The sequence below is a fragment of the Budorcas taxicolor genome, chromosome 19 (genome assembly GCF_023091745.1).
Source record: "Budorcas taxicolor isolate Tak-1 chromosome 19, Takin1.1, whole genome shotgun sequence".
Classification (NCBI taxonomy): Eukaryota; Metazoa; Chordata; class Mammalia; order Artiodactyla; family Bovidae; genus Budorcas; species Budorcas taxicolor.
The window spans coordinates 17,919,614-17,990,746 of NC_068928.1; the positions used below are offsets into that span (position 1 = coordinate 17,919,614).

Sequence of the window (71,133 nt, forward strand, 5' to 3'; positions counted from 1 at the left end):
GGTGTTCAATTCAGTGATATTTTGCCTTCTTTTCTAAAGATTTTTTGGTTTGTTATCTATATAGAATTCCAGATATATATATCTGGAATTCTCCAGGCAAGAATACTTGAGTGGATAGCCATTCCTTTCTCCAGGAAATCTTCTTGACCCAGGGATCAAATCCAGGACTCCTACATTGCAGGCAGATTCTTTGCCATCTGAGCCACTAGGGAAGCCCCAATATCTATCTCAGTTCAGTTCAGTCGCTCAGTCGTGTCCGACTCTTTGCGACCCCATGAATTGCAGCATGCCAGGCCTCCCTGTTCATCACCATCTCCCGGAGTTCACTCAGACTCATGTCCATCGAGTCCGTGATGCCATTCTTGAAAGATGTTTTTTCTAGTGTTCTAATTTGATTTTTTTCCTTAGAAATTAATTCCTTTTCTAATCTTATTTTTAATTTTTAAAATTTATTTTTAATTGAAGGATAATTGCTTTACAGTAGTGTGTTGGGTTTCTGCCAAACATCAACACGAATCACCATAGGTACACATATGTCCCCTCCCTGATTTTTTTCCTTTTAGAGCTTTAAAAATTTATTTTCACTGTCTTCTGGCCTCCTTTGTTTCTCATTAGAAACAGTATTTCCTTGTATGTAATGTATCATTTTTCACTGGCTGCTGTCAAAATTTTTATCTTTGGTTTTCAGCAGATTGGCAGTAATGTACCTGAGTGTGACTTTCTTTGTATTTATTCTACTTAAAGTTTGCCAAGCTTCTTCTCTTTAATAAAGTGTTCTCTTTGTTTTTACAAAAAAAAAAAATTAATTTTAATTGGAGGCTAATGACTTTACAATATTGTGGTGGTTTTTGCCATACATCGACATGAATCAGCCATGGGTGTACAAGTGTCCCACCATCTTGAATAAAGTGTTCTTTTTTAAATATTTATTTACTTGGCTGCATCAGGTCTTAGTTGCGGCAAGTGGGCTTAGCTGCCCCATGGCAAGTGAAATTTCCCAGAGCAGAGATAGAACCATGTCCTCTGCACTGGCAGGCAATTCTTAACCAGTGGACCACCAAGGAAGTCTCCATCTCATATCTGTTCTCGGCCCCTCTGAGGGGCTCCTAAGAATCCCAAATTGCTCCTCCAAGTAGTTTTGTTATTGCCTGTTTCCTTCTCTTTCTTCTTCTCTGGACCACAAGTTCCTTTATTGAGTCTCTCATTCTCAGAACTTAGCAGAGTACAGCCAACAGAATGTAACAGTGTAGTTAGAAAGAAAAAAAAAAAAAAAAGGCAAGTAACATGACCCTTAATACACATACAGCCCAGCAGGTGCTGAAACAGACATTTTCAAGGTGCTTTAGGGGACAGAAGAGGAAGCAAGCATGTCTTCATCTGGGCAGTCAGGAAGCCTCAGGAAAGACAGCTCAATGATGTTGCTTGTCCTCTGATCAAAGGAAAATCCCATGAAAAAGCAGAGACTCTCTTAAAGACCCTCCCAACCCTGTGGGTCTCCACTGAAATGAAAACAATGTCTTTCTTCACGTCACTCGAAGGGATAATGAATCATAGAGCCTAGACCTGGGTGATCTATTTCTCTAACATTGCAGCCACCCGCGATTTCTTTCCGTTCCTCTTACCCATCTGGGAGCCTTTGAACAATTTCCTCCCTTACCCTAGAGTGTTTTCCTGGCCCTCTTCTCTTTGACTAACCTCTGAAGAGTTTCAGGTTTCGACTTAGACGTCACTTTCTGAGAGAAGAAGGAGGCTCCCTCCTCCCGCTCACGGTGAACCCCGTTGCCACACACCCTGCAGCAGCCCACACGTCCCCTTTCTGGACACTTGCCTCATTGTCTTGCCCTCTGTTAGGGCTGCTGTCTGGCGGGCTGAACTCTGTGACAGCAGGGACTGCGTCATCTGGTTCCTGCCCGTGCAGAGCCTGGCACCTGGGAGGTGCTCAGAAATAGCTGTTGCTTCCATCGAATTTCAGCAGTTGCTACAACTTCCTCATTTGAAAGAGAAAAACCAAGGCACAGAAGTGGGGAAGTGAGTTTTCCAACAGTCTCATTAGTGGCACCAGTATTCTTGCCTGGAAAATCCCATGGATGGAGGAGCCTGGTGGGATACAGTCCACCAGGTCGCAGAGTCAGACACGACTGGGACACGACCGGGGGACTGAGCACGCACACATGCGTTAGTGGCAGGGCCAGACATGGCATTCAGGCTGGATAGCTCTCTCCCTGGGCCCCAGCTGAGTTGTTGTCTTGTCCTCCTCCTTTCCTTCCAGAGTCTGTGCATGGGAACACTGTGCTTTGAGGGGAGGGGGGTTGTTTGTTCTTTTGTATTAGCTACTAAGATGTGCACAAAGGTAGAACTCTCCCAGGAACATTTTCGATTCATGGGAAAACGCACTACTTTTGAAGAGTGAAAAGTGGATGCTTTTAAAGTAATTTCACCCTAACTTTTAAATTCGAGAACTTTCAAGCCTATAGGAAATTTGCATGAATTGGACAATAAGCATCCAGCTATACTTCACCTAGATGAAGTTGCTAACATTTTGCACAGTGGTCAGCTTTGTCTCTCTCCCCCTGAGTGTGTGTGTACACAGACTTTCTTTTTCATAAATACACACTATATCTATGTATATACTCTCTATGTGCAAATACATTTATATTTTGCTGAACCATTTAGGTCAGTTGTAGACATATTATATTTTATCCCTGACCACTTCAGAATCCCTAAGACCAAGAGCATCCTCCTACACAAATACAGCACAATATCACAGTCTTACAATACTTCTAGCTAATATACATCCATATTGGAACTTCCCCAGTTATCTCGATTACATCTCAAAACCTGTTTCTTTTAAAATCCAAGATCTAATCAAGAATCATGAATTGCACTTTGTGGCTATGTCTCTTTAGTCTTGTCTAATCTAGAACAGTTTTCAGACTACTTGACCTTTCATGATACTGGCAGTGTTGAAGTGTCTAGCAGTCGTTTCGCAGAATTCCTCTAATGTGGACTTGTCCGATTGTTTCCTCATGGTTGGATTCAGATTAAACTTTTTGTTGTTTTCTGTTTTTTTCAGCAAGCTTGGCTGATGCCACGGGTGCCTTCCCATTGCAGTGCCTTCATTCCCGGTGTCCTGAGCCCCGAGGACATTTACCAGCTCCCCAGACCCCTAGGGCAGCGGGGAGGCCCAGGGAGCCAGCAGGTAAAGCCCAAAGCTTTGGTCTTGGCAGAGTTCACTGCCCGTGACAGCTGCTGACTTGGGGAGGGGGCACTCCTGCGGGGCCCCCAAGACTGAAGTGGCAACTCTCCACCAGGCGCTCTGGGTGGCCAGTGGGTCACCTGTGGCTGCAGTCACTCTCTGTTGACACAGCTACAAAGGGAACAAAAAGAGGGCTGGGGGTATGGCTGTGCCAGCGTAGTCCCACCGGAGGGAAGGGATGGCGAGAGGAGAGGGGAGCAATGACAGAGAGAAACAGAATAAAAAAACAGATCAGAAAGTGGTAGATGAAGCAGAGAAGGAGAGAAAAGTGGAAACAGACGGCAGCAGAGACTCAGAAGCACAGGCCCCTGGGGGCGGGCGGGGGGGGGGGGGGGGTTGGGGGTGGGGGTGGGGAGGCGGGGTGGGGGTGGGGGTGGGAGTGGGGGGGCGGGGGTATGGGGGGCGGGGCGGAGGGGCGGTGGGGGCGGGGGGGCGGTGGGGGCGGGGGGGCGGTGGGGGCGGGGGGGGGGTGCGGGGGTGCGGGGGGGGGGGGGCAGGGGAGAGCACCAGCTACTGTTCCTCGTTAACAACTTCCCAGTCCATTTCAGAGGCCCTTCAGCTTTGGGATTTTGGGAGAGTGAAGCAAGTCTGTGTTTATCCTGGTCAGACTCAAAGGGCACCAGGGTTTCTCCCCAGGGGCCGCGTGGGGTCACCTACTCAGGCTCTACTTTTCCAAACACGGAACTTCTCCTTGGTGTCCCAGGAGCCAGAAAGCCCTGGGCCAGAAGTTTCCTGCTCAGAATGTCTCCCCTCCTTCCATGAGGCTGTCTGCAGATGGGGAAGCCTGCTCGAGACACATTTGGGGCAAAGGGGAGGAGCAGGAAAGGAGCAGACAGACCAGGGCCCAGAGAAGAGCAGCACCCTAAAAATAGCCTTCCTTCTGAGTGGGGAGGAACCCAGAATCCCAGGAGCTGCCGGCGGGTGTGACCTTCCTAACAGGCCGAGGATTTCTCACGGGAAAAGGGACTCAGGGGCAGGGAGCGGAGGGGCAGAGAGGCTGCTCGGCTCCAGGGAGGGAGCAGGGTAGAAAACGGGACCTAAGCGACAGTTCAGGCTTCCCTGGGGGTTCAGTGGTAAAGAACCCGCTTGCCAGTGCAGGAGCTGTGGGTTCGATCCCTGAGTTGGGAAGATTCCCTGGAGGAGGAGATGGCAACCCACTCCAGTAATCTTGCCTGGGAAATCCCACGGACAGAGGAGCCTGGCAGGGCTACAATTCATGGGATCGCAGAAGAGTCAGGCACAACTTAGAAACTGAACGTGAACGACAATAGCGACAGCTCTACCAAGATGAAGCTCATCTGGATGCCACTAGGGAAGGCCTCCCGGTAGAGGAACTTAACGTGGACAGAGAGGGTTTTCGGGCAATAATGTGCACTGTCTGAACTTCTCTTGGGCCAGAAGAGAAGAAAACGGAAAGAGGGCAGTCAGGAGCCATGACCCCGGTTTCAGGACTCACAGCTGAACCCAAGCAAAGAAGCCCCTTTCTGCCCACTTTCCTTGGCCAAAGGAACACACGCAGGGCCCTGTATCTTACCAAGGAGGTTGAGGGGCGTCAAGGGGCTGGAGAGGACCTCTCGAAAACTCTCCAACCATTCACGCTGCTCCTTCTCGCTGGGGCAGGTGAAGACGAACCTCCGGTGGGGGGTGACGATGGTGAGGCCAGCTTTCCAGCGGTTCCCTCGGATGCCCTTGGGCAGGTCTTCGAATACCTGGTACCCCTGTTCATTGCTCCCGAGAAACACCTGGCCCAGCTCGAAGGCATCCTGAAAAGAGAGGACAGAGGTCATCAGAGGCCACACCTGGGGCAGAGGGCCACCTGCAGGCCTGAGAGCCCCCAGGTCCATCTTAGTAAGAGGGCTGTGTGTGTTGGGTGGGGGGCTCTGTTGGGGATTTCAGCTAGGTGGACCCCTGACTTTAAAAGGCTCAAACTATAAAGGAAATCACACACAGCCTCTGTTTAAATGAGCTTCTCTGGTGGCTCAGTGGCGAAGAACCTGCCTGCAAAGCAGAAGAGGTCGGTTGGATCCCTGGGTCAGGAAGATCCCCTAGAGGAGGGCACCGCAAACCACTCCATATCCTTGCCTGGGGAATCCCATGAACAGAGGATCCTGGCGGGCTACAGTCCATGGAGTCACAAAGAGTCAGACATGACTTAGCAACTAAACAACAACATCTGTTTAAATGATACTTAATGTTTGCGTGTGTGCATGCTAAGTGACTTCAGTCACATTAGACTCTTTGTGACCCCATGGACTGTAGCCCGTCAGATTCCTCTGTTCATGGGATTCTCTAGGCAAGAATACTGGAGTGAGTTGCCATGCCCTTCTCTAGGAAATCTTCCCAACCCAGAGATCGAACCTGCACCTCTTAGGTCCCCTGCATTGGTAGATGGGTTCTTTACCACTAGCACCACGTGGGAAGTCCCATACTCAGTGTTTATGGAAAGCTAACTCTGGGAGTTGGCGATGGACAGGGAGGCCTAGCATGCTGCAGTCCATGGGGTCGCAAAGAGTCAGACATGACTGACCAACTGAACTGAACTGAACTCTGCACTAAGAATTCAAGTGCTTTATGTATAGTAACTCATAGAATAATCCTCAGGGCAACCTCTGAAGATGGCAGTGTTATTAAGTCACCTCCTGATTGAGGAAACTGAGGCAAGGAGAACTGAGTGCTCTGCCAAAATGCCATGGGTGCACCCCTAAAAGTGGCAGGGCTGGTCCCAGAGCCCAGACAGTCAAGTTCTAGAGCTCTTACTCCCAACCGTGACTCTCCACAGCCTCCATGTTGGAAGGCAGCCCTGGAGACTAGAGGATGGGGAACCCCTCTCTTGGCTACATTGGCAGCTTTTGGATACACGTGAAGGACTTCCTGAAGGTGAGGGAGAGCACAGTTTCATGCACAGGATGACTTAGAGACAACCAGTGATGGAGGGGTGTCTCTCGCTGGGTCTCTCCAGCCCTGTCACATCCCATGGTCCCCGACCAGCTCTGACCCCACCGCTGCCTGCTGGTGCTCAGCAGAGGGGCCATCAGTGACTCTTACCAGTGGGTTCTTGTAATAAAGCAGCCTGCGCTCCTGGGGATCCAGAGCAAACCACCTTTTCTTGAAAGGTTCTCTCTGCTGCAGAAGAGGGAACTTTGTATCAGGCTTGGCCAGGCGGGGGTGGGGCACAGAGGTCAGAGGGCCAGCCTGGGCCAGGACGAGGGAGCCGGTCAGTTCCTGGCTTGGCAGTCGGACACCCCGGTGCTCGCCCCACCCCCTGGCCTCGAGCTCTGATGGCTCCAAACACCCTCCTCCACCCCAGCTTTCCCTTGCAGCCTCCAGCCGCTGCCTATGTGCGTTGGAAGAAGCATTTTCCTCTTTCTCAGGCTGTGGACAAGACATCTCAGAAAAAGGAACCTGGGAAATCAGAAGTGGCTACTGCTCAGCGCTTCTGAAAGCCCTGGCCTTGGCCAAATTCTAACCTAGGTCAGGGGAAGGAAAGTCCCCCTAAGAGCCACAGGGGCGGTACCACCAGCTGGTGAAGGACGAAAACCTGCAACCCTTTACCCAGCCGTCTGAGGCTTCCTTTACTGTGACTGCCTAACACTTTTCACTGTCATCTTAACAAACATTGCGTCAGCGTATTACACCTTAAAAAAAAAAAACAAAGCATCGGAAAGCCGTTGCTTTCCCACTCCAATATTCTTGCCTAGGAAATCCCATGGACAGAGGAGCCTGGCAGGCTATAGTCCATGGTGTCGCAAAGAGTCAGACACAGCTGAGCGCACACACATCTGCTTGCTTCTTTCTTCCTTCTCCTCCTCCCTTCCCCGCTTCCCTGCACCGCCCCCTCTGCGCAACCCCCCACCATCTCCATCTTCTGGCTTGGAGCTTCACCCCACCAGCATCCAGGCTGAGTCGGAGACATCCTGGGGTGGCAGGGGCCTCACTGGCATCCAAGCACAGGTACCGAGGTGAGTTCTCTCAGACCAATCACTAGTCCTGCCTCACTTGAACAGTCCTGGTAGGGCCCCAGCTCGGAGCACACAAGTGTTCAAGAGCTGCCCCCCAAAGGAGCTGTGCTTTTCAGCTGTGCTTTCCCTTTTCAGCTGTGCTTTCCCAAGAACAGGGTCAGTTAGATGGTGTAAAGATGAGAGCACTGATGGTGATGCTGATCAAGAAGGAAGATGCCCAGTTGCAGGGAGAAGCATCTGCAGTGAGGCTGGACCACCCTCCAGCCACCCTGTCTCCACTTGGTCCTTCACCCCCGGAACTCACAAAAGTCCATTTACTTCCGCTTCCTCCCTCCTCCCTGCCCCTGGTTCCTCATTTTCCCACCTCCCCACTTTGGCCCCACTGCCCACTGGGACTGAGGCCATGAAAGTCCCCCCCGGGAACATGGGATGTACCTTCGGACCGGTCTTTTCCATGAAGCCTTGTTTGAGATAGTTCCTGGTGATGAGGGGCACAAGCTGGGGGAAGAGAGACACACATTGACCCCCTGCCTCCCACCCAAGAGGCCAAGCTTCCCCAATGAACTTGGCTCCCCAACAAAGGGGGAAGTTTGCAATGGGGAAGGATGTGTGCACATGGTTATATTTGGTATGGATGCAACGCTAACATTTCGACAGAGCCCGACAACAGCACCCCAGATGTCTGCAGAGCTAATCAACACAGCTGAGTCTTGGTATAAAGACTTAGGTTAAGGGTTCTTTCAGCAATTCCAGGAGGAGGACGCAGGTCAGGCTCTGAGGAGACCCTCCTGGTATCAGGGGGGGTTGTATTCTGAGCATCTACTGTGTGTCATCGGTTGGATGGCATGACCGACTCGATGGATGTGGGTTTGAGCAAGCTCCAGGAGTAGGTGATGGGCAGGGAAGCCTGGTGTGCTGCAGACCATAGGGTCACAAAGGACTGGACACGACTGAGCAACTGAACTGACTGACTGTGTGTCAGGCTCTGCGTGTAATTCTCAACCACCCTGTGAGGTGGATGTTATCATCTTCATGCTCTGTATGAAGAAACAACACCTCAGAAAAGTCACTGAGGATTTTCCCGAAGACATGTCGCCAGTAGGATGAACTTTCACCACCGAGAGCCAACAGACACCAGCCAGACCCTAGTAGTAGCTCTATGATGCTACTACTCTGTGATGCTCAAGTATAAATATGCCAGAACCTTCTGATCAGGCCCTTGGCCAAGACCTGGGCATTGGCAGGGATTCTGAGCCAGGGCCATAGGACGGAATGGCAGGACGGATTAAGAAAGCTCTGGACTAGGAGTCAGGAGACTTGAGTTCTAGCTCCAGGTCTGACCTCAACCAGCTGTGTTACCTTGGTAAGACCTTATACCTCTCTGGGCCCGTTTCCTTCTGTGTAATAAGGATACCGCATTATGTGATCTACAAGACTGTCCTACGCTCAGAGAAGCTTCCAGGGATTGACACTGGCCTCCTATGCTCCAGGGTTTCAAACTGGCAAGTCTAGAGCTTCAGATGAGAACAGAGCCTGGGTCGAGAGCAGGGGCAAAGGCGATGTAAGGTTTGGGAGTAGGAATGGGAAGTCTGAAGGGAGAAAGTTGTGAGCGAGAAACCAAAAATACAGAGGACACCACTCCCCTTTCCCTAAAGTGCATTCTGTAGGCTTTAATTCCTTCATTTGGAGCAAAGACAAGAGTCCTAATCGCTCAGTCGTCTGAACTGAAGCCAGAGCAGGGTGGATCTAGGCCTTGAGAAGGAGAAAGAGGCCGGGAATGGGGTACTATGCCCTGCACCTTAGACACCTTGGCTCACTGGACACATGCAGCCTTGGAGGCAGGGACTGTCCCAGTGGTGACAGATGAGTAAACTGGGGCTTGGAGAGGTGAGGCCACTTGCTTTGCATGACACATCAGCTTCCCTGCCTTCGGGTCCATGCATTTCTTTTTACAGGACCACAATCCCACTAGGGTCCCCCAGGTTTCTGGCATTGGACCCCTGAGCTCGGGCAAGACTTGGGTGGTTGCTCAGAACCTCATACCCTATGTAGACATGGGGGGAGGAAAGACGGGGAGAGAGGCAGGCGGGGAGGAAACTAGGGGAGGAAAAGGGGTAACGATGGTGGAGGCGGGAGGAAGAGGACATTGAGGATGCTGACCAAAGCCCAGTTTCCCCCGCATGGGTCGGGCGAGTTGGAGAGCTGCCCAGACAATGAGGCGGGGCGTCTGCAATTTGTCCTCAGTGTCTCCAGGCAGCAGTCAGCACCCGCACGCCACGCCCATGCAAGTGGGCATTCAACCGCTATGGCTGCTGACTCTGCAGGCCGGGAGGGCCCTGAGCCAGGCCTGGCTGGAGGAACTCGTGGAGACGTGCCGTCTCAGTGCATCCCTAGGTCTGGAGAGGACCCCTGTTGCAGACACTTTGCTCCCTGCAAACTGGGGAATTAAGGAGCACTTAGGCTTTCAAGAAGGGTCTAACAGTTGGGAATAAGAAAGTCCCTGGAATGGGACTTCCCTGGTGGTCCGGTGGTTAAGACTCTGCACTTCTACTGCAGGGGGCCCAGGTCCCATCCCTGATCAGGGAAATAATGCTCCACATGCTGGGTGGTATGGCCAAAAAAAAAGTCACACGATTAACATGGTCTTTCCACCCCCTATCTCTTACAAAATCCTTCCAGAGCAGGCCTAACCCAGGGACTAGAGCACAGCACCTCAGAGTTAGAAGAGGCCCTGCAGATGACCCAGACTAAGCGCAGTGGTCACACAGCACGTCAGCAGCAGAGCATCCACAAGGACCCAGGCCTCTCAGCTCAGCCTGCGGCCCACTCTATACAGCTTCCCCAGCCAAGCCTGAGGGAGGTACATGGATGCCCCAGACCTCTGAAGACAACTGAAATGAACTTCTCAGGCTCACTGTCACCTTGGCCATGAAAGGCAGACTCTTTCTGTTAGAATGATAATGGGAAAGATCCCACTGCCTTCCTTAAAGCAGACTAGGAGAGGGCAAAGTAGGGGATGTTCAAGTGGGAAGAACACCTTCGGTTACACACTTGACCTTCCTGGGACTCAATTTCTCATCACTGGAATGGGAATAATCACCTCACCTAACTGCTGGCCACAAAGGACGATTAGATAAAAGGGATGACAAGATAAACCAGGTTCAGAAGCACGTTGTAAGCAGTATGTGAGGGACCATTTGTGCATTGCAGTGGGAGAAGTCAGGAAGAGATGCCCAAATCCTGAGCCTTTTGACACTGTGAGTGACGGATCCCAAAGGGGAGAGTCTGATCTGCTTTTTGGAGACTGCCTTGCCAACAGTGAGGCCATACCCCCCGCCTCCCCAGGAGAAAGCTTTTGGTTTCCCGCTGAGGTCCCCAACCCCAAGGCTCAAGATCTTTCCTGCAGTCAAACTGAGTCTGGCCTCTGTGTGTCTTTGAGGTCAGCCAACCAGGAGCACAGGAGGTGGCAGACAGGAGCCGTGGAAGTTGGGGTCTGCATTTAGCTCACCTCAGACTCTGGGAGCTCAGGAAAGGCCATTTTTAGGTATTGGAGACGAGCTGCACGGAGGGCGTTGAACCAGTCCACTATCTCCTGCAGAGAGACAGGCAAAGGACAGACAGACAGTCAATGAGACTGAGAGCCGGTGGGGGCCGGGGGGGCGCGGGCAGCTGAGGCTGGCAGCAGGCAGCCAGCTGGATCTTCAGGTTTGAGCACATGCACACCCCCCAGTCCTACGCAGGCTGATCCCAGGCACCTGGGAGGATGGTGCCAGAGCCCAGGGCGTCACCCGAGCAAGTGGGGAACAGATCCCCAGAGCCATGGGAAAGGACCAAGGCCAACCGCACAGGAGTTATGCAGCGGCCCAGCACAGTGCTTGGCTCTTGCTACGGTGTGTATGCATCACCCGAGGATCTCGTTAAAATGCAGATTTGAATTCAGTGCGTTTGGGGTGGGGCCTGAGATTCTGCATTCCTAACAAGTTCACAGATGATGAGCTGCTGGTCATTGGGAGACACGTTGAGGAGCAAAGGTCCTCAGATGTCAAAGACCAGCTTTCAGGTGGGGGCAGGTGCTCCTGGGGATGCGCCATCAATACAATGCTCATCACCTGGAGTGCAACTTAGGCCGAAGCTGGCGTGGACCTCCTGTGTCCCTCTGGGAGAGCGCCTCCCTCAGCAGTGTCCACCCTCGTCTCTCACCTGCTGAACCCGTTATTCCAGCCGGTTCTGCCTCTGCTCTGCTGCTCTTCATTCAGTCCTTACGGCAGCCAGAGTGATTTCCAAATTGCAAATCTAATTGAGTCTAGCTTGGAGTCCTCTCCACTACCCTCAGGGGAAGAGCCTTAAGTTCTTTAGTATGACTTACTTTGCCCTCTGGACTTCCCTGACAGCTCGGACAGTAAAAATTCTGCCTGCGAATCTGCAGGAGACCCAGGTTCGATCCCTAAGTTGGGAAGATCCCTTGGAGAAGAAAATGGCAACCCACTGCAGTATTCTTGCCCGGAAAATGCCATGGACAGAGGAGCCTAGTGGGCCACAGTCCGTGGGGTCACAAAGAGTTGGACAGGACGGACTGACTAACACTGTCGCTTTCACTTTCCTCTCTGAGCTCTTTCCATACAAAATCATTTGCAATCGCTGCCCCCATGTTCTTCCCTTCTCTTGGAACACTCTGCCTCACCCACCTCTCTGCCCTCACCCTTGATACACCTTTTATCTAGAACATTTTATTCATCCTGAGAGGGAGTTTAGATGGAATAGATTTTTGCTCCACCCAAACCCTGATTCTATGAAAAATGCCCCACCCATTCTCAGCCACGCACCACCCATCCACACTTGCAGTCACACTTGCTGCTATGATCCTACCCCTTCTTGGCCACAGAAAATGGATGAGGGCTGGACCAGCACAGGGGCTGAACAGGGCTTATCGGATTCTGTCTCACAGGAGTATGGAAGAGGAGAGGAAAGACCTGCTCAAATAGTTGCTGTGCTGCACTTGGATACAATACAATGATTGAGAAATTAATTTGAACTTGGTTTCAAAGGTATGAAACATCAGTACCTTTCCTCCGTTTTAGGCCAAGCTTTGCTGGTTCAATATTCCTAAACTCTCTTGACCAGGGCATGAAGAACCTTATAGGGTTTCAGGCACTAAGGGAAGGGGGTCATCCCCACGGAAGACCCACCCAGGCCTTCACTTTGGAAAGATTCTTCCAGTCACAAATCCAACCTGCATACAGTTTGGTTTGTCCTTAAGTTTTGCCTGTTTCAGTTCTCTATACACGTGTTCCTGTTTGCCACAGACTTAAGGCTGTCCACTTTACTTTTAATTTGCCCACCTGGCTCCTGCAGGCGTGAGTTTCTGCCCCCCCATTTATGCTCATCTAAGGGAGAAGCTGCGGCATCACCAGGGAGAGGAGACTGGCCGGAACCAGGTTGTCAGCTGCTCTACAGCTAGGCCAGTGGGAGGGAGTCAGGTACCGTAAGTGTCTGAGATCGTGGGCACCTCAGCAAAAGTCCTTTAGCAGCGATGGGCATGGAGAGGTAGCCACTGGTATCCAGTTAGTCTGGACATGGGGCCGCAGCAGTGAGCCCAGCATGGACTGAGAGCCAGGGATCTCCTCCAGGTCTCCTGGACTGCACGAGTCCCAAGATTCTGGTAAAGCCGATGGAGGGAGCCGAGAAAAATGAGTGGCACTAGACTTCTTGGCAGTTTGGGGAATGAGATCCTTGCATTTAGAGAAACAAAGAAGCGAGAAGTTACTTGCACTCCTGGTTTTATAGAACAATGTGTTCCTGTTAAGAGTGTATTCTCTCTCTCTCCAAACACACACAGAATCACACACATCACAGTTCTTAATTCTAACCTCTCAGGCGGCCCAACCATGCTTCTATCCTTTGAAATAAATACCCCTGTTTCTTTTCCACGCATGACCCTTTTAAGCTGGTTTGAGTGTTCTCCTTCTCAGCATACTCACACAGTTCTTAAGTAGAACCTCCCTCTTTGGATAGCCTTTTAGAGTGCCCCTCCCCCAGACTAGGCCACTTATATGTCTCCTGTGCGTCTCTAGCATGGCCGCCACCGGCATCATCACACAGTATCTTCAGTGCCTATTTCCCCATCTGTCTCTTTCCCAAGACTATGAGATCCCAGAAGCCCATTCACTACACACCCCAGTGCTGTGCACGTTGCAGGGAGGGGCTCTGTAAGGATTTACTGAAAGAGTGAAGTCCTGAACACAGAAATGATCAGGAACGGCTCTCAAGAGCTTGTCTTCCGCTGCTGCCACAATCGTGAGCAAATAACAACAGTGACAACTAACGTTTACAATGCACTTCACAGTAATGAGATGCATTCACATTCATGGTTCAGAGTCTCTCGATCCTCAAGACCCCTCCAGGAAGTGGGTATTATCAACCACACACAGGCAGACTTGGGAGGGGAAGGGACCTGCCCTCGTACACACAAGGGAGTGGCAGAAGCAGGGTCCCAACTTCTGACTCCAAACCCCAGCTCTTCAGACCACGCCAGGAAGTCAGCCCAGACGCTGGAGAGAGCAGGAAGCCTGCTAGGAGGACGATCCACGGTCAGTATCCCAGTGCTGGGGCCTCGGGAAGATCCAGGCCCTGCATCTAGTTTCTGACTCCTGCTGGCAAGGGTCTTCCTCCAGCAGAGGCACATGGGGTGGTAAGACAGGTGCAGGGTTCAGGAACCATCGGCCACATGACTTTGAGCAAATTACTTAACACACCCATGCCTCAGTGCATGGGTACTAAGTTGCTTCAGTCGTGTGTGACCCTTTGAGATGCTCTGGACCGTAACCTGCCAGGCTCCTCTGTCCATGGGATTCTCCAGGCAAGAATACTGGAGTGGATTGCCATGGCTTCCTCCAGGGGATCTTCCTGACCCAAGGATTGAAACTTCATCTCCTGAAACTCCTGCATTGCAGGTGGATTCTTTACCGCTGAGCCACCAAGGAAGTCGCATGCCTTGGTAACATGGAGATAAAACATTTCCAGGGTTATTTTGAAGATTAAGAACTGATGTACAGGACTTCCCTGGCAGTCCAGTGATTAAGACTCCACGCTTCCAATGGGTCCATCTTTGGTCAGGGAATGAAGATCCCACATGCCGCAAGGCGCAGGCAAATTAATTAATTAATTTTTTAAAAAGAAAAGCAATGATGTATAGTGATCACCAAGAAAAGTGCCCAGCACAGAATTAATAGCAAATCACAAAACATCAGCCCCCACCTTTGCGCCTCCTCACCTCCACTTAGCATCTCTGACTCTTGCCCAGTCACATGACCCTGCCATTTAGAGCTGGCTTTTGTCTTTGCAGCTGTACTATTGGCCTGCTCTTCTCTGACGGAGCTGACTTCCTGGACCTTTGATAGTGCTTCTCAAACTTCAGCGTGCCTGAGTGTCACCTAGGGATCCTGTGAAAACGCAGTTTTAACTCAGCAGGTCCAGGATGGGCCCAAGACACTAGTTCTAACAAGCTCCCAGGTGATGCTCACGCAGTTGGTGCCGGACCACACACTGCGATGGGAGGCCATGGGATGCACTGCTGTTTGAGCTTCGAGTCATCCCTTCTCTCATATCTGGAATCTCTGGCTGCACCTGATTTGCCACCTCTGGGCATAGTCCCGTCTGCTAACCGGATGGCCCTTGGTGGCTGTGCACCATCCAGACACACCCCTGGTCCCCGCCTGGTTCCTCTCCCAGATCTCTCTCTGCCTTAACTTCTGCTCTGTCCCGACCAGAAGTGACAGCAGGGACTTCCCTGACGGTTTGGTGGTTCGGACTCGGTGCTGTCATTGCCGTGGGCCCGAGTTTGATCCCTGGTTGGGGAACTAAGATCCCACAAGCCACACAGTGTGGCCAAACACAGAAAGTGACAACAGATGAAAGCGAACAGCAGCGGCACGTCTCAGGAGGCTGCTGCGCCAGGGAGCCAGGGAGCTGCGTCTGCAATGTTCGGGGCTGCTGAGCTGGAGGCTGGAGAGGCAACGCCATCCTCTCACCTTCCCACTCTCGTGGTACACAAAGAGGTTCCGAACGTGGCCATCTCTCCGGTAGGTGATCTGCAGCCCGTGGGGGTTCCCAATCTTCTCTGTCTGGAAGGTGGCATTCAAGTCCTTGATGCTGATGACAGCTTTGGGGTCTTTACCCTGAAAGAGAGGAATCGGATGCTCAGGATGCCTACAGTCAGTGGAGTGACTTCTCCTCACCTTCGCCATCAAGCCTTAAGCCAAACATGACCAATTCGGAACTCCACATAGGTTTTGTAATGTTCTTGCTCTAATATCAAGATCCACAGATATTCTACCATTCTCTGTATCCAGCCATTCCACTAATACTACTACTACTAAGTTGCTTCAGTCGTGTCCGACTCTATGTGACCCCATAGACAGCAGCCCACCAGGCTCCCCCATCCCTGGGATTCTCCAGGCAAGAATACTGGAGTGGGTTGCCATTGCCTTCTCCAATGCATGAAAGTGAAAAGTGAAAGTGAAGTCGCTCAGTCGTGTCCGACTCTTAGCGACCCCGTGGACTGCAGCCCACCAGGCTCCTCTGTCCATGCGATTTCCCAGGCAAGAGTACTGGAGTGGGGTGCCATTGCCTTCTCCGAGCCATTCCACTAATCCTGCTTAATCAATTGGCTTCTCTGAGCTGGAAGGGGGCTTGGAAAGACCGTAACTTGGCCTTTTCAAGTTTTTCAGCCATAGAACTTTTTCTAAAATAAATCATTAGGATTTCCCTTAGCGGCCCAGTGGTTAGGACTCCACACTTCCACTGTAGGGGCCACGGGTTCAGTTCCTGGTCAGGGAACTAAGATCCTTCATGCTGTGCAACCAAAAAAAAAAAAAAAAAGAATTTATAATGAATATCCATGGAAGCCAATCAAATGAAACAGATAAACCAATAAAAGCAGGGGTGGGCCTCAAAGCGTGCCTTCCCACACTATACTCTGTTCTCAGGGTCTGAACACATTTTGAGCACTCTCTGATGCTAAGAAGGCAAAGGGAAAACAAATGTTTCCTTTCATAACTGATGAGAGGAAGAAAAATGATACCAACAATCTAGTCCCATAGTAGCTGTAGCTGTAGTCACATGTAGATATTAAAATGAATTAAAATTAGGACTTCAGGGACTTCCCTGGTGGTCCAGTGGCCAAGACTCGGTGCTTCCAATGCAAGGGGCCCAGGTTTGACCCCTGGTCAAGGATCTAGGTCCCATAGCTGCATGAAGTTCCTGCACGCCACAACGAAGACCAAAGATCCTGAGTGCAGCAACTAAGACCCATCACAGCCAAATAAATCAGCAAATTTTTTTTTAAAAGAGACTTTAGTTCCTTGGCACACGTAGTCCCATTTCAGTACTCAGTGGCCATCTGTGGCTAGTGGTTAGGGTGCTGGACAGATACAGACAGAACATTCCCATCACTGACAAAAGTTCTAATGGACAGTCTTCTCCAGAGGGAAATTTGATCTTATTCATTAAAACATTGACTGTTTCGCTCTAACCCACAATTTCACATCTCAGAATCTATCTGAGAAAGTAGCTGCATTACTATGCAAATATATATATGTTGCTTATATTAGTTAAAAAAAATTATTTAAATGTCCATCAATGATAATGGGTTAAATAAATAAATCATGGCACATCCACACAACGAAATATCACAGAATTATTTCAGGAAAATTTAAATCAATATTACTAATATGAAAAAATATCCATGATATCCACGTGTAAGAAATACCAAGTACTAGGATAGGATATATAGTAGGAACCTATTAATGCAAAAATTGTACACACATATATATCCATATGCTACCTGCATATAGTGTATATATGATGTACATAAACTATATGTATATATGTTTATTTGCACATACATAAGAAGTATGGACAGATTCAGGCCAACACTCTTCATAACGGCTTTCTTGAAAGATTGCTAGAAGAATATTTCCTTTTAAAATATTTACTATGAAAAATACTAAAAATACAAAAAAAGTATATTTTGACAATATTGTTCCTTAGAAGGGAATTTATTTTAAAAATATGACATTACTAATAAAGTCAAAATCCCTTTAATTACTACTTACCCTGTCCCTTCTCCTCCTCCATTTCCCACAGTCAATCACTGTCATGAGTTTGATGTTCATCTTTCTAGCTCACTTCTTATACTTTTATACACACATACACATGCTTATGAACATACATGTGTTATGTGGCTTTAATTTATATAAATGGTATCATATAATATAACTCATTCTACATCTTACTTTTGTCACGCAACCTTGTAGTTTTTGGTTCTATCCATGTTGAAATAAATCCACCTACTCAGCTCTTGTAAATGACTACACCAAAAGTTATCCATTTATTTTCCTGGTGACAAATATTGGGATCGTTTCTAATTTTTTGCTGCAGTCAGCTGGCATCCCTGGTATACATCTGTAAGGGTGTCTCTAGGTCACAGTACATACTTAGGAATGGAATTGCTATCTTATAAGTGTATGCATCTTTGACTTACTGAAAACTGCCAAATTATTTCACTAATTATTTCTCCACAGTGGTTGCACCAATATTTACTTCCAACAATAACACAGAATAGTTTTCCTTTCTCTATATCCTCACCAACACTTGATGCTGACAGTTTTTTAACATTTTGCCAACACGGTGAGTTTGACTGACTCTCAATTTGTTGTTAATTTTCACTTACTCAACTTAACTGAGGTATAATTTATAAGTAATAAATGGAACTCATTTTAAGAGTACAGTTTTTTGACAAGCGTATATACTCACGTAACCACCACCACAATCAAGACACGCAACATCAGGAACTTCCCTGGTGGTCCAGTGGTTAAGAATCCCCCTTGCAATCCAGGGGACGAAGGCTCAGTCCCTGGTCAGGGAACTAAGATCCTACATGCCGCAGAGCAACCAAGTCCAGGAGCCACAACTGCTGAGCTGGTGTGCTCTACGGCCCATGGTCCCCAGCAAGAGAAGCCACCAGAATGAGGAGCCCATGTACCACTAGAGAGCAACTCCTGCTCGCCACAACTAGAGAAAGCTTGAGTGCAGCAGTGAAGACCCGGCACAGCCAAAAACAAGGAATAAATAAGTATTAAAAAAAAAAAAAGAGGCGCAATCTCTATCCCCTCCCCAAGGACTGATGTTGAAGCTGAAACTCCAATACTTTGGCCACCTGATGGGAAGAACTGACTCATTTGAAAAGGCCCTGAAGCTGGGAAAGATCGAAGGCTGGAGGAGAAGGGGACAACAGAGGATGAGATGGTTGGATGGCATCACCGACTCAATGGACATGCTTTTGGGGAAACTGCAGGAGTTGGTGATGGACAGAGAGGCCTGGCGTGCTGCAGTCCATGGGATCGCAAAGAGTCGAACGTGACTGAGCGACTGAACTGACCCGAACTGAATTGGTTTTGGTTGCATGACTTGAACTGATCAATAGCAGGCAGTTCCTGGCCTAAGCTTTGGGGCCTGGCAGCATCCTCGTTTGCTTGGGGGAAGTCGGCCGCCATGCTGTAACAAAGCTTGAGCTGGACTCCTGAATGAGGAACATTCACAGAGAGAAAAGCCACAAGGGAGCAAAGCACGAGACACGTGAGTGAAGGCTTTCTGGGTCTCCTAGCCGAGCCCAGGAAAATGGAGCAGAGGGAATGACCCAGCTGAAGTCACAGGGAATACCCTGCAGCAGCCACCACCTGCTCAAATTCCTGACCCCAGAGGATTATGAGACACAATCAACTGTTATTTCAAGCCACTAAGTGTCACGGTGGTGTGTCACTCAGTAACAAATACCTAAAATACTCAGTCCTTAGACATCTTTTTTCATCCATCCCCACCACCCCCCACCTCGGTGATTCCAACCAGTCCTGTTGCTCAACCAGTTTGCATGCTGCTGACTCCAGCTCAAAACTTTCCCCAAACCTCTAGACTCAGAACTTCTGAGAACGTCTTCCTCAGTCTCTATGTGGATGACTAATAAGCATCTCAAATGAAAAAGGACTCATGATCATCCCCTTAGGGAGCTAAATCTTTGCCATCTCAGCAAATGACAAACTAACCTCATAGTTGCATAAGGCAAAAAATCTGGGATGCATTCTTATTTTTTTGCTGTGCTGGGTCTTCACTGCTGCCCTTGGGCTTTCTCTAGCTGCTGCGAGAGGAGGCTACTCTCTCTAGTTGCATGGGCTCCTCACCGCGGTGTCTTCTCTTGCTGTGGCTCACAGGCTCCGGAGCACTTGGCTCAGTAGTTGTGGCACACAGGCTTAGTTCTTCACAGCACATGGAATCTTCCTGGAGCAGAGATCAAACCTGTGTCTTCTGCACTGGCGGGTGGATTCTTAAGCATTGGACCACCAGGGAAGTCCTATGGATCATTCTTGATCCCTCTCACTTTCACACCCCGTGTCCAATCCTTCGGTAGATCTCATTGGCTCTATTTCCAAAATGCAAGCAGACCACTTTTAACCATCTCCAACACCATTCTCCCGATCTTGGATTATTGTAGTAGCTTCCTAACTGGTTTCTCTGCTTCTACTCTTGCCTCCTCCTGCCCCACTCTTGCCCAAGTAGCAGCCAGAGTGCCTCTTTTTCAAAGTTTTAGTCAAAGCTTATCACATTTCTGCTCAAAACCCTCCTGTGTGCATGCTAAGTCACTTCAGTTGTGTCTGATTCTTTGCGATGCTATGGATCATAGCCCACCAGGCTCCAAAGTCCAGGGGTTTCTCCAGTCAAGAACGTTGGAGTGGGTTGCCATGCCCTCCTGCAGGGGCTCTTCCTGACCCAGGGATAGAACGTGGGTCTCTTACCGCTCCTGCATTGGTAGGCAGGCTCTTTACCACTAGTGCCGCCTGAGAAGCCCCAAAACCCTCGTATGTCTTCCCAATAGCAGAGTAAAATCCAAACACAGACATTTTTTGTAAAAATATTCATAATGAAATATTCATAATGAAAAAGAATATTAAGAAATAAGATGTAACTTAAAAAAAAATCATATACCCAATAAGGGCCTTGTATATAGACTATATAAATAACTATTACAGCTCAAAAGGAAAAACAAATAACATAATAAAAATATGAGAAAAGGCTGTGAATAAACATTTCTACAAAGAAGATGTGCAACTGGCCAGTAAGTACATGAGAAGACACACAACATCACTAGCTATCGAGGAAATGCAAATCGAAATCACAATGAGATATTATCTTGTACCCATTAAGATGGCTATGATCAAAAGGACAGATAATAACAAACATTGGTGAGGATGTGGAGAACCCTCATACATTGTTGGTGGGAATGTAAAATGGTGCAGCTACTTTGGAAAAATTCCTCAAAAAATTAAACAAAGAGTTACCATATGACTCAGCAGTTCCACTCCTAGGGAGAATTACCCAAGAAAATTGGAAACGTAGATTCACATAAAACCTTGTACATGAATGTTCATAGCAGCATTATTCATACTAGCCCAAAAGTGGAAACAACTCAACTGTCTATCAGCTGATGAATAAATAAGTGAAATATGGTATATCCTTACAGTGGAATATTACTTGGCAATAAAAAGAAATGAAGTACGGATACATGCTACCACATGAATGATCCTTAAAAACCTAATGCTAAATGAAGGGAGTCTGCTATAAAAGACCACATATTTGTATGAAATGTCAAGAACAGGCAAATCTGACAATAGATTAGTGGTTGCCTAGGGCAAGGGGCAGAGAAGGCAATGGCACCCTACTCCAGTACTCTTCCCTGGAAAATCCCATGGACAGAGGAGCCTGGAAGGCTGCAGTCCATGGGGTCACTACAAGTCGGACACGACTGAGCGAGTTCACTTTCACTTTTCACTTTCATGCATTGGAGAAGGAAATGGCAACCCACTCCAGTGTTCTTGCCTGGAGAATCCCAGGGACGGGGGAGCCTGGAGGGCTGAAGTCCATGGGGTCACTACAAGTCGGACACGACTGAGCGACTTCACTTTCACTTTCCACTTTCATGCATTGGAGAAGGAAATGGCAACCCACTCCAGTGTTCTTGCCTGGAGAATCCCAGAGATGGGGGAGCCTGGTGGGCTGCCGTCTATGGGGTCACACAGAGTCGGACACGACTGAAGCGACTTAGCAGCAGCAGCAGCAGCAGGGCAAGGGGAGGGCTTCCCTGGTGATTCAGTGGTAAAGAATCCACCTGCCAAGCAGCAGACACGGGTTCCACCCATGAGTTGGGAAGACCTCCTGGAGTAGGAAATGGCAATCCCCTGGGAAACCCCATGGACAGAGGAGCCTGGCGGGCTATAGTCCACGGAATTGCAAAGAGTCAAACAGGACTGAGCGACTAAACAACAGCAGGGCTGGGGGAGGCTAGTAGAGTGGAGAACTAGAGCTCACACATGTTCTTTTCAGGGTAATGAAAATGTTCTAAAATTGACTGTGGTGAAAGTTACACAACTCCACGAATATACTAAAAGCTATTAATTACATACTTTAAATAGGTGAATTGCAAAGAGCTGACTCATTTGAAAAGACCCTGATGCTGGGAAAGATTGAGGGCAGGAGGAGAAGGGGACGACAGAGGATGAGATGGTTGGATGGCATCACCGACTCAATGGACATGGGTTTGGGTAGACTCCGGGAGTTGGTGATGGACAGGGAGGCCTGGCATGCTGCAGTTCATGGGGTCGGAGTCGGACACGACCGAACGACTGAACTGAACTGACACAGGTGAATCCTGTGGTATGTGAATTTACATTTCAATAAAGCTGTTAAAAAACCCATCTTCCAATGGTCTTCAAAGTCTTCCACTATGTGAGCTCATCTCTCTCCAGTATTTTTTTTGCTCACTCTGTACCAGGCACTCTAGCCTCCTTCATGCCCTGTAGACTCACCAAATACACTCCCAGCTCAAGCCACGGCTATGGCTCATGGTTGGGCAGTTTGTGCACTACACAGAAAGCTCCTGGCTGAAGGGATGGGGGAGAAGCGGCATCCAGGCTTCTGCTTGCCTAGACTGGGACCAGGGATGCACCCTCTCGGAGGCGTCATCTTTTCTAATCAGCACACATGACCATGCTCCTGCACATACTGTTCTCTCCGCTTCTTCTACCCCTCCCCCACATATCCACATAACTTACTCATGTTTATTCAGTTCTGTGCTCAAAGGCCATCAGAGAGGCCTCCTCTGACCACCTCCCCATGCCCCACTTGTATCATGCTCTAACCCTTCACCCTCTTGTATTTTACTTCATAGAACTTATTGCCACTGGATAGGTAACATATATTTTGGTTATTACCTGTCTCTATTCATTAGAATGGAAGCCCCAAGAGATCAGCAACTTAGTTTAGTCCACTGCTGTATCTTCAGTGCTTGGAATAAGGTCTAGCATAGTAGGTGCTCAATGAATATATATTTTTTGGCTGTAATGAGTTTCCATTGGTGCGTGAGGGCTTACTCTAGTTGCAGGGATCGGGGGCTACTCTGCAGTTGCAGTTTTCTCACTGAGGTGGCTTCTCTTGTCATGGAGTACAGGCTCAAGGGCACACAGGCTTCAGGAGTTGCGGCATACAGGCTTAGTTGCCCTGTGGCGTGTGGGATCTTCCTGGGCCAGGGGTCGAACCCATGTCCCCTGCATTGGCAGGCGGATTCTTAACCCCTGGACCACCAAGGAAGCCCAATAAATATTTCTTGAGTGAATGAATCAATGAAGTAAAGTCAAGTGATCATCAAAAGCTTAATCATGGACCAATCTAAGCCCATTCAAGGTGAAGAGAAGGTGAGGTTTTCAGTGGACTGGATGGATTGTATAATGAGGAAACGTAGCAGCATGTGGTACCTAAGTCTCAGTGACTGAGCTCATCTGCAAGACCAGGCACCGTTGATCAAAACATAGACCAGAGAGGGGTGCGTGCCCTCGCTTGGGCAGGAGTAAGAGAAGCTTACCTCTTCTTTAGTGTAGTACTTCAGCAGGCCTTCTCTTGCCAGGAGGACAAACCTCCTTTTCAGGAACTGTGCGTTGTCCCTTCCCCGCTTCCACAGGAACCCTTCTCTGTTACCTGCCACCAAAGACGAGAAAGAGTGAACCACCGCAGCTCTAAGACCAACAGGCAACTCTCACCTGCCTATTGGTGACCCCATGCCGTGCAGTCTCAGGGATGGAGTGGACCTCCCACCTGCTGCTGAAACGTCTCGGATCTGATTTAGCTCTTACAGCTGCAGGATGTGGGGTCCTTTGCAATGCTGTATGATTTTAGTTGGGGGTCCCCTCCAACTTTCTTTCTTGGCTGTTTCCTAAGAAGACATAGTAAACCTTTAGGTGGGGACTTCCCTGGTGGTCCAGTGGTTAAGAATCCACCTGCCAATGCAAGGGACATGGGTTCAATCTCCGGTCTGGGAAGATCCTACATGCTGCGGAGCAACTAAGCCCACGTGCCACCACTACTGAGCCACGTGCCACAACTATTGGAGCTTGCCTGCCTAGAGCCTGCGCTCTGCAACAAGAGAAGGCACTGCAACCGGAGAGCAGCCAGTGCAGCAACAAACACCCAGCACAGCCAAAAATAAATAAATAAATTTAAATTTCAAGGAACCCTTAAGTAGGCTAAAAACTGAGAAACTGGACTGATTTTGAAAGAGGCCCAACTTCACGTTGATATCAGCCAACTGAAAGTCTCCCACATACGGGAATAATGAGTGACCTCTAGGTCCCTGCTGGTGGATGAACACTCTGTGCTCCTGGCGGCTACGAGTGTTCAGCACTGGCTGCCTCTGGTCCTCGAGAGGACCAAATGTTTTGTACATTTTGCTCTCTGGAACAGTGTCCATTTGGACTCACAGCAGAGGGGTAGAATGTGCCACAGGTCCAAGGCCACCGATGAGGTCATGCCCTACACAAAGGCGGGAAGGGAGGCAAAATCCAGCCCATTCTCCTTCTCAAGGCTTGTGCCACACTAGGGTCCGTTAGCCAGAAACAGATTGTCTATTTCTACCTGGTCTCCCCAGGGGGTGAATCTTTTTGCAATTTATACTAAGACTCTGTACACCCTGTGGTCCTTCAGGGACCTGAAATGAATGAGCTTCTCAGCCAAGAAGACCATAAAACCCCACCAGCTGATGTGTTGCTATTTCAGAAGCAGAGGAACCCACACCTTGGTCTCTGGGGCCAGAGCGAGGGCGGCAGATATCTCTCCGCTGACCTTGTTCCTAATACTCAGGCACTTTGTTTTCTAGAATGCATCAGAATCAGCCCTCAAGAGATGATGAAAATAACTTTACCTGGGGCTGAGATGGTTTTCCCATCAGCCATAAATTCCTGTCTCTCATACTTTGCTCGAATCCACTGTTCTTTTAAGACCCTAAAAAGAGAGAACCTTTAGTCAGCTGTGTCTGGTGCATCCTCTTTTCATGGCAATTTTATGAGACCCTGTAGCTGAGGATGGGAGCTTCACAGCAATGCCTGGCTACCTGCCCAGCCTGGTAAAATTTCGCCACCTGCATACTATGAACACTTGGGACCAGGTAATGCTTCATGGTGGGGGACTATCTCATGCTTTGTAGGATGTTTAGCAGTATCTCAGACCTCCACCCCCTTGATACCAATAGCAACCCTTCCCAAGTTGTGATACTCCAAAATGTCTGCAGACAAGGCCAGTATCTCACCAGGGAATAATATCTCCCCTCAGGGGCTAAATTCAAACCGCTATGCTATTCCAACCTCAGCCCCAATCCTCTAGGTCAATGAGACAGATGCCAGCTTTCCTGGACCATCTAGTCGGCCACATTGCACTGTGTGTTCATGAGCTTAAGCCAGGAGAGTCCATGAGCCTCTCCCCAAGGCCTACCCATAAGATCTGGGCATGCTACAATGGACAGAGCAGTGGTCTCAGGGTCTCACCCTCTGGGACCTGGTCCTAGTGAAGTCATTTAGTTCTGTCCGAGTCTTTGTGACCCCATGGACTGTAGCCTACCAGGCTCCTCCCTCCATGGGATTCTCCAGGCAAGAATACTGGAGTAGATTGCCATTTCCTTCTCCAGGGGATCTTCCCGACACAGGGATCGAACCCAGGTCTCCAGCATTCCAGGCAGATGCTTTAACCTCTGAGCCACCTGGTCCTACTCTACCATTTATCCACTGTGTGACCAAGGGCAAGTTACTTTACTCCTCTGAACTTGGGGAGTATTCCAGTAATATTATATCTACCTATCCCTTAGAGTTGTTGAGAAGTTTAAATGCATACAGAGGGCCTAGTACTATGCTGAGCACATAATAGGCATTTGATGTTAGCCCAACCAGACACTGTCACCCACGACCCTTACAGAAAATCCACACAGCTGAGAGGGACTTCATTCCAATTGTTTGGTTCCCTCTTGCCTTTTCCAGGCAAACGTTCCCAAGTTGATATGACCTCATCCCATGGCCACAGGGAATGACCTAGAACTGAGTACCTGACCCAAATTGGTCAGTCAGAGCTTGGCCCTGGGCTGTGGGGACCAAAAGGAGTAAAACTGAGAGAGGTGGATTGGAAGCCCACTCTCCAAGGTTGAGCTGGGAGCTGGAGCTGGGAACATGGATATGGTGTTGCTCCCAGCTAGAGGAAGAAGTATATTGAAAAGCAGAGACATCACTTTGCCAACAAAGGTCTATATAGCCAGAGCTATGTTTTTCCAGTAGTCATGTATGTATGTGAGAACTGGACCATAAAGAAGGCTGAGCACCGAACAACTGATGCTTTCTATCTGTGGTGCTGGAGGAGACTCTTGAGAGTCCCTGGGACTGCAAGGAGATGAAACCAGTCAATCCTAAAGGAAATCAATCCTAAATATTCATTGGAAAGACTGATGCTGAAGCTTAAGTTCTGATACTTTGGCCACCTGATGTGAAGAGCTGACTCATTGGAAAAGGAGCTGACTCCCTGATGCTGGGAAAGATTGAGGGCAAGAGGAGAAGGGGGCGACAGAGGGTGAGATGGTTGGATGGCATCATCGACTCCATGGACATGAGTTTGAATAAACTCCAGGAGATAGTGAAGGACAGGGAAGCCTGGCATGCTGCAGTCCATGGGGTCACAAAGAATTGGACACAACTGAGCAACTGAACAACAACAGGAAGAAAGCCTGGCTGAGAAAAAGAGGTAAGAATGGGAACCAGAGGGATTTCAGAGACTTGACAGTGCTGGAGCCTCCAGCCTGTCCTTCTGGAGGGTGGCTCCACCTCTGTTCTTTGTGAGGTCTGATCCAAACCCAGAAAATCACCTTGTGCATAAGCTGGTTTAAATTGGGTTTCTGTTGTGTGTAGTCAAGAGCCCTGCTGAGTGCACAGCCCTTGCCCCAGGACACGGAGAAACACTGAATCACAGGATCAGAGCTGGGAGAGAATGGAGACCGACATTCTGGAGGTGGAGAATTCAGGGGACTTTTAGAATTAGGGATGGAGTTTTAGTATTCAACCAGAAGGGATTACAGTTCAGGGCTGTAGTTGGGGTCATGACACATAGCGTCTGTGTAGCACTGGCAGAGAGCCTTGAGCTCAGTAGGTGCTCACCAAGTACCCGGTCCCTTCCCCCTGGAGCAAAGGGTTGGGTGGCAGCAGTGAGGCAAAAGAAGCCCTTTCACATTAAGCCTGGCACATCCCACAGCTGGGCCAGCCACCAGCCAGTATGCCAAGGTGTACATAGAAATAGATTAAAACTGGCATGAAGGGGTTTCCCTGGTGGTCCAGTTGTGAAGAATCTGCCTTGCAAGGCAAGGGACACCAGTAGGATCCCTGGTCTGGGAGGATTCCATATGCTGAGGAGCAACTAAGCCCGCATGCTCTAGGGCTCGCATGCCACTGCTCCTGGGCCCACAGTGCTGCAACTGCTGAAGCCCACGTGCCTAGAGCCTGTGCTCCACGAGAGGAGAAGCCACCGCAGTGAGAAGCCAGCGCATCTCAACGAAGAGCAGCCCCAGCTTGTTGCAACCAGAGAAAGCCTGCACACAGCAGCGAAGAGCCACACAGCCAAACAAATAAAAAGAAGTAAATAAATCCTTTAAAAAGAATGGCATGAGGGGTGTCTTGTGAGATGTTTTACCTGTTATCTCCTTTAATCTCTACCATCATGCCTACCAAACATAGGCATCACTGTCTACGTTTCACAGATGAGGCTGCCACGAGTTGCAGAGTTCTGCTCCCTTGTCTACCTTTTCACAGCTGAATAGAGACAGAGAAGCGTCCTGGGGTCTCCTGAGTGCAAAGCTGTGCCTGCTCTGCCACGCGCAGGTTGTTTAAATACCGGGACATCACAGGACACTAGACACGGTTGCATAGTTTATGCACTGTCCACCAGCATCCTGCCACGGTGAGAGGTCAATGGTGGCGGAAATGCAGCCTGTTTCCAGCAAGCCACGCCTCCTGTCTGCCTGGAGATAACCGTTCTCCCCATTTACACTCCATTCACACTCAGCCAAGATGCTGAGTCCGTGGGAGGGAAGCTCAGGCTCAGACAGTCTGGCCTGCAGAGGTTTGGGGTCACTACAGACCAGTGTCACCCCCACCCCTCACCCCCAGGGGACCTGAACCCTCCTGCTGCTCCACGGCATGCAATCCCAGTTCACTGGACTTTTTTTCCCGGCACCTTGGTACAGTCATGAAGGCCCTGGTGTCAGATGGGCTAGTCCCAGCTCTGCCTCTATCAGCCTCAAGTTTTTCATCTTTATGGTGGGGATAATGCAGTATGATCTCATAGGGTTGCTGAAAGAACGAAAACTAACACACACAAGCATTTAACACAGGGCCTGATACAGAGTAAAGCTCAATAAATATTTGAAAGTGAAGTCACTCAGTCGTGTCTGACTCTTTGCGACCCTGTGGACTATAGCCCACCAGGCTCCTCAGTCCATGGGATTCTCTCCAGGCAAGAACACTGGAGTGGGTTGCCATTTCCTTCTCCAGGGGATCTTCCCAACCCAGGGATCGAACCCGGGTCTCCCACATTGCTGACAGACCCTTTAACCTCTAAGCTACCAGGGAAGCCCCAATAAATATTAGTAGCTACAAGTATTTCTATGGTTATTATTTGGGGATCTGGGGCCTAAGCAGCTGCCTTGGAGCTACGCTGAGCTTAGGTGGGACAGCTCTGGGCACAAGATTCCATGCAAAGTAGCTGAAGCACATTGATTCTGCTAGAATACTGGCATTACTCTTGTTAATCAAGTTAGTCATCACCTGTAGGCTACGAGAACATCAAGGCAAAGGGACAGAAACTAAAGCAGATGTCCCATTTCACAGATGAGTCCAGGAAACTGAGTCCCAAAGAGGGGAGGTGATGACCCAAGCTTCGAAGGTAGAGGGCCTTACACAGGTCTGTGTGTTCTCATGTACCAAATGCTCTCCTGGCTCCACCTGCTGGGCAGGTCCACAGAAAAGACTGTCAGAGACAAAGGCACTGGAGATGGGGTAGCGGTGGGAGTGGGTGGGACCAGGAAATCACCCACTCACATGCAGTCGTTGGCCTGGGGGATATAGTAGAATGCAGGGACTCTGGCTTCGTACTTGGCCTTCACTCGGAGGTTCCCGTTGTGGGTCATAAACTGCAAGACAACAGCAACTTGGGGTAATGTTAGAACTTGAAAAAATGTGAAATGAAACCACAGTCTACCCAGAAGGCCACTGTTCTCACTGACTCCTAGGCTGAGTCAGGAGACACTCCTCCTGGAGTTTGACATCTCCCCCAACCAGCTTGGTCACGCGTGATGCTCACAAGTCCCAGCCTGGAACAATGTAACAACCACGCCTCATACAGGCATAGCACTTTACAGCTGTCTCACATTATTCCATTTGATCCCCTCAATCACTGTAATATTACTGTCCCTGTTATAAGACAAGGACAGCAAGGCTCAGGGAGGTTAGGCGACTTACCCAAGCTAACACAGCGAGTAGTGGAGAGCTGGAATTTGAACCCAGACCTGCCTAACTCCAAAGCTCATGTACTTTCTCCACTGCCCTCCACAGATGGCCAGGGCCACCAGCAGTAGCCCCTGCAAGTCCATAGGAGATGGATGGAACTGAAGGAAGGAGCACTTTAGTGCTCCACCCCATAGCGTATGTGGGTCAGGAAGATTGCACCAGAGAGACCCAGGGGCACGCGTGTGTGTCAGGAGCGGCCCTGGCCATCAGTCAGCACTCAGTAACATCGGTGGCATATCTGGGCTGGGGACACGTGGGAAAAAAACAGCCCAGTTTTAATCCACATCTCTTGGAAAGAGTGAACTCTATTCTTCCCTTCCCCACTGGCCACTGGGTTGTCGCAGGATTTGCATGGGCTTTGAGTCTCCATAGAGCAGGGTTCCCATTGGGCTACACTTAATCCCCTGAGCTTCAGGGATCTCACCTGCAAAGATGAAGAAGCTATAACTGGGGAGTGCTAAGTGTTAAGTTGCTTCAGTCGTATCCGACTCTTTGTGACCCGCTGGATTGTAGCCCACCAGGCTCCTCTGTCCACGGGATTTCCCAGGCAAGAACACTGGAGTGGGTTGTCATTTCCTTCTCCAGGGGATCTTCCCAACCCAGGGATCGAACCCGTGTCTCCTGCATTGGCAGGCAGGTTCTTTTCCACTGAGCCACCACGAAGCCCATAATGGGGGAGTGATGAGGCACAAAGAAACAACCTTCAGGTTTATATGCCAGTTTCTGGTCTTTCTCCTGCACTAGAATGTAAGCTCCACGTAAGGAGAGACTTTATCTTCACTGCTCTGTCCTACGCCAAGCAAATGCAGGCTTACAGGAATGAATGAATGAACAAAGCATCGAGCCCAGTGGTCTAGCACGGTGCCTGGCACAGACAGGGGGACTCAGTAAACATGGGTCTGCTTCCCTGGTCCCTTGAAATCCTCAGCCAGTCCAGTTTAGGACTGCCTGCTCTCTGCAGGTTTTCTGGCCAGAATGGTGTCATCATCCAGGCTGAAAGTGTTCTCCATCTCTGGAGATCAGGAGAACATGGTGGCTCCCTCCCTGGCTAGGGGGACTGGAGAAGGGCTATGGATCATGAATCAGGATACTTCTGTTCTGGTCCAGGACTTCAGCTACTAAGAACAGCAGCTGTTAATTGACTATTTACTTTGTACTTGCCTTGAGTCAGCATTTAATCCTCATAGCAACCCTGTGAAGGGATAGTGGTATATTTATAATACACATGCGGAAAGGGCCCACAGCTAGTGTTAAATAGCAGGCTCCGGACCTCACAGCTTGCAAGTAAGTAAGCCATGGAGCTAGGATTTGAACTCAGGGCCTCTGTCTAAGGCAACTCTAACTGGCTCCTTACTGCCCCTCTCTCGGCCTCAGTTTCCTTCCCTGCAGAACGGGAGCAGGCTCCTGTTCAAAGGCTCTCCACGGGTGCCCCTTGCTACCTCCACGATACTGTCGTCCCAGAAGTCAAGTCTGACGGATTTCACTTTGCTGATGTCTGGAAAGTTGCGGTGGACTCCGGAGCAGTTCAGACAGATAAAGATGCCCAGCTTGTAAGAGGCCCAGTCGGGATCTGCGGGGTGAGAGGGCAGGGTGGGGAGCTGGGTGAAGAGCTGCCTGAAGAAACCAGGGCTAGGCTAGGGGCGCCAGGAGAGGCAAGGGCTTGGCAGGTACCAACAGCCCATGCCTTCCCTCTCAGCCTCCCCTCCTTGCGCGAGCGAAGATAGCAGCATGAAACCCTCTGGGCAGCCCGCTTGGCCCTGACGCGGCTGCGGCGGCGGCCAGAATGAAGATCTTGGAAGGAGTCCGGGGGATGGAGAGCGAGAGGCTGAGGCGGCGCGAAGTGGAAGTGACAGCACTTCAAGGAACCGAGAGCAGAGCGCGGAAGGGCCGACCCGCAGCTCGACGCCGGGAGCTGCCGGGGAAGGTGGGTCAGAGTCCCTTGGCGCGCGCCGGGTTTGAGCGCGCACAACCCCGGGGACGTCCGAGGCGCGGGAGGGGACACTGGACCATCCGGGAAGACCTGGGTCCGGGGTCTGGGAACCGTGGTGTGTGGGATGTTTGGATCCGAGGGTGGGGGAAGAGGCTGGGTCCGAAAAGAAGAGGTCAAGGACCGCGGTCCGAGTGGGCAGGGTGTCTGGCAGAGGGAGGTGGGTAGAATGGGCAGGGCACCCGGGGCTGGGATCTAGTGTCCAGGTCCAGAGGGGGCAGGTCAGGGGTCCCGGCTTCGAGTGAGGGCAGTACTGGCCGAGGAGAGGGCTGTCGGGGGCTCGGGTCCGAAGGTGATATAAGAGTCGAGCGCGGGGGCCTGGGACTCGCCCGGGTCTGGAGGCAGGGGACGGGACCCGCGGGCCGCGGGCCGGCCCAGAGTACCGGGCTACACGCGCCGCCGCGACCTTACCCGCCGCCCCGCAGTCTGCGCAGTACGCGTTGCCGGTGCCCGCCGCCTGCAGCAGCTCCAGCAGCCGCTTCTTATTGCGCTCGCGGTCGCCCATGGCCGGCCCCGGCGGGCTCAGGGCTCAGCCCGGCAGCCCCTTGGCACGCGGCAGTCCATGGCCAGCTCGCTCGCCCGCAGGTGGAGCGGGAAGCAGCCTCAGCGCCTGCAGCCAAGTCCTCGCCGCCAGCCCCGCCCCCGGGCGTTAAGCCCCGCCTACCCTGGACTTTCCGCCCCGCCCCCGGCTCTTCCAGTTTGCCCCCCTGCTGCGAGGATCCCGGGTGAGGCCCTCTCTAAGTCCTCACCCGTCCCGGAGGGACCCAGCGCTGGGCTTGGAGTCGCTCACTCTGGCCGCTGATCAAATCCTGGCCTATCACCGGCTCGCGCTGTGCCTGTGGACAACCTGATCAACCGCTCTGGGCCTCAGTTTTCGCCTCTGTAAAAGGAGAATGAGGACATATGTCCTTGGAAAACTAGAAAGGTTCTAACTTCCGTTAAGGCATTCTCCTGATGTAGGTGCTGTGCAGTGCGTAGTTGCTCAGTCGTGTCCGACTCTGCGACCTCATGGACCGTAGCCCGCCAGGCTCCTCTGTCCATGGGGATTCTCCAGGCAAGAATACTGGAGTGGATTGCCATGTCCTCCTCCAGGGGAAAGCCCAGAGATTGAATCCAGGTCTCCCGCATTGCAGATGGATTCTTTACCGACTGAGCCACCAGGGAAACCCAAGAATGCTGGAGTGGGTAGCCATTCCCTTCTCCAGGGGATCTTCCCTACCCAGGAGTCAAACTGGGCTCTCCTGCATTGCAGGTGGATTCTTTACCAGCTGAGCTAGTAGGAAATATCTATGTAGATCCTACATCTACTTAAAGACATAGAGACGTTAAATGCCACCTCCTCAGGAAGCCCTCCTTGATACTTAGCTAGCTTGGAGTGACCTCTCCAGCTTCTGGTCTTGCTAGAATACCGGCCCTTATAGGATTCATTTCTCCCTTTGGCCCTGAGAGCTTTCAACCAACTTTGCATCACAGTTATTTATATATTTATGTTAATTCCTCCCCAACTTCCAACACACACTAGTTTGATGCCAGAAGTTTTACTTCTGTATCCCACACAGCTCCTAGAAACAGCACCTGGACATTTTTAGAAGTTCAATAAATAGTTGTTTGACTGTGTTCCCCAGGAAGTGAGGCTTTACCTTTATAAAGCGAGGCGTTATTCTCACTGAGAATGGTCATCACTTAAAGTATGGGGAGAGTTTAGGTGGTCTTGAATCTGGGCATTTCATGAATCCCCCTCTCCCTTCCGCATTCCTGTCCTTCCTTGACATCATCCTCAGTGATGCACAGACTCCCGGTAAGGCACTCGCTGTGCACATGTGCCATTCCCTCTGTATACAAACACCTATCTGTCATAAGCATAAGGCTTAATGCGCATAGATCTTCAGTTTCCATCCTGGTGGGTTGCAGCTGATCTTCTAGCTGACCTGCCAGCATCTCCAATTCATCACACATGCATATATGCATGCGAACATGTAAGGCAGCATGGTATAATGGAATGGATTCAGGAATCTAGATTTTGAATCTTGGCTCTATCACTTACTAGCTGTGTGGCCTTGGGCAAGTTCCTTCACTTCTCAGAGCCTTGGACTTCTCATCTGTAAAATGAGGGTCGAGAGATCACTGAATAGGGTCATTGAGACGGTCATTGGCACACAAAGCTCTCAAAACTCAGTGGCTTCCTTGCTTCCCCTCTGGGCAGCTCATGGGATCATCTGTTGGAATGCTCTGTGTCATTTCCCATCTTCTCCAGGGTGGAGGAGGTCAGGCCTCCAGGCCCTGGGGGAGGGGAATATGACCAAGAATAACCAGCCAGGATGGTCTTGGCTGTGGGGGTGCTGCCTGGCCTAGGAACATCTCCAGAGGAACCAGTGAGAGAGCCTAGAGAAGGGTCAGAGGCTGTTTACCAAACAGGCCGAAAGATGATTCATTTCCGCTGCTTTACATGAAAAAGAGACAAAAATAGATCTCCCAGGAGAAAGATGGGAAAAGCAACCTAAGGTATGAAGGCACGGCAAGGGGGAAGAGGGGGACAAACAGGGGACAGGCCAAGGACATCATTTCTCCACTGACAATGCCAGGGCAGAATGGTGATGTTGGGATGGTTCTTGGTTGCTTTTGTCCCACTGAGCTGCCCTCCTTTGCACCTTGAGTCTCAGCATCCCCTCTCTGGAAGTCCCACAAAAAACAACTGAAGGAAAAAAACAGCATCTCTTTCATGGTGAGAAGCCAAATATTGAGAGGTTCCTTTAGTTTCCTCTCTTCTTTATTTTTGGAGGTTTCCAGTTAACAGAATTTCAAGGGACTTCCCTGGCAGTCCAGTGGTTTGGACTCCGTGCTTCCCCTGTAGCAGGTATGGGTTCGATCCCTGGTGGGGGAACTAAGATCCCACATGCCGCAGGGCTTGGCTAAACTTTTTTTTAATTAAAAAACATTTTTTTAACTAAAAAAAACAAACAGAATTTCAAGCCTCAAGATTTGCCAAGAACAAACAAATTAAAAAAAAAACAGTACTGTTATACTTCTGGTGATGAATTTCTTCCTTTCCTTCTTTTTTTGGGAAGGGGAGATAATTCTAATTTAAAAGTATTGAGTGTTATTTTGGAGAGTTTTACAGTACTTGATCACATTTGCATCCCGTGAAAGCCATCTGAGGACAGCTTGCTACCCTCATGGAGGATGAGACGTTAAGGTACCCAAGGTCATGATCAGCAAGGGTGGGAACGGGGTTTACACCCAGTTCTCCTATTGTAGTGACCACCAAACCCCACAGGACAAGCCTCTCTCCCTTTAGTCTTCTTCCCACAACTGGATTTTTTTTTCCACTTTAAAAAAATTGCGACAAAAATCTCCATAAAGTTGGCTATTTGAATCATTTTCAAATGCACAGTTCAATGGCGTTCATTCTATTCACAATGCTGTGCAACCGTCACCACTGTCTAGTTCCAAATGTTTTTCAAAGCCATAAGAAGAGACTCTGTAGCCCCCTCATGGGGATTGGACATGATCAAAATTAAGCTCGGCTCTGCATTCAGGAGCCAGAAGCTGCTTCTAAGGGAAGAACTCTGTGCCAAAGGAGGTTGTGACCCAGCGGAACATTGGGATCAGCCAGAGGCAGGCCCCCTTATCGGCTCAGTCCATACAGCAGCTGCTGGGGTGAGGGGGCAGTCGGGCCCTGGGACACAGTGTTCTCTGTAAATGAAGCTCCCAGGGTCCCTCAGAGCACGGACATCAGTGGTGCTCCCAGGATCAAGGTCTCTGTAGAGCTGAGCCCAGCTTCGACAGGGCTGGAAGAAAGCCTTCAACCGCATTCCCAGGCCTGGACTGGGCTTAAGATCCCCACGGGATAGACCACAACTCCCTGGAAATTTTAAATAATTGTGTTTATTAGTTATACAGAATTTGAAAACTATAATTATAGGAAATTTGGAATACATAATAAAGAAAGAAAACACCACCCACACTTGGGCCACTTATTCAGGGCATTATTCAGGGATTGCTGTATGTTAGGCCCCTTATGGGCATTATTATTCCATTTCCTCTTGAATATAACCCTGAGGTGTAGACTCCTTGTATGCCCATTTTATAGATGAGACAACTGAGGCCCTGAGAGAGAATCTAAATAAATTTGTCCAACCAGTGTTACACAACTGAGACGATGCATACTGGATGATACAAAGGACCAGATCTGGGATTCAAACCCAAGTTCATCTTGAGCTCTTTGCAACAAAATATTATGTTGAAATGTGTAGAGCCGACTCATGAAGATAGTGATGTCATGCAGTTCAACCTAGTGCTCTTTTAACGGACCTATCACCAAGATTTACTATCATGAATATTTAAATGGATTTCCTTCTAGTCTTTTATACGTCTTTTTATCATTGCGGCCATATTTTTCATATAATTGTTTATCCTTTGAAACTTTCTTATCTTATATTACTATGGATGCTTCATGACATCATTCTAATAGCTTTATAATTGTCCATGGGGTATATGTATTTCCTTATTCTTGGACACATAGATCATGACTGTTTTCTTGCTGTTACACATAGCACTATAATGAGTAACTTTGTACCCAAAGCCTTTTCCCTCTTTAACACTGAATTTTCAAGCACCCAGCTCTGCTGTACTTGCTCACTGGTCTCCCTCACTCATCCAAGACCTGTGAAGACAGAGTCAGATCAGTGTATCACCATTGTACCCCCAGCACCTGTCTGCCACAAAACAAGGATTCAATAAATACTTGTGAAAAAAATGAAATATGTGGGGGTAAAAAAAATAGCAAGCAATATAGTGAGAGGACTTGAGGTCACAAAGGTATATTCCTTTCTTTTTTAAAAAATTGAAGTATAGGGACTTCTCTGGTGGCCCAGTGGTAAAGAATCTGCCTGCGATGCAGAAGACACGGGTTCAATCTCTGGGTTGGGAAGACCCCTGGAGAAGGGCGACGCGCTCCAATATTCTTGCCTGGGAAATCTCAGGGACAGAGGAGCCTGGCGGGCTACAGTCCTTGGGTGGCAAAGAGTCAGACACGACTGAGCAGCTAAACACCACCACCATGTGCTTAACTGTTCAATTGTGTCCAACTCTTTGCCACCCCATGGATTGTAGCCCGCCAGGCTCCTCTGTCCATGGGGTTTTACAGACAAGAACACTGGAGTGGGTTGTCATTTCCTCCTCCAGGGGATTTTCTTGACCCAGGGATCAAACTCCTGTGTCTTTTGCTTTGCAAGCAGATTCTTTACTCGCTGAGCCATTGGAGAAGGCCAATAACAACATACAGCACAGGAATTAATTTACTCATATGTATATGTATATATATATTCTTTTCCAGATTCTCTTCCCTTATACATTATTATAAAATATTGAGTATGGTTCCTTGTACTATGCGGTAGATCCCTGTTGGAAGTGTTTTCCTTTCTGAAGGAAAGAAAGAATGGGCAGGCATGTGTAACAGCTGAAACTCAAGCAGTCCTACAGAAGAATCTGATGGATTTCACCTATTTCTTTGTCTGTTTAATATCACTTTGTCTTCACCAGCAGCTAGTACAGAGCTGAGAGGGACTCCCAGCTGCCGTACTGCCAAGGTGTTTGCTCATTTACTCATGACATATTTCCAGGCTGCATACTATGTGGCAGGTACTGTTGTGTAGGTGCTGAGGACACAGTTATAAAGAAAGCAAACGGCTCTGCCTTCGGGCAACTTACCTTCAAGTGGGGGAGACAGAAAATGCTATGAAGGGAAACAACCAGAGTAAGGGGATAGAGGGATATGGAAGATTCTATTTTGATAGAGAGGTGAAGGAGGTCCTCTCTGAGGAGGTGACTTTGTAGCAAAGATCTGAAAAGGAAGAGGTTAAGCCAGCTAGGCACCCATCTGAAAGAAGAGGGTCCCAGCAAAAGGGGACAGCGAGTGCAAAGGCCCTGGGGTGGGGACATGCTTGGGGTTGCCCTGCTCACACTCTTCCTGTCCCACTCCGGCTCCCTTTTTTCTACTCCATCCCCCTGCCCAGCTCTCACTGGTCTAGCAAACTCCTGCCCCCACCCCCAGATGCAAATCTTAACTTCCTGCAGCATCCTTTTTCTCCCTCATCTGTTTTCCCACAATGTTCGTACTTTTATTTCAATAATCATCACATCACCTTGTACATTAATTTTTTAAACTCTCTTTCATCCTAGTTGGAAGTGATCTCATATAAGAGCAGCTTGTCATATTCATCTTTGAACCCGTGGTGCCTAGCAGTGCTGAGCCTGAAAAATATTGGTTGATCCATTTGTGTGAAATGTGCAAGACAGGCACATCCATACAGACAGGAAGCAGACTTGTGGTTGCCTGGGGTTTGGGGAAGGGAGGACAAAGAGGGACTGCTAAATAGTGTCGACAAGGTTTTTTTTAGGGTATTAGAAGTGTTCTGGAACTAGATCATGGTGATGACTGCACAACATTGTGAATGCCACTAAATTGTAGACTTCAAAATGGTTAAAATGGTGAATTTTATGTGTGCCTTTGTACAATAAAAAATGTTGGTTGAATGACTTGAATTGAGTAGAGCTGAGAGCCACGTTACAAAGGTAGTTGGCTTATGGGAGTTTGCATTATGAATAAAATACAACCATCCAGGGATCTGGAGAGTTGAAGAATCCAGTTATGAAATCTGAAGAGCCTGAATAAACACAAGATAGTTAAGTGTTTATATTTTACGTCATTACCTGGAGCCCTGAGTGAGAAGTTATTGCTACAGTTGAAGGGATTAGGGTGACATTTTGATTTGAACACTGGGGTACTTCCCTATTGAATTAGAGTTTTTAAATTGAGTTCAAAATCTAAGACTTTCATTTCTTTTAGTTTCACCTAAATCAGTTCCATAAATAATTATCTTATAAAGCATCTGGGTATTTCCCCTTGAGATCATTTCTTAGACAACCGCATCTCATCTCAACCTATATAACCAATTGTCCAATTAATAACCTCACTCACTGTATAACATTTTCTAATCTACCCATCACCCATATTATTTCATTTTGACAACTGCCTTGTAGGTAGAGGTATTTTGAGATTTATTTTGCAGGAGAGAAGACTATTCTTACAGAAATAAACTGATATATACATATATAATACAGTTTCAGTATTCTGATTCTGGGTCTCAAAGTGTGAATGCTGTTTTTCAGTTTGAAAGAATTTAAAATATGTGCTGGATATTATAACAGATATAATTACAGTTCGAATCCCTCATGCACTCTAGGAGGATCTGAAGAGGCACGGAGAGGTGATGTCACTTGCCCTAGTTCACACTGCTGGTTTGCCCGGTTAAAACCAGGTTAAAACACAGGGCTGAATGATCTCAAGGTTTAAGCATAACCACTGAGCTCCTCTGTCTCCAGGAGAGCTATTGAGCCACAGGAATGCCTTTCTGTTTTGTTTTGTTTGGGATCGATATGTACACACCGCCTTACTTATTTCTGGCTGTGCTGGGTCTTCATTGCTTTGTGTGGCTTTCTCTGGTTGCGGCCAGTGGGGGTTGCAGGGCACAGGCTTCTCTCATTGTGAAGCACAGGCTCTAGGCTCACAGGCTTCAGTAGTTGTGGCACATGCGTTTAGTTGCTCCAGGGCACGTGGGATTTTTCTGGACCAGAAATCAAACACGCTCCCTGCATTGGCACCACTGCACCACCAGGAACGTCCCAAGGAATGCCTTTTTGATATATCCTAGTTGGTAGCTTCCAGATCATCTTGGAAAGAGGAGCAAATAGGAGACATGGGACCTCCCTGGTGGTCCAGTGGTTAAGACTTTGCTTTCCAGTGCAGGGGGTGCAGGTTTGATCCCTGGTCAGGGAGCTAGGATTCCACATGCCTCTGGGACAAGGAACCAAAACAGAAAACAGAAGCAATATTGTAACAAATTCACTAAAGACTTTAAACAAAAGCAAGCAAGCAAGCAAACAAAAAATGCATGGACTGTCTCCTGAGTGGGAATCTTAATCAGAAAGTGGTCAGTTCCAAGTATCAGAATACTGATCGGAAAGTGCCTTAAACAAGGTCAGTTATTCCCTCCCTGAACCAAAAGTAGGCGGTTTCCGGGTTGGTCCTGCAGCTGCACAATGTCCTCAAGGCCTGTTCTAGTCTTTGTCAGTGCTGCCTGTCCATGGAGAGATGGTTGTTTCTCTGCCACCACCCGCCTGACATCACAGTCACAAGAAGAAAGAGGAGGTGGCCACTTCCACTCCCATACATCACTCCCACTCTTTATCAGGCTACAAAAATCTTTTCCTGTTAGACCCCCAACAGAACTACACCCACTCTTATTTATTTATTTATTAGCAGCACAGGGCCTGTGGAATCTTAGTTCTATGACCAGGGAAGCCCCCTGCAGTGGAAGCACAAAGTCTTAACCACTGGACCACCAGGAAAGTCCACCACGCCCACCCTTATCTTAATCCTTGTCATTGATGTTCATTCCCTCAGTCATGTCTGACTCTTTGCAATCCCATGGACTGCAACATGCCAGGCTTCCCTGTCTTTCACCATCTCCTGTAGCTTGCTCAAATGCATATCCATTGAGTCGGCGATGCCATCCAACCATCTTGTCCGCTGTAATCCCCTTCTTAATCCTTAGTTAAGGGAAGTGGGATTCCCATAAGGAGTTTACCTTCTGGAACATTGCCACCTACCCACAACCAGGAATGTATCAAGAATGTGGAGAAGCAGCTCACCTGGAGGTGAGCAGAAAGACCTGGAAGAGCAGGGTGAGGCCCCTCCATAGGGCAAGAGTTGGAGGTTTGGCCAGCACTGGGGTCAGGACAGGGAGGATGTATGTGAAACACAGTGACAGGGTCAGGCTAACAGAAAGCAGAGAAATCAGGAGGGGGAGGGGTTATTGCAGGAGCCCAGTGGAGACAAGGAGGGTCTAATTTGAGTGGCCACGGCAATGGAGAGGCTAAAAAAGACATTTTGCAGGTAAGGTCGATAGAATTTCATGTGTTTTAAACTGCAAGATACCACACAGTAGTGAGTTGTGAAATTAATATCAATTTAGTGGTTCCAATTAACCGAGATTTTAAAAAAATCTTTTCCCACCTCAAAATTCTCTGTATCCTTTGTCCCCTTTTTCACTTGACTTTGTCCTGTCTCCCTTTGAATCTCTCCAAACATCGCTTCTCCATCTTTTGGGGAATCCAAATACTCTACCCCCCCAACATTGGTGCTCCCAGCTTCTCTCCTGGACACCCCGTGCCTTCTTCAACCCACCCCTCTCCTTGGCTCAGCCCAGACATTCTCATGGGATAAAGTGTCATTTTTTTTTTTTTATGGCATAGCACAGTCCTCTCCTTTACATATCTAACCATCTACTGGACATCACCCAGTGTCCTGTGGGTTAAAAACAGACCAGTGTTACAAACAAATAAACACACATTAGTGTTTTTTAAAAGCTGAAACACACACACACAAATTGAAATAGAAAATGTCAAAGTTCATCCTACATAAGAACACGAATATTTTTCCTCTTTTTTTAATCAATATTTTATTTTATTTTTGACCATACCACAAAGTATATGGGATCTTCATTCCCTGATCAGGGATTGAACCTGTGCTTCCTGCATTGGAAGTGCGGAGTCTTAACTGCTAGATCACAAGGGAAGTCCCTTTCTCTCTCTTTTTATTGAAGTATAGTTGATGTACAGTATTGTGTTAGCTTCAGGTGTACAGCAAAGTGATTCAGCTATATATATATATAAAACGTTATGTGCATAAATATGTAATAATATATAATACTGTTCTTAATGTTCATATATATAAAGTTCACTTTCAGATTCTTTTCCATTATAGGTTGTTATAAAATATTGAGTATAGTTCCCTGTGCTATACAATAGGTCCTTCTTGGTACAAGTATTTTTAAATAAAGCTTTTGTTTCACATGTACATCAACATCTCCTGAGTCATGGTCAAAAAAAGTTTTGAAAATATAGAAACTGGGTAAAATGGGCTAGAAATAGGAGTGAGAGGAGCCAGGGTCATCTGCATCTGAGCAACAAAAACAGGGAAGTGAGGAGCTGGTTTTTGGGGAAGATGACGTCTTTCATTTTGAACCCACTGATTCTGATTTACAGTAACTCATACCTAGTGGTTGCCTCTTACTACTTCCAGACTGGTCAACATAATTCTGAATGAATGCTCTGAGAAATGATGGCGTTTCCCCTCAAGGTCATTAATAATTAGCTCCAAAGAAGGGGTAGTGCTTTAACAGAGGATGTAACATTCATTGAACACTTATTCTATGCCAGACTCTCTGCACCCCGTTTCTAAGGAGAAATCCTCGTAGCAGGATTTCTTGGCAGTATGAGGTGGGTACCATGATCTCCATTTCACAAATGAGGAAGCTGAGGTTCAGAGAGGATGAGAAACTGTCTATAAAGCTGCACAGGTAAAAAGTCATTTGTTGCATCTTACCAGGGAACCACATCATTTCAGAAAGCATCAATCGCCAGGGTTCCTAGGGCTGCTAAACAAATCACCACAAACTGGGTGGCTTAAAGCAACAGAAATGCACTTGAAGCATTTAATTCTGGAGGCCAGAAGCCTGAAATCAAGATGCAAGCAGAGTGGATTCGTTCTGTTTGTGAATCTGTACCATGCCTGGTGATCCTTGGCCTTGGCTTGTTGACGTGTCATCCTAAACTCCACCTCCATTTTCACAGCCATTCACAGGGTCATCTTCTTAAAAGGACAGCAGCCATATTGGATGAGCTGACCCCATGTACTGTAGTGTGACCTCATTTTAATCTTCACTGATTGTGTTTGCAATGACTATCTTTCCAAATAAGGTCACGATCTAATGTACTGAGAGTAAGACTTTAATGTCTCTTTTTGAGAGATACATTTCAGCTCATTAACATTTCATTAAGTGGAATTAGGGCTTCCCTGGCAGCTCAGCTGGTAGAGAATCTCCGCCTGCAATGTGGGAGACCTGGGTTCGATCCCTGGGTTGGGAAGATCCCCTGGAGAAAGGAACAGCTACCCACTCGGGTATTCTGGCCTGAATAATTCCATGGACTGTATAGCCCGTGGGGTTACAAGGAGTTAGACAGGATTGAGTGACTTTCACTTTCACTTAAGTGGAATAAGCCTCAGAGTAAAAAGGAAATTATTTCCCATTGATTTGGAGAATTTTGCACAAAAAGCTGGCTTTATTTTCTGTTGGATTCATAAGTGCCCCAGAAATTGGCAAGAATATTAGAATTCTCATGAGTACCTACAACTGGCTACATCTCCACCACCTCTTGGACAGTATCTACACAGACACTGCTGCCTCATAAAAACACAAACCCACCACTTTTCCCTCCCAAAGTCACCATGCTCCTGATTTCCCTGTTCATCACAAAATTCAAGTCTCTCCATCTTTCATGAAATGGGCTTCCTAGGTGGCTCTGGTGGTAAAGAATCTGCCTGCCAAGGCAGGAGATGCAAGAGGTGTGGGGATGATCCCTGGGTAGGGATGATTGCCTGGAAGAGGGCATGGCAACCCACTCCAGTCTTCTTTTCTGGAAAATTCCATCGACAGAGGAGCCTGGTGGGTTGCAAACAGTCCATGAGGTTGCAAAGAGTCAGATACAACTGATATGATATGATGATGGTATGATACACATATCTTTCGTGAAAGGGCCCAGAGTCAGCAACAGAGCCATCAGTGGTTTCGTGGATAAGGGTCTGAAGCAAAAGGGTTCTGGAGAGGCACTGCATGGTGGCAGGCAGGACAAGGCAACCTGTCTTCACTGGGTGTGGGGGAAATGAACCCAGGTTGCCCGGAAACCAGGGAAGGAGGATGCCCCTCACCACCCCTTTGATAAATTAATCCTAGTAGAGATGTTTTGAGCTATAGATTAGGAAAATCACTAGCTGGGGCTGGGGACAAGTACATAGGCATTTACTCGTTAGGTTCTATGACTAGGAGGGATGATGTGAGGGTGGTGTAGGTGAAGCGGGGACTGTTCTAGCAGTGAGTGTACAAAGAGCAAGGAACAGCCATCCAGCATTACCCGATCACACAACTGCCCGGGTTCAGTTCCTGATGGTTGCCTATGCCTTGAGGATACACTAGCTTCCAGATACACTTTGTTACCTCTAATCCAGCCTCACCCTTCAACGTATGGTCAGTTTTTCAGAAACACACCTCAAGTCTGACTCTACAAAGTCGAGGTGGTTTCCAGACAGGACCAACCATTTTTGGCGCCAGCCTGATCTGCATCCATCCCTTCCACAGGGGATACTTTTGAGGCCCAGCGCTAAAGCCACTTCCTCCTCAGGCTCCCTTCCTGGAGCTTGTCTTCAGCTTGCTGGGCTCCTGAAACACCACCTCGCAGCTGTCCCAGTTAGTCCATTCTACCTGGGGTATTGGTTATGTATGTTCCTGCCTATGTTCCCCCGCCAGACTCTCCTCCTTGCGCCCCAGACAGGAGTTCACCAATCTAGATGCCTGGATCCAAACCCAGGGAGGCTCCCCAAAGGAAGGATCTTGCCAACTACAAGCTAAAACCCGCCCAGACGTTCTCTTCCCAGAGATTCGGCTCTGCAGCTTTCAGGGGCCACAGTGGGCGAGGCCGTTTTCCGGATGGAGAGGAACGAAGCTACGGCGCAGCTGGGAGCTCCGGATCCCGGCACTACTACGCCGACGGAGTCTGCGTCGAGGCTCTACGAAGCGACTGCCCACAGCCCAGCTGGAAGCCCCTAGTGGCGGGCCGGAACGGCGCTTCCGCCGGAACCTTTGAGAGGCCGGGCGCTTTTGGGAGAAGCACGCAGAAAACGGAAGTCCGTGGGGGAAGACTGGCCCGAGGGAACCTAGTGCTTTAGCGTGGAGGATGAACGTCCCTAGTCTCCTCTTGGCGGGAGGTAGGGTGCCTGAAATACTGGATGATTCTGCCGTATGCTTTTAGTGCCTGGCGTATTTACCCTCTCCGGTCCCGTGTCCAGGTCTCCCTCTTGGAGACCCTGCCGGGGAGACTGAGCGGTTCTGGTCGCCTCTGAGCTATTGGGATTCCTTTCCCTGGGTTAAGGGTCCACGAGCGACTCCTCGGACTGAGCTGAGGGCAGAGGGCAGAAGGTTCAGTGTCTGACAGCTGCTTGCTTACTTCTGGATGAGTTATTGTCCTGTGGCCGCAATGTAAAACTTTCCCCTGGTTTTACAGAGTTGCTCTTTGTATGGGTTTTCTTCTTTGTAGACTTATGGTAGAAATCGTGAAAAGCGTACAAAAGAAAATAAAAACCGCTCTTAAATTTACCACTCAGCTAAAACATTTCTTGTAAACGGGTAAAATTTAGTTTTATTTTATCCGCTCTGTGCAGCTTTCGGGATCTTAGTTCCCCGCCTGGCGATTGAATCCCCCGCTCTGGCAGTGACAGCGCCAACCACTCCAGCGTCAGGGAATTCTCTAAAATTTAGTTTTATTTGGTTCCACTGGATGAGAAAGAAACTAGTGAAGATAAATATTGTTTAAAATATCAGTTAATTGCAAAAATATTTCTCTAAGGTTAAAATTTTTAAAAACGTTAAAAAGTTGGAAATAATCGTTTTAAATACATGCTTCTTGTTGGACGTAAGATTTATATGTAGTAAAATTTAAGTTTGTTACCCACAAAAATCAGACTGTATCTCTTATGGATAGTTCTTAAATGATGGGAAAGTCCGTATCACTTTGCAATCGCCCTCGTTAGGCCACAACACTAAAAGGAACTAACGTCTAACTTAAATTTTGCTAAAATTTTCTTTTAGGGAGATGGAGATGTTTTCCACTTCCATTAAGGTCCTCCTTATTCCAGGCCCTACATAATCCCTGCTGTCGGAAAGAATCCACTGCACCAGAGAAAATCATTCCCCATGTTGATTTTTCTGATGAGACTGCAAAGGAGTCTGGAAAGACATTTGACAAGCTCTTTTCTTCAGAACAGCAGGCTTCCATCTTGCATGTGTTGAATACAGCATCTAATAAAGAACTTGAAGCTTTCAAATTGCTTCGTGGAAAAAAGTCCCTCAATATTGTAGAACACAGAAAAAAGTTTGGACCATTTCAGAATTTGGAGAGTTTAATGAATGTGCCCTTGTTCCACTATAAAATCACCATTCAAGTTTGTAACTCCATTCTTAATCCAGAGACTGGAGGGGAAAAAAAGAAGCTACAGGAAAGTCGGATCTTGAGAAAGATCATCAAACCAGAAATAGGAAGAGAGAGAGTTAAGGTACACTTTTTCTTAATGTCTCTTTTACTGTCTAAATATTTGCCAACCTACAAAGTACTATTCTGGGCACCAAGACAGGATTCTTCTGGCAATTATAGTTTAGTCCTGTGGACCCAGGGATACACACATAATCTATTTATAGTTATTCTCAAAGACATGAGATGTACAGGTAGTAAATTGGCAGTTTAGTGGAGAGAACTGTGTGTTGGGGAATGTTTCCTAGAACTCAGCCTGCATCCTGGAGAGAGAGCTAGGCTAGTAGGAAGAGGAAGGCATTTTAGGAAGGATAATTGATGTAGAGAGGTAGGTCTGTGCAGGACTTATGTAGAAGGAATGTTGAGTTACCTGTTTTTGTTTCTTCCTTTATTCCATATATCAGTTATACTCCTATTGCTTTTAATCTGTTTGTGCTTCTCACTGTGACTAAGATTCTTAAAGCTTTGCGGTGCAACAGGTACCTGATACAGATCTTTCTCCCTAGTCTAGCCATCGCCCATCCGCTTATACACAGCTGTCCGTGTTCCTTCTGAAATGTAAATATTACGCCTGAATGTTGTATGCTTTGGTGGCTCCCAGTAGCTCTCAGGATAAAGGAAGTTACTTTCTGCAGAAATCTGCCCACCCCTCTGCCCTTTCGCCACTTGCATTCTTTATGCCACTGTCTTGAGAGGTGTCAGCCTATATCTGCAGACATCTGGGTGAAATAACTTCCTGTTTACCATTTTACTCAGTCTCCTAGTCCTCCAGTAAGTCTTCCTGACCATTTCTCCTCTCTACAGTGTAACTTGTTTGGTGGTGTTTCTTATAATGTAGGGTCATGTCCCTTGTTTCCTAGTATCTAGCACATTCCCCAGCAACATCTGAATATCTGAACACCTGCTTTGAGCTAGGTACTGAGAACAAGTAAAAGTTCTGCCTATAAACTGACTACTGCTGGTTACTTTTTAATAATAACTACTTTAATAATTCTTAGTTCATAAACTGTACATATTATTTCTATCACATAAACTAATTTGGATTTCTGAGTTTGTATCTTAAATCTTGTGTCTGTTAAAATGTTCACACTTATAATTAAACCAGGCTTTTTTGTTTCAGGCAGTTAATAGTATAGTATCCATTGTTTCTGGTACTCGAAGAATTGCCTGGGCTCACCTCGATCGTAAATTGGCAGTGCTGGACTGGCAGCAAACCGAATATTGCCAATTGATGAAAGGATCATACCTATCATCTGTCTATTTAGAAGAGGTAAGGCAGTTGCACCTCCAAATCCTGACCTGCTGGAGCTCCTCATCTTTTAGTCCTAAAAGGGATGAAATAGTAAGGATGGATTTTCTTTGGGTACTTACTATTCACCTGTTCCTATTGTGTTTTCCATCACTTATGTTTTTTTAATTAAAAAAAATTTATTTATTTTTGGCTGTGCTGGGTCTTCACTGCCGCGTGCAGTCTTTCTCTAGATGCGGTGGGTGGGCCTCTCATTGCAGTGGCTTCTGTTGCAGAGCTCAGGGTCCAGGTACTCGAGTTTCCATAGTTGTGGCCCACAGGCTTAGTTGCTCCACGGCATGTGGGACCTACCAGGACCAGGGATCCGTCCCTTGCACGGGCAGGCGGATTCTTAACCACTGGACCCCTAGGGGAGTCCCCACTTATGATCTTTTTAAAAACTGAATAATTTATTTCAAGAAATGCCTTATGAATCAAAGGTCGATCCTGAGAAAATCAGTGGTAAAGTATACTGTTCTCAATGTTAAGAAACTTCTGCCCCATATTTATAAAGCTTGTTCTTCATACACTTTTATTGTCTCATCTGAGTCTTCAGAATCTGGTGAGATGGGCAGTAATGATCATCCTGATTGTATCTGTAAAAACTGTTTCAATCAGTCATCTGATGTGATTAGTCAGTGGCAGAGGTGATTGAGTCTAGGCTAATCATTCCAAGCCTATATGCTACCCTATAATTTTTTAAAAGGTAAATAAGACAATTTTGTCCAGATTTAAAGGCAATCTAGATCTTAGGGATTATGAAGCCCATGGCACAGATGAAGGAAGTAGTAATTAGGATGATTAACTGGCTTGTTTTAGCTCAGCTTGTTCCTGCTAGAACCATGATCAGAAGAACTTAGCTATCCTTACTCCTCCATAAAAGTCTTTTTCAGTTACTTCAGAATTGTCAGCGGCAATATAATGGAAGTTATATATTTAACAAACAGAAGTGGGACAGAGATGGAGGCCTAAACAGTAAAACTCAGTGAATTCTTTCTTAACTTTTGGCTGCACTGGGTCTCCATTGCTGCATGTGGGCTTCCTCTAGTTCCCGCGAGCAGCGGCTGCTCTCTAGTTGGCATGCTCAGGCTTCTCATTACGGCGGCTTCCCTTGTTGCAGAGCGTGGGCTCTAGAATGCACGGGCCTAGTTGCCCTGTTCACTCATTTTACCTTTTTCTCCTCCCAAAGATTTCTTCAGTCATTTCAAAGATGCCTAGAGCTGACTTCTATGTTCTGGAAAAAACAGGACCTTCCTTCCAGAACCCGTCTCTCTTTCCTGTGCTGTTGCATTTTCATATGACAGAAGCCATGCTGTACGCCTTGCTGAACGCGACGTTTGCCCAGGACGGTCACCACCAGGTGCTGAGCATGAATCGGAACGCAGTGGGGAAGCATTTTGAGCTGATGATTGGGGACACACGGACTAGTGGGAAAGAGGTGGTGAAGCAGCTCCTCTCAGAGTCTGTACTGAAAGATGAGCCTCGGGTGTCCTTCCCCCCAGAGAAGATAGTCCGCTACAGACAGATGTTTTCATCTACTGAACACAACAGAGTGGAGGAGTTGTATGATTCATTATTACAAGCTATTGCCTTCTATGAACTGGCTGTTTTTAATACTGAATCTTAAAATTTTGAGGTTAATATGTTACATGCTGGTAATATTCTATGAATTTATTAGCTCCTAAGTTTTGTAAAAGCAACTGTTTTGAACATCCATGTTAACGGAGAAGAAAGCACAAGTTTGAATGGATTTAGATGTTTAAAGTCAAGAGTTTTGGCTCTTGAATGGTTTATACAATAATAAACCAAGGCTAAATCAATACATATGAGATCCTGTGCCTTTCAGGTTTAAATGTTAAAAAATATGTTCCTTAAACATCCAAAACAGGGAACAAAGTTATCTTCCTTGAAAGGTAAGTGCCATCTACACTAAAAGATCTGCATTATTATATTGTTAAAGTGAGGACTAATGAATTTTCTGGATGGTGCTCATCATGGGAATAAAGCTAAATATAATCAATAATACAACTTGTAGAATCCTCTTGCTCTGTGAGTACAACGTGGTTTGATGGCTTCAGAAGGCACTCTTCATCAGCTCAATCTATTAAGCACCAAACAAGCAAGTTTTGTTTAACAGGCTCTTTTTCGTTGCTGCACTATGTGGCCTGTGAGATATTTGACCCCTGCTGCTGCTGCTAAGTCACTTCAGTTGTGTCCAACTCTGTGTGGCCCCATAGACGGCAGCCCACCAGGCTCCCCCATCCCTGGGATTCTCCAGGCAAGAACACTGGAGTGGGTTGCCATTTCCTTCTCCAGTGCATGAAAGTGAAAAGTGAAAGGGAAGTCGCTCAGTCGTGTCCGACTCTTCACGACCCCATGGACTGCAGCCCACCAGGCTCCTCCATCCATGGGATTTTCCAGGCAAGAGTACTGGAGTGGGGCGCCATCGCCTTCTCTGATTTGACCCCTGACCTGGTGTCAAACCTGTGCCCCTTACGGTGGAAGCATGGAGTCTTAACCACTGGACCATCGGGGAAGCCCAACGGGCTCATTTTAAAAACTTTTTAAATTGAAGGGTAATTGCTTTACAGAATTCTGTGCAGGCTCATTTTTTAACTTTTAAATACTTTACTCAATAGACCATCTTTTCAGAAAAGTAGCACTTAAATTTTTTCCCCCATCTCTCCATTTTGCTTAAGCTCAGGCCCTCCTTATATCTCACTTATACTGAACCCAAGTCACCCTGATGTCAAAGGATTGTCTTTTCTTTCCTTTAAAAGTGAAGTATACTTGTTGAAAAAAAAAATCCAGATAATCAGATATCTGTAACATACATGAACGTCCTCCCTTCCAGCGCCTCCAACTCCCTAGGCACTCTGAAGTGCACTCCAGACTTGTGGCCACGCACTGTCAATCTCTACCTGTGTGACTGTATTCAGAAGCGTCTCCACCTGAGAACTGTTGCTGCTCCTGCCAAGTCGCTTCAGTCGTGTCTGACTCTGTGCGACCCCATAGATGGCAGCCCACCAGGCTCCCCCGTCCCTGGGATTCTCCAGGCAAGAACACTGGAGTGGGTTGCCATTTCCTTCTCCAGTGCATGAAAGTGAAAACTGAAAGTGAAGTTGCTCAGTCGTGTCCGACTCTTTGCGACCCCATGGACTGCAGCCCACCAGGCTCCTCCGTCCATGGGATTTTCCAGGCAAGAGTACTGGAGTGGGGTGCCATTGCCTGGTGGTGAGCTGATAAGAATGTGAGAACTGTTGCAGATACCTCCAAGTACAGGTCTGAAACCATTCTTCCTCCAGACTACCTTGTTTGCCACTGTGTGGTACTCTGGTAAACAGCTTCACCAGCCATTCAGTTGGTCAGGCCAGGTAGGGGGCATTCTACTTCTCACATACTTCTGAAAATAGCTGTGGTGAACATGTGTTCAAGTTAGACATTTAAAGGATAAGACACTAAGTACTGAAAAGTCATCAACATGTGGTAACTTTTATCACAAAAGTAAATCTTAAGTCTTACAGGTATTTATCACCTTTAAGAACTGGGAAAGTATTTCCTCAAAATATGCTAAACCTGAAAAAGAAAAAGCTATTACCTGTGTCCATACTAGGGAGGAAAATGCTTCTTTCATTCCTTGATTTTTGGTATCCATACTACCCAGATGATTTCATCTGGAACTCCCATTTAAATATTGCATAGTCTTACGTTTAGCCTTTAATCAATGTACTAGCAATACAAGAAAAGATATATTGAACAAATATTTTAAGAGGTAAAAACATTTTGTACACAGGTATATGTCTATGTTTTTCAACTGTAGAAAATTAGGATCCTTACCTTTTGGAGTGAAAACATAATTCTCCAGATAATGTAACTGAATATTAAGCTAATATACAGTACAAACACTTGAAATAGGAAACTATTTTCAGATACACCTGATTATCTGATTGTAAAAATGATTTTATGTGAAATGTTGTATATTTTAAAATTTTGTAATTAAAAATAGATACTTTCTCCAAAAATATAACCTTAAGTGGAAATGGCTATCATGTAGAAATCCTAGAGTAGAATCCTTTGTTACAGTTTGAATGAATAGGAGTTTATCCAGAATATTTATATTAATATCTTTATGCAATAAAACATCAATGATATAAAAATACAAGAAAAATGTACAAGACAAATTATTTGAGTTATCAAAATATACAAGATATCACATTTGTACTATTGCTAAAAAAAGATTTATGAAAACTACAATTCATAATCTTGATTTCACCTTCTCAGTATTCAGTGATTCACATGGAAACATCCTGGACAGCACATTAAAAATAAATTTATCAGGAAAAACTTACTTTTTGAAAAATGATAATTTCTTTCCTTGGAAGTTTTCTTACTATTGTCCATGCTATTTCATATTCTGGATTGTGTAATTTATTTATTTTTTTAAAGAATATTTATTTGGCTGCATGGAGTCTTAGGTGCAACATGTGGGCTCTCGTTCCCTGACCAGGGGTCGAACCCCGCCCCCTGCATTGGGAGCTCAGCGGCTTAGCCACTGGGCCACCAGGGAAGTCCCTAAACTTATTTTTAAAAAGATCATCACCTGGGTGATTCACATTCACAATTTGACAGGGCGCTGACCCTTGGATGGAGAGAGGTGGATTGAGGATCACGAGAAAGGGAGAAGGTGTAGATTAGTTTGGCATTGAAGCACCTTTAGGAATATTTAGGGAACTCTACCTTCTAGAAACAGCCCACACACATATTCCAACAGAGCTAAATCAGGTAATACAAAAACATACAGAAAAAAAAAATACTACCATAATTATAAATATAATTTGTTAACTCCAATTTTTTCATTTTAAATATTTACACACTAATAAAAATATACAAATAGTCTGTTTTAAATGTACATTAAGAGAAATAAACACTTCCATGAACATCAATATAAAAATTTATCTTGAGAGCCACATGAGACTCCGTAGAAGGCATTGGTAATGTAGAATATTAAGGGAAGTCAGCTGCCAAAGTGTTCATAGTCTCTTTTGAAATGTTAAGATGAATTCCTTCAAGATAGTGCAGGAATCTGTCAAAATTACATGGAAAAATACAATTTAAATATTAATATTTCCATCAGATAAGAATATTTATTAATCTGTAAACAGCTATGTCAAATGTTCTTTTTGTAAGAAACTTTACCTTCTTTTACTTTTTCCTTGTTCCTTTAGCTTCTCAGTCCTACAGATGTTTCGAAGAGTTGGCAAGTATTCAATTATACTGGCTTGTCTATTACCCAGGTTCAGAAGAGATCGACTGGAAAATACACTTTTGATGACTGCTACCCTCTGCCAAGCACTGCTGTAAATTAAAAGTAATGCATTACCTTTTGATTTTTAATGTCCAATAAAAATGCAACAGTCTCAAACACAACCAGCTTCTGGTCTCTACTCCACCTTGATTCTAGTCTAGTGAAGTGAAAGTTATTCAGTAGTGTCTGACTCTTGCGACCCCATGGACTGTAGTCCACAAGGTTCCTCTGTCCATGGGATTCTCCAGGCAAGAATACTAGAGTGGGATGCCATTTCCTAGTCTAGACTAGATGAACTGTATTCCAGATGACCCTCCTGTACCATTTTCAACACATCAGTCACTTCCGTACTGAAAAGACTTTCTTGGCCACCTGCTGGCTACACAGCAAATCCAGACCCCTTCCCTGTGATCCAAGAGTCTTCCAAATCTACTCCCCCTGCCCCCAATATCTCATTATTTCTCTTCTCAGAAATCAGGCCGGTCTCCTTAACTGTCTCCTTACAAGCTACAATATTATGGGCTTACCTGGTCAATAAAGCCCAGCATTTCAAAATTAGTAAGAGAAAGAAACCAGGAACTTCCCCTTTTTTACCATTATTGAAAAATAAAAAGTAAACAGAAGACTTACTCTAAATTAGCTGCAGACTGACTGAAGCATACATTGTTGCGTCTTTGAGAAATATAAAAAGTAAGCTCTTTTGTGGGATCTCTTCCTAATTTCTTGCAAGAATTCAGAGAAGTTTCCAATGCTTTTGAAATAGCAGAAGAACATTTAGTAAAGCTGAGAGCTTCTACAGCCGCCTTTATTTCTCCAGATCTTTGAGAAGTCCATCCATCACTACTCTCGAGACTAAACTCATCACAAAGTCCACTTTTAACCTTTCCATTTGTCCAACCAAAATCATCTTTCCCAAACTCCCTTTGTTCCCGTACATCCATTAGAAGGGCATCTAAGAAGGACATGTTGTCCATGAGCTCAGTGAGAGAATTTAAACAGTGAGAAACAAGGACAGAACATTTTTTTTCTGCTGGTGTTTGAGGAGGGCGAGGAATAGACTCAGCGTCTGACTCTAGACGTTTGTTTAGTTTCTTTGTCTCTGGATTGCTTTCTTTATCTCTGGCTTTCCTTTCTTCTAAATTGGAAGATGCAGAGTAGAGGCTAAACCATTCACCAGAAATGTCCAATTCACTGTCAAATAAGTCACTATCATCTAAAGTTACAATCTTTTTCTTATGTTTCTTTTTTGGTGACTTTTTCAAAGGCTTCCCTCCTTCAACAGGTGTCCCAGCGAGGCATCTCATGTTTTCTGTTGCTGCACTGGGGTCCACATTTATTGATGAAACAGAAGAGTTTTCTGTTTCTGGAATGATATCAACAGGTAGTGGTAGAATGAACTCAAGATTACTATATAAGAAATCCACATTCTGCATTTGGAATTCTGTAAGAAGGTGGGTGAGCCTATGCCATTCTTCCTTTGTTCTGATTTTGCGCTGAAAAACAATTGTGAGTAAAGAAATGTTATAATAGTACCTAGTCTGAACATTTTTCTACCCATATGAATAGTGTCATTCCTATCTATCTTCAAAGTAATGAGTCTCCACCCTTCATAATTTTATTAACTTATACTTCCTTAATACATCAAAACAGTATTATGAGTCTAAAAAATTAATTTGGAATATTAAATTGAAGAATTGAATTCTCTAATTGTCAGTATATCCCCTAATTCAATAATTAGCAGTTCATTTGTTTAAAAACTACTGTTCTGAAACTTTTTTTAATCTGAAATATCTCTAAGTTCTATATTCTATAATATATATTTAAAGCAATGCCTATGCACCATTTGTCATAGTGGTACAATGTGTTAAAATGTGGTACAATGTGTTAAAATCAGCAATCTGAAGCCTACACAAATTATTGGTAAATTACAATTAACCTTAGATTCAAATGATAGAAGTGAGCGTTGGGAAGATGAAAAAGCATGTAAATATTCCAAACCAGACACTGAAAATACCTTCAAAAATGAAAATAAGTCTTCAGATGGGGAAAAAATGTTCTTAAGGCCGAACAACGTCTCAGCACAACCAGTGTCACATTTGGGAAGGTCTGTTGGATTCCTTTTTGTATTTTTAGGGTTATTTTTGGAATCAGGGTCATCTTCAGAACAAACAAGTGGTACATTTCTGCTATTTCCTCCTAGAACATTAGTAAAAGAAAAACTGAGTATCCATATTTTTATCAGACTGTAACGAGCAATTATTTAACATCCAAGATCCTTTGGCATTTTTTTCTACCTAATCCTCATTTTATTATTCTCCATCTGTGTATCTGATTCACAAAGAGAACAATACAAACATTATTTCTACATAAATTAAGTGGGGGTGGGATGTGGGGTAAGCTTACAAACAATCCAACTGAAGAAAGTGCAAGGACACACAAATATCTAATAAACTCATAAAAAGATGTACAATTTCACCAATGATCATGGAGATTAAGATGTTGATTTTTCACCTTTTAAATTGGGAAAAATTAAGATAATCACTGCATACATTAACGAGAAACTGAAGATAACTTAAATATTGCCTAGTAGGTAATGGTTAATTATGTTACATCCATTTTATATTACAGAATAGCATGCAGTTGAGAAAAAAAGGGCTAGGACTATATACTGACAATAAATTGTCAACTAAAAGAAAAGCAAATTATTTAACTATACATAGTGCTGGTAATTCTGCTAAATAAGTAGGCAGCAATATTTGTATGTGCACAGATAAAGGTCTAACGGTAGTTACCTTTAAGAAGCGGGGAAGCTCTTTTACTTTTCATGTTATATATTTCTCTACTGTTTGATTTCCACTGAATGTATATTTGTGTGTATGTATGTGTGTTTTTAAGAGAGGATGAAATGCATTTAAGATCTTCAAGAAAATAAATAATATCAAAGTTCTTGGTACTGCATTTTATATCCAGTAATATGGTGATAGTTATTAACTATTTGGTTTATGACAATTTCATGTCTTATTTATCATATTTACTTCTAAGAAATAGTGAAACTGCCAGCTTAAATTGAGTTATTAATAAATACTTGGAAAGAATAAGATATTAAATTCTGAACTAACTGAAAAACTGACAAGGGGTTAATATAACAGAACTTCACCTTTTTAAAATTTAAATATTAGTATATTTCCCAGAGCAAGATCTGTAACTATAGAACTGTGACTATGGAGCATGGAAACCACAAACTATGAACTTCTTCAGGCAAAGAACCATGTCTTATTCATATAAACACAGGACCTGGCATGGACAAAATCCTCAGAAAATGTCTGTAACTTGAATTAGGTAACAATGACTGAAGATTGGTAAGAAATGAAGCATTTCTGAAATAACAGAATTCTTAGGAAAGACAGGATTATAGGCTATTAAAGAAGCTAACAGAGAAATTACAATACAGCCATCTAAAAATAATTTACATATGGAAAAATCACTAATACATTTTTAATAGGTGAAAAAAGGAAGCTGCTAAATAATATAATTCTATTTATTTATAAGAAACTATGTTTATAAATGTACAAGTAACCGTTTGTTCCAGATTCAGTTTAACTGTAAATACCCACATTTAATGCTTAGAAAACTTTCAGAAACAAAGTTGATGCATATATGTTTATTTTAATATTGACACGATACCCCAATGCTTAAAATTTTTATAATTTTCAAATATTTTGGAACAACATATATTTTAATATAGAATCCCGTAACAGAAATTTCCTTTTTAACAAAGCAACTTACGACAAAGAGATAATGGCCTTTCTTCTAAAAATCCACCTCCACTTCTAATCCAGAACTGTAAGTAAAGGATACTTTTCCTGATATCACAAGTGTTTGCAGTTAGCAATGTTACAAAATCCTTTACATCAGTTCTGAAATTTTCAGTCAAGCAGATCATCTGTAGGTAGCTGGCAACATTTAGCTGGGGTCAGGGGGAGGCAAGGAGTAGAAAGGGAGAAAGAGAGGAAAGAAACATGGTCAACTGCAGAGTTAACAGAAATACATCAATACTCTAACAGCCAAATTTCGCTAAAATTTTAAAACATCTTAATTCTTATTGAGAATAACTGAAAAATATGAGGAAATATGTTACCAAATTAAAAGCATCTATATATAATGCTTTTATTAACTGTATACAGTCTGAGACAGCAAGACTGTATCTTGTTTTTTTTTTTATGGGACATTCTCCAACCTGAATACTAAAGGCAATCTTATTAAACCTTAAGACAATCCCTTAGGATCAATGGTACAACCTGATGGAACATTTACAGCCATTAAAATGATAAATATGAATACTATACTATACAGGAAGAAACATACTTACTGAATAACTTTTGAAAACCAAACTTAGTAAATCATATCAATGCATGCATAAAATAATGTATGTAAATGAGAAATAGAAAAAATTTTTTTAAACATATTTGTTAGCAGTAAATGTACAAAGTTTACTTTTAAATTTTATTTAGCGTACAATTACTTTCCTATATTTTTAATAAAACAATATAATTCTCTTCTTATTGTTTATGGAAAGCTTTTTACCTTGAAAAGCTAAAACATATAAAATTATATTCACAGTTCACAGATATTACAAGACTACTAGCATTTTTACATTATAATAAACAAGACAATTAAAAACATTTTCCCCTATGGTATCTTTGACTTTATTCTATATATGTATTATTCTTGCACACATCTGGGACTTCTTCCCCCAGACCAGGAATTCTCCTTTCAATAACAAAAGAGTACTTACTATAAGACAAACCTTGCCATCAATAAAAACTATAAGTTCTATAATCAACTTAAGAAAATATAAAAAGCCAATTATCTGAATGAACAAGAGAATAACCAAAGGCAGAAGAAAATGGAAGGGAAATCAACACTTGGACAAATGAAATGGCCTTGGTGAATCCCCACCACAACCTTTGAAAATTGATTTTTGACTGAGTGCAGGCTGTAATAGTGGTAGCTAAAACTCACAGCAACTAGAAAGTGAGGGGGAGGTCCACGAAAGTAGAGAAACAGAAATCCCAACTCTAAAGAATGCAAATCACTGGTTGATGCTTGAACTTCATGTGTGTGAGGCTGTCTTAAAGCAGCCCAGGTAAAACTAAAAGAATTGAACAGAATACTTGTTCGGAAGAACAGAAAGTATCAGGAATATATATATACATTCACAATGTACAATATATCATTCACAAAGTACAAGATAAAAATCTAAAATTACTAGACATACAAAGAAATAGGAAAAGTAACCAATACCTCAGAGGCAAGACAACCAGGTAGAGACTGATCACAAGATGACAAAGCCGGAATTGGTAGAAAGAATTTTAAAGCAGCTAGTAAAACTATATTTAAGGAAAACATGCTTATAATGAACAATAGGAAATTTCAACAGAAAAATAGAATCCATAAGAAGGAAGCAAAAAGAACTTGTAAAACTAAAAATTAATGTAATATTAGAATAAAGATTTCTGTGGATGGACCTCATGGAAAAACAGAGATGGCAGGAGAAAAAGGTCAGTAGACTTGAAGATAAATCAATATAAATCACCAAATCAGAAGTATAAACAGAAAAAAAAACTGAGGGAGTGGCTTGGGGAAGAAACAGCACATCTCAGTGACATGGGGGTCAATGTAAATGTCCAACCTTCTTGTAATTAAATCCCCAGATGGAAAAAAGAGAAAATGAAAATAAAATAAATTTGGAAAAATAAACCTACAAAGTTCCTTAATTGGAAGAATGATATATAATTAAGGATAATAGATAATAAAGAATCACAAGCAGGATAAATATGAAGAAAAATAATACCTAGGAACATCACAAGAAAACTGCTGAAAACTTAAGTTAAAGAGAGGATCTTGAAGGCATCTAGAAGAAAATGACACATTATATACCAGGGCAGAAACATAAATTTTAAAAATCTGTTTAAACTGCTGGGACATAACAAACAGTGGTGATCAAAACACAGTGAAACGACATGTTTAAAGCAGTGAAGGAAAAAATGAAAGAAATCTAATATAATCCACTGCCAGCAGACTTGTTCTATAAGAATTGCTAATGAAGTTCTTGAGGCTAAAGAGAAATAAAACCAAGGAAAAACTCAGATCTTCATACTGAAATTAAGAACATACAAAATTACACAGGTAAACAAAAACTTGATTTTTTACCTTCTTAATTTCTTTAAAGTATATATGATCAGCTAAAGCAAAAAACAGAGCATTGTATCGAGGAGTTTATAATGTATGCAAACACAAAGAATTTGAAAATTAAAGCATAAAGTTTCATAACAGACAAAACTAATCTGAGTTAACACACATTAGAATAGTGGTTATCTCTGGTAGAGAGGGGAGTGCTGACTAAAAAGGGCCCAAGGGAACTTTTTGAGGTGATTTTGATCTGGATAATGAGCTGATTTTGATCTGGATAATGGTTACATGGATGTTTATCTCTGTTCATATTTTTCAACTTGTATACTTAGTGCAATTTTAACTGTATGTAAATTTCACCTTAAAAAAGCACTGGTTTCTATGAAAAAGACCTAAAGAACACTGGAGTCTAGTAAAAATTTGAATATTCAAATTTTGAAAAAAAAAATTTTAAGTTAAAAAAAAAATCAGAAGTCTCCTAAAACTCAAAATGGGCTTCCCTGGTGGCTCAGAGAAACCCGGGTTCAATCCCTGGGTTGGGAAGATCCCCTGGAGAAGGAAATGGCAAGCCACTCCAGTATTCTTGCCTGGAGAATCCTATGGATGGAGGAGCTTGATAGGCTACAGTCCACGGGATTGCAAACAGTCGGACACAACTGAGTGACTTCATTTTCTCTTTTCACTTAAAACTCAAAAATGTTAATGTACCCCTTGAATAGTTAAAGTATAGATACATATTATAATAAATTACCTGTTAGGTAATTGTGATATATAATTTATGATCATCAAAATTCAAAGCTTACCAGTGAAGGAGTATTAAAATTAATTTCTTCAAAGCAGCCATCAAACATTAAACTAAATGTTGGATCTATAGTGAAAAAACATATTTTTAAACATTAAAACCACTAAGGTACTTTCTCTAGTCATACATTTTCTATGAAAGTATTCTATATTTCATCAGTAATGAAAACATCATACAAATTATAAATCATTAAGAAACTGAATTTCTACCTTGACCTGTTAAACTACCAAGTTACTTGTGATTAATATGATTTTAACGATATTTTTAGAGTACAATCATTAACTATTAAATGGGCCATTAATTTCTAAGTAGAGTCTAACACAAACACATTTTCCTACAAAAACCCATAGCAGAGACATTCTGAATAGCCGCAATAACAAATATTGAAAATATTATAATACAATATATAGAATGAAAAATATTGCATGAAATTTTAAAATTAAAAACCGAATTCTAATTATAAAGAAAAGGGGACCAATTCTGTGAGAATGATGATGGCTGACTTCGGCTAAAATATGCAATTAATCCATACGGAAACATTACCAAGGGCTAAGGAATGGCCAAGTTCAATATTAAGGAACTGCAGAAAGGTTAGGTTCCATAAAAAATTCTGACCCGTAAATGAGGTTTGGTGACCTAATTATAGGTAGGAGGAAGAGATAAAGAGAAAGATCTGTTATTTTTCTTCCCAAAACCCCTTCACTGGCTTGTCCATAAATTTCTTTATCTGTGTAGGTAGGCTGTTGTTGGCATCCTAAATATCTAACACCCCAACACAGTAATTCAAAGTAGTACCCATTTTTTAAAGTCATTGGTATTTACAAGTTAATATATTAAGTTTTATAATTATGGAAGGCTGCAAATCAATTGCAAATTTGAATAATTCTTAGTTGATTAATAAAAATGATCTAGAAGCCTCCTCTTCAGGAAAAAACAACCAATTTAATTCACCAGCAGACTTCTAAAGCAATGTATCTAACCAAAATTAGAAGTTTTCCCCAAATATTTTAACCGAAAGTAATTAATTGTAAAATCACTGGTTACCTACCACTTGTTGTAAGGATTACAGGTCTTTTCGTGGTTGCCATGAATGTTTTGATTGCATTCAAAAATCCAGCATCTTCTTCGAAAATGACATCAACCTAAGAATAAAATGGTTATTAGGATACTGACATAGTGAGTAACAATACTTACTTGAATATCAGTTATGTATACACAGTAGATACACTGTATATCAGAGACAAAATTTATGAATTTGTAAACAGTGTGACTTCACACCATGCTTACAATGTCTTACACTATTATAAGAGTAAAGAAATTATCAAACATTAAAACCAAAGAAATACAGTTACCTATTAATTTAACTGGATAAGTATGGGCCAATATAATTTTACAAACTCTAAACAGTAATCAAATTGCATGAATCATGTTCCTGAAAAATTCTTCTATGGTTGACAGTTTTATTCACTTTAATTTGAAATGAGTGAGTGTTAGTCACTCAGTCATACCCGTCTCTTTGCAACCCCATGGACTGTAGCCCGCCAGGCTCTTCTGTCCATGGGATTCTCTAGGCCACAATACTGGAGTGGATTGCCATTCTCTTCTCCAGGGGATCTTCCCGACCCAGGGATCGAACCAGGGTCATAGATACAATTATTCCTGACTTTCTTGGCTGTTTTACAGATCATCAGAGTAACATATATAGTAACCTCTAGAATAAGCTTTTATCAGGAGATATCACAAATGTATACCTCTGTAAACCTACCTCCTCAAAAAGAATGAGGGATGTTGCACTTTTTCTGTTGGGTTCCTCAGCCCCAAACTCTTTGACATTTGAATTAGTTGTGTTTGTAGATTTAGTCTGAATGATTTGTTTCTGTTCAAAAGAATTTTTGATTCCTGCATATAAAATAATATTTTATATAAAATCAACTTTTTTATTAGAATATAATTACTTTACAATGTAGTGTGAGTTTCTGCTGTACAATGACATGAATGAGCTGTATGTATACATATATCCCCTCCCTCGTGGACCTCCCTCCCACCCTAACCTTCCATCCCACTCATCTAGGTCATCACAGAGCACCAAGCTGAGCTTTCTGTGCTATACAGCAGCTTCCCACTAGCTATCTATTTTACACATGGTAGTGTATGTATGTCAATCCTAATCTCACAATTCATTCCACCCTCCCCTTCCCCTGCTGTGTTCACATGTTTCTTCTTTATGTCTGTGTCTCTATTCCTGCCTTGGAAGTAGGTTTACCTGTACCATTTTTCTAGATTCCACATACATGCGTTAATGTACGATATTTTGTTTTCTAACTTACTTCACTCTGTATGATAGCCTCCAGGTTCATTCAGGTCTCTACAAATGACCCTATTTTGTTTCTCTTAGTGGGATGAATAATATTCATTGTATATATGTACCCTATCCTCTTTCAAATCACCTTTTGATTGAACATTGACTACTTCCACAGAATAAGCTCAAACTGAAATCCCCTATCAAAACTGAAACAAAGTATCAAGACTGCTACAAGTAGGACCTGCAGACGTTTAATAAATAACAATAGGAACTCATGAAATATGATCCAATTTTTATGTATCAGGGTTCTTTGTCAATTTAGTGTCTTACCTTTATTATTTTCCAGAAGTGCTCCTATTTGTTCATTATTTTTTGGCTTAGAAGACACTTTAAAATAATTTGCCAAAGTTTTAGGTGGAAGTGTTCGCTTTGGTCCACTACTTTGTGGTGATGGCGGAGGAAGTTTTCTTGGTGAAGTAACAACCTTCTTGGGGGAGCATAATTTTTCTGCCAAAAACAAACTGCACTTAAAAACAAATATTCTAAAAATTAAACAGATGGCAAGATGGAGTTATCCACAGTATAATTCTACTCATACCAGTTAAAAAGCAAAGATATAAAAATTCTTTTTCATTCTTATAGTCAAATACTCTTTACGCTTAAATATTACTGTATTGTTAGCCTATCAGTAGAGAAGATAAAGCCAATCATCTGGAAAAGATACTCTTTTCCATTTTTGAAGTGAATAATGTTCACAATCCCACCATTCACTCTGTCTATATCTGCTAGAGGTCAAAAGAAGCTAGAGGGGCACTTCCCTGGTCATCAGCGACTAAGACTCCACTCTCCCAATGCAGGGGGTCTGGGTTCAATCCCAGGTCAGGGAACTAGATCCCACATGGTGCATTTAAGCGTTCACATGCCACAACTAAAGGCTGGAGGAAAAGTGATATTGGTGTACACTGAGCACATTACATGCCTTCTAATCCAACTTTGATTCAGCCCACAGTAAATGGTACTACAAGCGATATGTTTTTCTAGATATGAAAGATGGATACAAAGTTAAAAATAAATGGCTGATGTCCACCTTTCAGAAGCCTGACAGTAGCCTAGCATTTATCCCAGAGCTTGTCCTTTGCTCCTCTCTAAGTACCCCAATTCAGCCTTTACATGCACTAGTTATTATCAATGGACTCAGAGCAGAATCTTCTTTACATACCAGCATACGTGCACATATCCATGACTGTGTCCTATTCTTTTTCTATACCCTCACTTTCAGAGATCTTATATTTCTTGTGTATCATAGATGTTTGAAAAAACAGTGGAAATTTTGAGCTTTGAAAAAAATTACCATAGATATCACTATCATGTCATAAAAATCAGACATTTTAACATCACCAGGGAAGAGGTATAATCTTAAAATAAAAAATATCTTAGTATCACTAAAAGTGGTTAACCAGTTGTTATGTATCTCTTGCTATGACACCACAGGAAGCACAGCCCCAATGTACATCGGCACCAAAACGGAAACGAATCTAATCAAGCCCACAGATCTAACTGCCAGTTTATAAGAAATACAAGGAAGAGGAATGTATTAACTGATACCATGTATATATAGTCAGCCAAATCCAGAATGTGAGACATTTTTATGACCAATGTCCCATGTTCTTCAACAAACAAATAACATGAAGAGAAAGAGTGAAGGAGTTGTTAAGAGAAATGAAAAGACACTTAAGAGACATTAAGGTGTGGACTTTGTTTGAATCCTGATTTGAACGAACCATTTGAAACAACAGAAAACTGAAATCAGACTATGTATCAGATCAAATTAAGGTATGTGGTTAACTTTGTTAGTCTGGTTATGATATTGCAATTATGCTTTTAAAAAGTCCTTATCAGTTAGAGCTAAATACTAAAGTATATATATATACATGAGTAAAATTATGTGATGGTCATGAGATTTGTTTTAAAACATAAAACCTGAGAAAAATTTGAAAGGCACATATATAAGTAGGAAGAGATAAAATATGACAAAATATTGATTATTAAAATTCTTTTCTTAAATTTTCATTTCTTAAAGGCTATGATTTGAAGAAAATAATTCACTTACTTGGTGACCTGCTGATATTGTAGCTATTAAAAAAGCAGGGTTTCTGTGAGTTGACACCTTGCTTGTCTACTTGATGAGACTGAGTAGCTTCCTTCAGCTGAGACAGAATTTGTCTACCACTGCGCTGAGAAGAGGCATTCACTTCAAATATCTAGAAGAAGAATACATGAAAAGGGGCAGAATGGTTTATATTTCTTTTCATTTCATTACATTAGTATCCATCCACTAGAGCTGATACTAACCTTAAATCCAAGTTCTTGGGCACAAGCATATACCGCAGCAGTCTTCCCTACGCCTGTTGGCCCTGTTATAAGAACGGTATTACAAAGGCGATTTTCTTCTTCATCATCTGAACTGCCTTTGAAGTCTCTGCTATCCAACGAATCTGAAAAATCATTCAAACGCACATAAAACAACCGCATGGGCAGCAGTTCTACCTCACCAAACCTGGTGACCAAATCCCACAACTTCCTGCCGATAAATGTTGGCAATTCAATGTACAAAAACGAGAAAACTCAGCATAAGATACCAAATAAGAAGCCTCACAAAAGTGTTTAGCTAATCTAATTCTAAGAATGTTCAGTGAAATGGAAAAAAAAAAGACTCAAAATACCTTCCTGTTTCTCGTCTCTTTTTCCCTTCAAATTCTGTCCTTCTTCTAATTCAGCTCTTCTTTTCCAGTCTTTCAACCAACTATCAAAAGAAAATGTATGTTAATAAAAATAAGCCACAGAATATAGTTTTTAAACAGTATGTTAAAATGGTTGTTGGGGGGAAGGTATGGTATATTGTTACATTTTAAGAATTCCATGATGCTTTTGAATCAACTATATAGTAAAATAATTTTACACTGGCATGAATATTTTAAAATGAAGTAATTTTGCCTAAATACTCAAGACAATATGTGCAAGCATATTCACTACAACATTGTTTAAATTAGCCTCCAAAAGGAAAAACTTAAAAGTGCATCAGTAGGGAAAAAGATACCTTATGGTATGGTCACATAAGGAACCAGTACAGAGAAACTTAGAAATGGAATAGACTGTACGATGACTTGAAAGATGTCTAATACACCATGCTATGAGTAGGAAGATTAAATTCTCATCTGGAGCTAGACCGCCTGAGTTTAAATTGAGCTCCACCACTTTTTAGATGTATGAACTCGTACAAATAACTCAACCTCTCTAGGACTCATTCTTCCTTTCTTTCTTCCTGAGGAACAGTATTTACCCTCATAGGATCATTCTAAGGATCAAATGAGCTAAGAACTATCAAGTACTTAGAACAATGCCAATCTCAAAGTGTTTATTATTATGGCTCCCAATTTCTTGTATGAAATCCTTTGGGCCAGGTGAGTTTTAGAATTCAGGATTTTTCAGATATTAGAAATGTAATTTGGAACATATACTACATATCACATAATACCTTTAGTGGGTCTGTGGCAGTACATCTATAATCACTGGATATTTCTGGTTGGGACCGATAATATATAATGAACTTTTGTCGTTGCTGTTTAGTCGCTAAAGTTGTATCCAACTCTTTTTGACTCCATGGACAGTAGCCCTCTAGGCTCCTCTGTTCATGGGACTGTCCAGGCAAGAGTACTAGAGTGGGTTGCCTTTTCCTTCTCCAGGGGATCTTCCCGACCCAGGGATCAAACCCGCATCTCCTGCACTGCAGGCAGATTCTTTACCTCTAAGCCATCAGGGAAGGTCATAATAAATATTATGTATATAATAAAGTTAATAAACTTTCAATTTCCAGAACTCTTTGGAGGTGGGAATTGAAGACAAAGGATTATGACCTGAGTTAGTAGTAATATGATCCTATCTGTTAGGAAGAGCAAATATATGCATTAATTTTTTTCTGGAAGTTTTATAAGACATCGTTAATAGTAAGGAATAGAAACAGGAGAAAAGAGGTACATTTACTTTTCACTTTGGATTTTTTTTAAGATTTTACCTTGTGATGTATAACTTTGTAATTTCTAGCGTTGTGTTAGTTGCTCACGCGTGTCTGACCCTTTGTGATCCCATGGACAGTAGCCTGTCAGGCTCCTCTGTCCATGGATTCTCCAGGCAAGAATACTGGAGTGGGTAGCCACTCCCTTCTCCAGGGGATCTTCCTGACCCAGGGATCGAACCTGAGTCTCCTCCATTGTAGGCAGATTCTTTACCATTTGAGCCATCAGGGAAGCCCATAATTTCTAGATTTCAGTATAAATAAATAGTAAAACTATATTCATAAACTATTTCTCAATTCCTTTATAAATTTTACCAACCTATGTAACTTTTTTATAGCTAGCTCATTGCCTATGAGTTCACTGGAGTTCTGAGGTTGATACTTTTCCGTCCAAAGCATGTCTTCAATTCCAGAATCTAAAGAAAAAAATACGTATTGAAGTATTTTGTTCCTTGACATAAACATATATTCTTATACATTTACATTATTGTTTCATGTAACAATAAGTATTTGTAGAAATGTTCATATTTATAAATTGCCAAAAAAGGCAATTTAAAAAACCTTACATTGAAAATTCTTCTCATCAAACCTGTTCCCCTTAAAAGCTAACCACCATAAAGTCTTATGACTATAAGATTTAAAAGTATACATTAAAAACGTTACTCAAAGCACTCAGTTCAGTTCAGTCACTCAGTTGTGTCCAACTCTTTGCCACCCTATGAACTGCAGCAGACTGGGCCTCCCTGTCCATCATCAACTCCCGGAGTCCACCCAAACCCATGTCCATTGAGTCAGTGATGCTATTCAACCATCTCATCCTCTGTCATCCCCTTCTCCTCCTGCCCTCAATCTTTCCCAGCATCAAGGTCTTTTCCAATGAGTCAGCTCTTCCCATCAGGTGGCCAAAGTATTGGAGGTTCAGCTTCAGCATCAGTCCTTCCAATGAACACCCAGGACTGATCTCCTTTACGATGGACTGGCTGGATCTCCTTGCAGTCCAAGGGACTCTCAAGAGTGTCCTCCAACACCACAGTTCAAAAGCATCAATTCTTCAGCACTCAGCTTTCTTCACAGTCCAACTCTCACATCCATGCATGACCACTGGAAAAACTGTAGCTTTGACTAGACGGACCTTTGTTGGCAAAGTAATGTCTCTGCTTTTCAATATGCTGTCTAGGTTGGTCATAACTTTCCTTCCAAGGAGTAAGAGTCTTTTAATTTCACGGCTGCAATCACCATCCGCAGTCATTTTGGAGCCGACAAAAACAAAGTCAGTCATTGTTTCCACTGTTTCCCCATTTATTTCCCATGAAGTGATGGGACTGGATGCCATGATCTTGGTTTTCTGAATGTTGAGTTTTAAGCCAACTTTTTCACTCTCCTCTTTCACTTTCATCAAGAGGCTCTTTAGTTCTTCTTCACTTTCTGCCATAAGGGTGGTGTCATCTGCATATCTGAGGTTATTGATATTTCTCCTGGCAATCTTGATTCCAGCTTATGCTTCCTCCAGCCCAGTGTTTCTCATGATGTACTCTGCATATAAGTTAAACAAGCAGGGTGACAATATACACCCTTGACATACTCCTTTTCCTATTTGGAACCAGTCTGTTGTTCCATGTCCAGTTCTAACTATTGCTTCCTGATCTGCATATAGGTTTCTCAAGAGGCAGGTCAGGTGGTCTGGTATTCCCATCTCTTTCAGTATTTTCCACAGTTTCTTGTGATCCACATAGTCAAAGGCTTTGGCATAGTCAATAAAGCAGAAATACATGTTTTTCTGGAACTCTCTTGCTTTTTCCATGATCCATCAGATGTTGGCAATTTGATCTCTGGTTCCCCTGAATTTTCTAAAACCAGCTTGAACATCTGGAAGTTCACAGTTCATGTATTGCTGAAGCTTGGCTTGGAGAATTTTAAGCATTACTTTACTAGCATGTGAGATGAATGAAATTGTGCAGTAGTTTGAGCATTCTTTGGTATTGCCTTTAAGAAATGAAAATTATGAAAAATAATTTGTACTATAAGAAATGTCTAAAGGACAAATGTAGCATACTTTTCACGAAGCCTCTTCTTGACCACTAAAAAGATACATTGGAACCTTCTATAAGGTCAGCCTGAGTAAATGGAGAGAGGCTACACTCCTGACAGAGAAGACAACATTGGGAAGATACCAGTTCCCTTCAAGTTAACCTACATACAAAATCAAAATGCCCATGGAATTTGTGGGGTTAAGGAATCTGCACTTCATTTAGTGGAGCAATGCATGAAAATAGTTTAAAAGGATTATAGATGGATAGATCTAGTACTGTCATACTGAGTGAAGTAAGACAGACACAGAAAGAAAAATATCATGTGATATCACTTATATCTGGAATCTAAAAAAGGGAACAAATGAACATTTTTACAAAACTGAAGCACAATCACAGATGGAAGGAGGGATAAACTGGGAGATTGGGATTGACATATACACACTACTATATATAAAACAGGTAACTAGTAAGAGTCGGCTATATAGCACAGGGAACACTCCTCAATACTCTGTAATGGCCCACACGGGAAAAGAAGCTAAAAGAAAGAATGCATTTATGTACATGTATAACTGATTCGCTTTGCGGCATACCTGAAACTGACACAACGTTGTAAACCAAGAATACTTCAACTAAAAAAAAAAAGACTTGCTGTACAAATGATCAAAACATACTCTAAATGAATAAATTAATTAGTTCAATAGAATACTCCAGATACGCTAGATAACCAAACGGGACTATGTCAGAAAAATCAGTGAAACAGGTGTAAAATAATAGATAGAGTGTGATCCCAAGTTTTTAAAAAGGCATACGTATTTAGGGAAGCACAGAAAAATCAACGGCCAAACAGAAATCTGTTAAATGTGGTTTATCTGTAAGACCCTAATCAGTGAGGCTTCCATGTCTTATTTTGTTTAAATGCTGCAATAAGCATACATTAGAAAAGAGGGGGAAAATGAGAGGTTAAAAACAAACAAACAAAAAACGTATAGGACCAGAAGGAGAAAAGAATCTAATTTACCTGGAATAGAAGACCCTTCTGATGAAGACTCTTTGTCATCATCTATTATCAGAACATCAGGATCTTCTACTGTTGTTTCCACTTTACACCTTGTACTCAAAGCTGTTTGTTTCTTCCTGGATGTTTTAGGAAGCAAACCTTTGGAAGAGTCTAGCTTTATCCCACTGGAGTTGTTTCTTTTGTCAAGTTCTTCTGGTTTCCCATTTATCTTTCTTGGACTTTCTAAATATTCATTTGGTTTCCTTCTTTTGGATTTATAATTTTCCATTTCCACTCGTTTCCTTTTGGTTTCTTTTCGGCTGACAATGGGTTCAAGTTGTGGACTTTCTATTTGGGAAATTACAGAAATGCATGTGCTTACCAATCAACAGAAAACTAATTTTATTACCTAATAATCTTAATATCACTTCAAAATACCCAATAGCCTTATTACTATAAAATGAAAAGCCAAGAATCAAATATTGGATGCTGAAAGCTAGTTGCTATCTTGTTATTTAGACTACCTTTTGAACAGGCTATAAAAACTACCTCATCTAAGACTTTCCTTAAACAAATTATTAGTATTTTAACATAATTAAAGTTGTTTTGGGGTTGGCCACTCTGGAAGCCAGCAGAGGCCAACAATGCATCACATAATATGCTTTACTTTAGTTGAACAAACCTCACTGTCAACCACAAGAAAAGTTCTCTCAGTGGTGACCACTTCCAAGAGTTAACAGCTAACCTCAGCATTTTCAAAACTGAAATGTTAATGGAAATGATAATATTTATCACTAACCTTGTTTACAATGACACTCAGAAAGTACCTGGTGCTCAGTTCGCTTTTTTAGAAGCAAAGAGAAGTATTTCCTCAAAGGAAATCTGGGATTTGACCACCTAATTTCCTCCAACAAAAGATTTCTTGCTTCTTCAGTCAAATCTTTCCTTCTCCCCATAAACTGCAATAAAAAACCAATGTTCAATTAAACTCATATTCTAATAATATTTTAATCAGAATACTACCAATTATTTTCTGTTTATAAGTCTACATCAGGGTAGGATTAACTTTAGTCATTAAATACAACCCTTGATGGCAAAGCTGCATTTGCATAGCTTTAGAAGGACTTAGTTCATATTTTTATTTTTCTTTTTTAAACGAATTGTATTTTATACATTTATTAGAGTATAATTTTGACTGACAAAGTATCTAAATGTGCTATATAATCTAACATTCTTTTTGAAACTGCCTATCATTAACTCTTAAAATGTTTTTAAAGCTCTCAGAGAATTTAAAAGAGATTTATATTTCAATTGGGATTTATTTTTTTAAATTGGACTCCAGGAAGAGATGATCTTTAGGCTCCAATAGTAGACACATAAAATTTTTTCCCCTCTGAAAAATGTGAAGGAAACATCCTATCATGTTGACTGCTCTCATACTTACCACAACAGTGGAATTATTACTTTTCAAATTTGAATTCAATGTTGAAAATTCACCAAGAGCCATAACACATTTTGAGAGATCTAATACTTTAGTATTTAGTTCTTTAAGTTTAGTTAAGAGAGGACAAGTGGGTGGTTTCAAACGCCACAAATGGCACCCTAAAGAAAGACAGAAAAATAACGTTAAATACCTTCATTCTTCACATTCTTATCCATTTACCAAATGCCAAGTCAACAAACACAAAAAGACTCAACAACAACTACACAGTTAACACCAAAGTATCAAAATTCAAAGGAGTACCCAGGAACAAAATCCTCACCTGTAACAAGTTAATAAAAATTACCTAGTCTTCCCTCCCAATTGTTAAAAATAAGCAAATATTAGCACATTTTTCATTTTTTTAAATCAACCTTGCTACTCAGGTTAAAAATTTCAGGGGCAATTAGCATCCTGAAATCCAGATTCTGTTATTAGGTGATCATGGGCATATCCTAAGGAAAAGTATAACTAATTTCTAAAGTTGAACATACTATTAGAAAATGCTTTATAAAACTGAGCTGGTGAAAGTAACAAGAAAGGTTTCATCCACTGAATGGCCATAGAGGAACTGAGAGAAAAGGAAAAGTAGAATATTATTAGAAAGGCTGACTGGGAACTTCTCCATACAACAGAGAAAGGACAGGCTAACTAAAACTCAAAAACCATCAAGGTCAGAAACATAAAAGGAAAAGAAACGAGAACAGAACATAGTGAACATTTCATGAGTAGAGGGACAACACCAAACTGAACCACAAAGCCAGCTGAGAAGAACATAACTGTTTCTGCCCTGACAAAAAGCACTAGGCAGGAACAACAACAGGGGGGTTCCCGGGTGGCTCAGACAGTAAAGAGTCTGCCCGCAACGCAGGAGACCCCGGTGATCCCGGGGCTGGGAAGAGCCGCAGGAGAAGGAATGGCTACCCATTCCAGTATTCTTGCCTCTGAATTCCATGGACGGAGTCCATGGGGTCACAAAGAGTCAGACATGACTGAAGTGACTAACACTTTCCAGGAACAACAACAAAGCAAAGATAGAAGGCTTTGTATATGATTAGTATTTATAAAGACTAAATAGGTAAAGAAAGACTGTGGTTACCAGAGCGCTTGCATCCACAGAGAATTAGGTCAAGATCAAGTTAACACCATCCTACAAGGCTTGTGTAAACATCTTGCTCTCGGGTGCAGTACACGTGAGGGCAGAGAGCTAGAACAGCGGAGCACGGCTCCCTGTTACCACCTCCAGGAGATGGTTCACAAGAGACTTGTGTGGTGCCAAACAGCACAAGCTGTTAC

General features: G+C 44.1%; 3 protein-coding genes across 3 annotated transcripts in view; 1 reads left to right on the forward strand and 2 right to left on the reverse strand.

Annotated features, from left to right (window-relative positions):
* Positions 1–3,235: 3,235 nt before the first annotated feature.
* Positions 3,236–31,672, reverse strand: ADAP2 (ArfGAP with dual PH domains 2). The gene is made up of 12 exons (XM_052657447.1): positions 31,579–31,672; positions 30,620–30,750; positions 28,713–28,804; positions 28,572–28,616; positions 24,512–24,591; positions 23,180–23,292; positions 15,243–15,389; positions 10,724–10,807; positions 7,651–7,713; positions 6,302–6,448; positions 4,791–5,019; positions 3,236–3,367 (listed from the first exon to the last, which is right to left on the reverse strand). The coding sequence occupies exons 1-12, from the start codon at positions 31,670–31,672 to the stop codon at positions 3,333–3,335; spliced, it is 1,260 nt and encodes a 419-aa protein (XP_052513407.1). The 3' UTR covers positions 3,236–3,332.
* A 12,317-nt stretch (positions 31,673–43,989) lies between these two features.
* Positions 43,990–48,386, forward strand: TEFM (transcription elongation factor, mitochondrial). The gene is made up of 4 exons (XM_052658571.1): positions 43,990–44,050; positions 44,931–45,394; positions 46,490–46,639; positions 47,847–48,386. The coding sequence occupies exons 1-4, from the start codon at positions 44,020–44,022 to the stop codon at positions 48,282–48,284; spliced, it is 1,083 nt and encodes a 360-aa protein (XP_052514531.1). The 5' UTR covers positions 43,990–44,019; the 3' UTR covers positions 48,285–48,386.
* Positions 48,387–51,661: 3,275 nt separating this feature from the next.
* The window catches only part of ATAD5 (ATPase family AAA domain containing 5), a 34,140-nt gene continuing 14,668 nt past the window's right edge, over positions 51,662–71,133 (reverse strand). Inside the window, exons 8-23 of the mRNA XM_052658599.1 lie at positions 69,802–69,959; positions 69,157–69,316; positions 68,379–68,705; positions 65,650–65,746; positions 63,982–64,061; positions 63,611–63,753; positions 63,369–63,519; positions 61,589–61,765; positions 60,722–60,855; positions 60,005–60,098; positions 58,958–59,022; positions 55,749–55,929; positions 53,977–54,158; positions 52,593–53,455; positions 51,854–52,012; positions 51,662–51,740 (exon numbers count right to left, since the gene is read on the reverse strand). Of these exons, the coding sequence (XP_052514559.1) occupies positions 51,662–51,740; positions 51,854–52,012; positions 52,593–53,455; positions 53,977–54,158; positions 55,749–55,929; positions 58,958–59,022; positions 60,005–60,098; positions 60,722–60,855; positions 61,589–61,765; positions 63,369–63,519; positions 63,611–63,753; positions 63,982–64,061; positions 65,650–65,746; positions 68,379–68,705; positions 69,157–69,316; positions 69,802–69,959 (3,050 nt within the window). The remainder of the gene's footprint in view (positions 51,741–51,853; positions 52,013–52,592; positions 53,456–53,976; positions 54,159–55,748; positions 55,930–58,957; positions 59,023–60,004; positions 60,099–60,721; positions 60,856–61,588; positions 61,766–63,368; positions 63,520–63,610; positions 63,754–63,981; positions 64,062–65,649; positions 65,747–68,378; positions 68,706–69,156; positions 69,317–69,801; positions 69,960–71,133) is intronic.

What these genes read in the sequence shown, in the direction of transcription:
- ADAP2 (XM_052657447.1), bottom strand. Translation starts at nt 31,672, where the DNA reads ATGGGCGACCGCGAGCGCAATAAGAAGCGGCTGCTGGAGCTGCTGCAG. An exon ending in ATGAGAACACACAGACCTGT is followed by an intron (nt 24,592 to 28,571) that starts GTAAGGCCCTCT and finishes CTCTCTTTTTAG; the next exon opens with GGTCTTAAAAGAACAGTGGA. An exon ending in TTTATTACAAGAACCCACTG is followed by an intron (nt 5,020 to 6,301) that starts GTAAGAGTCACT and finishes CTCTCTTTTCAG; the next exon opens with GATGCCTTCGAGCTGGGCCA.
- TEFM (XM_052658571.1), top strand. Translation starts at nt 44,020, where the DNA reads ATGAACGTCCCTAGTCTCCTCTTGGCGGGAG. An exon ending in TAGTCTCCTCTTGGCGGGAG is followed by an intron (nt 44,051 to 44,930) that starts GTAGGGTGCCTG and finishes ATTTTCTTTTAG; the next exon opens with GGAGATGGAGATGTTTTCCA. An exon ending in TAGGAAGAGAGAGAGTTAAG is followed by an intron (nt 45,395 to 46,489) that starts GTACACTTTTTC and finishes TTTTTGTTTCAG; the next exon opens with GCAGTTAATAGTATAGTATC.